Source organism: Acartia tonsa, chromosome 9 (assembly GCF_053477335.1).
Source record: "Acartia tonsa isolate MP-2025a chromosome 9, ASM5347733v1, whole genome shotgun sequence".
Taxonomy (NCBI): domain Eukaryota; kingdom Metazoa; phylum Arthropoda; class Copepoda; order Calanoida; family Acartiidae; genus Acartia; species Acartia tonsa.
The window spans coordinates 41,853,542-41,923,779 of NC_137268.1; the positions used below are offsets into that span (position 1 = coordinate 41,853,542).

General features: G+C 34.0%; 8 protein-coding genes across 11 annotated transcripts in view; 5 read left to right on the forward strand and 3 right to left on the reverse strand.

Moving 5' to 3' along the window:
• Positions 1-6,043: 6,043 nt before the first annotated feature.
• On the reverse strand, positions 6,044-21,200 carry NKAIN (Sodium/potassium-transporting ATPase subunit beta-1-interacting protein). Of its 3 annotated transcripts, none has more exons than XM_080172954.1 (20): positions 20,616-21,200; positions 20,173-20,268; positions 19,186-19,264; positions 18,686-18,754; positions 17,920-18,038; positions 17,321-17,438; positions 16,735-16,830; positions 15,949-16,014; positions 15,464-15,587; positions 14,693-14,833; positions 13,787-13,852; positions 13,322-13,390; positions 12,394-12,513; positions 11,865-12,105; positions 11,388-11,480; positions 10,915-11,020; positions 10,086-10,201; positions 9,609-9,746; positions 7,860-7,952; positions 6,044-6,916 (listed from the first exon to the last, which is right to left on the reverse strand). In XM_080172954.1, the coding sequence occupies exons 1-19, from the start codon at positions 20,743-20,745 to the stop codon at positions 7,900-7,902; spliced, it is 2,040 nt and encodes a 679-aa protein (XP_080029080.1). In that variant the 5' UTR covers positions 20,746-21,200; the 3' UTR covers positions 6,044-6,916; positions 7,860-7,899. The 3 variants fall into 3 exon arrangements, with proteins under 3 accessions (XP_080029080.1, XP_080029081.1, XP_080029078.1); XM_080172955.1 differs by having other exon boundaries at positions 7,860-7,949; positions 20,616-21,189; XM_080172952.1 differs by lacking the exon at positions 7,860-7,952 and having other exon boundaries at positions 20,616-21,189.
• A 10,268-nt stretch (positions 21,201-31,468) lies between these two features.
• LOC145328971 (vitellogenin-3-like) lies at positions 31,469-34,705 on the forward strand. Its single transcript, XM_080172958.1, has 2 exons — positions 31,469-31,697; positions 32,727-34,705. The coding sequence occupies exons 1-2, from the start codon at positions 31,590-31,592 to the stop codon at positions 33,561-33,563; spliced, it is 945 nt and encodes a 314-aa protein (XP_080029084.1). The 5' UTR covers positions 31,469-31,589; the 3' UTR covers positions 33,564-34,705.
• A 5,681-nt stretch (positions 34,706-40,386) lies between these two features.
• Positions 40,387-43,424, reverse strand: LOC145328973 (uncharacterized). Of its 2 annotated transcripts, XM_080172961.1 has the most exons (4): positions 42,478-43,193; positions 42,114-42,204; positions 41,152-41,286; positions 40,387-40,770 (listed from the first exon to the last, which is right to left on the reverse strand). In XM_080172961.1, the coding sequence occupies exons 2-4, from the start codon at positions 42,175-42,177 to the stop codon at positions 40,508-40,510; spliced, it is 462 nt and encodes a 153-aa protein (XP_080029087.1). In that variant the 5' UTR covers positions 42,178-42,204; positions 42,478-43,193; the 3' UTR covers positions 40,387-40,507. The 2 variants fall into 2 exon arrangements, with proteins under 2 accessions (XP_080029087.1, XP_080029086.1); XM_080172960.1 differs by having other exon boundaries at positions 42,114-43,424.
• A 30-nt stretch (positions 43,425-43,454) lies between these two features.
• Positions 43,455-46,200, forward strand: LOC145328975 (uncharacterized). The gene is made up of 4 exons (XM_080172962.1): positions 43,455-44,756; positions 45,020-45,103; positions 45,621-45,740; positions 45,843-46,200. Exons 1-4 carry the CDS (start codon positions 44,527-44,529, stop codon positions 45,910-45,912), a joined length of 504 nt encoding a protein of 167 aa, XP_080029088.1. The 5' UTR covers positions 43,455-44,526; the 3' UTR covers positions 45,913-46,200.
• Positions 46,010-47,846, forward strand: LOC145328972 (uncharacterized). Its single transcript, XM_080172959.1, has 5 exons — positions 46,010-46,074; positions 46,156-46,550; positions 46,772-46,857; positions 47,031-47,236; positions 47,377-47,846. The coding sequence occupies exons 2-5, from the start codon at positions 46,211-46,213 to the stop codon at positions 47,630-47,632; spliced, it is 888 nt and encodes a 295-aa protein (XP_080029085.1). The 5' UTR covers positions 46,010-46,074; positions 46,156-46,210; the 3' UTR covers positions 47,633-47,846.
• Positions 47,847-48,472: 626 nt separating this feature from the next.
• On the forward strand, positions 48,473-51,644 carry LOC145328970 (uncharacterized). The gene is made up of 5 exons (XM_080172957.1): positions 48,473-49,138; positions 49,265-49,404; positions 49,523-49,751; positions 49,977-50,528; positions 50,625-51,644. Exons 1-5 carry the CDS (start codon positions 48,877-48,879, stop codon positions 51,245-51,247), a joined length of 1,806 nt encoding a protein of 601 aa, XP_080029083.1. The 5' UTR covers positions 48,473-48,876; the 3' UTR covers positions 51,248-51,644.
• A 1,893-nt stretch (positions 51,645-53,537) lies between these two features.
• Positions 53,538-59,029, forward strand: LOC145328969 (uncharacterized). Its single transcript, XM_080172956.1, has 3 exons — positions 53,538-56,143; positions 56,307-56,535; positions 56,629-59,029. The coding sequence occupies exons 1-3, from the start codon at positions 53,600-53,602 to the stop codon at positions 58,926-58,928; spliced, it is 5,073 nt and encodes a 1,690-aa protein (XP_080029082.1). The 5' UTR covers positions 53,538-53,599; the 3' UTR covers positions 58,929-59,029.
• Positions 59,030-61,448: 2,419 nt separating this feature from the next.
• LOC145328976 (uncharacterized) overlaps positions 61,449-70,238 on the reverse strand; it is an 11,652-nt gene continuing 2,862 nt past the window's right edge. The window contains exons 5-16 of the mRNA XM_080172963.1: positions 70,160-70,204; positions 69,731-69,794; positions 67,882-67,925; positions 67,268-67,353; positions 66,554-66,605; positions 66,214-66,259; positions 65,867-65,938; positions 64,370-64,454; positions 63,922-63,985; positions 62,946-63,013; positions 62,646-62,698; positions 61,449-61,718 (exon numbers count right to left, since the gene is read on the reverse strand). Of these exons, the coding sequence (XP_080029089.1) occupies positions 61,637-61,718; positions 62,646-62,698; positions 62,946-63,013; positions 63,922-63,985; positions 64,370-64,454; positions 65,867-65,938; positions 66,214-66,259; positions 66,554-66,605; positions 67,268-67,353; positions 67,882-67,925; positions 69,731-69,794; positions 70,160-70,204 (761 nt within the window). The 3' untranslated portion in view covers positions 61,449-61,636. The remainder of the gene's footprint in view (positions 61,719-62,645; positions 62,699-62,945; positions 63,014-63,921; positions 63,986-64,369; positions 64,455-65,866; positions 65,939-66,213; positions 66,260-66,553; positions 66,606-67,267; positions 67,354-67,881; positions 67,926-69,730; positions 69,795-70,159; positions 70,205-70,238) is intronic.

Sequence of the window (70,238 nt, forward strand, 5' to 3'; positions counted from 1 at the left end):
CCGCTTCCCAGCCCTGGGACTTGACGAGCATGGCTGCCTCACCACCACCGACCAGACCCTGACAGGGGAACGGACAAGATACCTGCTGCCTTCGGCCCTCCAGCAGGACGCGTTCTTTCTAGCCCATGGGACCCCCATGGCCGGGCACTTTGGGATGGACGCAACTATCGCCCGCGTTGCCATGCACTTCTGGTGGCCCAACCTGGCCCGTGACGTCCGCCTGATGGTTCAGACTTGTCCTGAATGTGTCCAGAAGGTTACCAAGGAAAGGTTGAAGCAAGGGATACATGTGCCCTCCCGCCAGGGGTATCCACAGCAAGTCCTATTCATCGACCTGGTGGGGCCGCTGCCAGAGACCCCAGCCGGGAACCGCTATATCCTCACCTGTCAAGATGGGTTCAGCCGGTTTGTCAGCCTCTACGCCATCCCCAACAAGCGCACCCTCACGGTGGCTGAAGCCCTGCTGCACCGCCACCTGGCCACGTTCGGATGCCCCCTGAAGATCCACTCCGATAATGGGATGGAGTTCACCGGCCAGGTATTCCAGGAACTGGCCTCCAGGCTTGAGATTGGCCTGACACATCCACCACCCTACAACCCGCAGTCCAACCGAGTGGAAAGGTTTCATCGGACGCTCAATACAGGCATGCGTCTGTTCTTAGACAGAGACGACAACAACTGGGAGCCCCACTTGCCTGCCATTGCCTTCGCCTACAACACCAAGGCCTGCAGATCTACTGGCGTGACTCCGTTCCTGGCCTTCTTTGGGAGAGAGGCCAAGCTTCCGGTGGACATGGTGCTCCGGCTGCCAGAAACAGAATATGCCTCGGTTCCAGCCAACGTCCAAGCTCTCCTGCAACGTTACCATGCAGTGTATGATGCCATCCAGCAGAAGGAGGAGGGAGCCATCCGGAGGAGCGCGGCAGCCTACGAAGGCACGGCCAAGTATGAGGTTGGAGACTTGGTCTGGTACCTGGCCCCCCGCCTGGTGCCAGGGAAGGCAGCCAAGATTACCAAGAGATGGACTGGCCCCTGGAAGGTAGTGAGGAAAGCTACAGACGTCCATTATGTCATCAAACCTGCCTCTCCAATAGCCAGGATCTTGGAAGTTACCGCGCATGTAGGCCGACTGCGCAAATACACTGGAGATGTGACTACCCACCAGATTCCAGCAGACATTCAAGTCGACGTGGACGGCGACGAGGATGCCACCGAGCTGCCGGTTGGAGCGGCGGCGCCCGCAGCTAGCGACCCAGGACAGTTCCCAGTGCACCAGCCGGCCGCAGCCGCCCCACAGCCCAGCGGCCAGGATCGTGACCCAGTAGAAGAGAACCTGCAGGAGCAACCCAACGAACCACTGCCGCCGCCGCCAGCTCCAGAGCCACCCAGAGATGCCATCTGGAATCCTGATACAGACATGGAGCACCTGCCGGCCAGCAGCGAGCCTGTAGGAGGAGAAGCAGCTACTGCAATGGAAGAGGCCGCCCCAGAGGACGAAGCTGAAGCCATGTGCCCCCTGTTGATAACAGCCATCCCTATCCGGGTAGGAGCTAGGAGGCCAAGCAACCTGAATCAAGCAGGCGCCCCCATGGAACTTTATGCGCCCTCAGCCATCGTCATTCCCCCCTTGGGAACCACCAGAGTTAGCCTAGGCCTCCGTGTCCAGCTACCCGCTGAGGCAGAGCTAGTCCTGCAGACGAGGCAAAATTTCCAGCGCCGGGGCTTGGCCGTCGCCAACCCACGTCTAGAAGCCAACCAGGAGCTGACAATGCTGATATCCAACCACAGCCAGACAGAGCAACAAGTGTCCCGTGGAGCCTGTGTAGCCCGAGCTGTCCTCCATCGAGCTGTGCCCCAGGAAGAGCCTGTCCTGCGCAGACATAGGTTGTCGTATCCCCAGGTTCAAGGCCTGGTGGCTCGAGAGCCACGCAACCCTTGAAGGGGAGGTTGTGGTAATACGACAACCAGACGGACAGACAACATGACCGATGTTGACCCCGCTATCTAGCGGTCAAACTGGCCTGCCTAAATGTGGGGAGGGACTCAAACACGCAGCTATCACGCGCCCCTCACGCGATTATACAACCGGGAGGCGCTGCCTCCCCTTTTACCACCGCTGCCCCCACAGCCTGTCTACCGCCGGGAGCTAAGCCCTAGCGTCCCACACCCCCTTCAAACCTAACCATTGTTATAATCTGTTGTATATATATAGTAAACATTCATTGTAAATATTATTCAGTTAAATATATAATTTCTGTATGACTAAATCCTGCTAGTTTGTTTTGGTAGAATAATTCAAGGCTAGGGCTCGTTGAACTCGAACTCGTTACCCTGTGGGCCGAGAACGCTCGGCTTACCATAAGGACACTATAAAGAAGAGGCGTATACAATGTAGTGGTTGGGGAGATCTTAAAGTACAAACAAACATACAGACACATAAACTCAATATACACCTTTTATATAAGAATACAAGTATTAAATTGGCTAAAATTTAAAGTTTTTCTTATAGAATTATTTTTTTTCTACAAATTTATCATTTTACACATGTTTATATTTAATTGCCACAAGGTTATTTCAAATATTTATTTAATACACAACTTTTTCAGGGACTGATATTCGGAAATTTTAATCAAATACAGCCATGTGACGTCATAAAAAATGAGGAAGATTAGAGGAGAAGTGAGAAAGAAAACCACTAAAAAAGAGATATATAATCCCTCATTTTTATGACGTCGCATTTGTCGAGTTACCAAATACATTTATCAATATTTGTACAGTTAGGACCTGCAGACAAAGGTTGTGCAGATAATACAATGGGTTCTCTAGATGATCTCTTGAAATCGAAGAAGAAATACGCCAGAATGGGGTTATTAACTAGGCAATGGCACCTAGAGTTTTAACAAAACTGGTTTTAATCTTTTTATTTTTCATTTTGATATCAACGGAAAGATATGAGATAGATAACTATCACAGTTTAAGATTTAGATTATTTCATAAGAAAAAAGATAATTCAAATGACATAAAATTTAATTTGTTAAACAGGTAGGAGCGATTAAAAACAAAATTAGACTGTCTAGAAGACCACGTACCTGGCTTCCAGTAGCTGCTCTACTAAAGCAATAAAAATGATAATTTTATATGATTCAAAATGGATATAGAATATACGTGGATATTAGGACAGGGAAAAATTCAGGTTTCTAACATAAAACTTATTCGTTGGTCAGTTCGTAGGGAAGGGGTGGAATGCTGGGTACCGTTATTTTATTTATTGGTCAATTTTTTGTTCATCCAGTAGAGAAGAGGGTTGGATGTAGGGAATCGTTATTTTAGCCCGCTGCGATTTTAACTTTTATAGAGAACATAAAAAATCTGGTATAACATCCAAGTTAAAACATATCCAATGATTCAAATATATTGAAATGATGTGTGTCTCTGTCTTTGTAACTGTCCTTAAGAATGACAAAATGATAAGAAAACAAGGATGACAACATCCATAAAAGCGAAGCTCTGAAACGGTAGGACAAACGGACATTAACACTTGTATAGTGTCTGAACTGAATAATTAGAATGCGAATGTATTAGAGTCAAAGCAAAATTGTAAGTAAATTTGTTGAAAAACTGCTTGATACAGGATAATGTTTATAGACATACTTACATTTTTAGGACTTAATTATAGAGTTGCTTCGCTTATAATATTGTACTTTGTTGTCCCAGGAATCAGTATACCAAAAATCAGACAAATCGGATAATTAGGTCACATATAAATTTGTTGTTAAAAATGTAAAAAAAATCGACATGTTTAAAATGGACGTACGGACATTCTGGTAATGATTATAGAGTTGCTACGCTTTGTAACTCGTACCTCACTATTATAGGAATCACCATGCAAAATTTGAAATCGATAGGACAATTCTAACATGCCTAAATTAACGAAAAAAGCTATTTAAAAGAGCAAAAAAATCAACATGTTTTAAATGGACGTACGGACATTTTGGTAATGATTATAGAGTTGCTACGCTTTCTAAATCGTACCTAACTACTAAAGGAATCACCATGCAAAATTTGAAATCGATAGGACAATTCTAACATGTCTAAATTAACGTAAAAAGCTATCCGTTACGGACGGACGGACGTACGTACGGACGGACCGACCCTAATTATAGAAAAGCTTCGCTTTTAAAAAATAATTGTGATTTAATATTTCAATGTTTTCGAGTTCGTTGCATCTCAATAGCTTATCTATTATTCCGTATGTAGCAAGAAGAGAGGGAACATTTGACCGTAAATTATCAGTGATCTACTGAGATAAGACAATGGCCGATAAATTGATGTACATCCTCACTAAGGCTACACAAAATTACCCCATCTGTAGTTTTTAATTATTGATTGAAACGTTTGGATACTCAACCTAATGAACCAACTAATCAAAGTTTAATAAGGTCTCCAATGCTGTTAAACCAAGAAAATATTATCATACCCCAAAATCCCTGGTAAATCATGCTGGTACCCAAAGTTTTATAAATATATTGTCTCATCCCTTAGAAATTAAACATGAAACAAGGATGACAACATCCATAAGTAGCGAAGCACAAAAAGTTGTGGATGGGAATACGTAGAAGTAGATTTAAAGTGTATTTATTAAAATCAAGAATAGATTTATTGGAGAAAATAAACACGAAACCTTGTTTTATTTTGTATGAAAAGTAAATTACAGTAAAGTAAATTACATACTAGATGCACATAACAATGGGGGAAAAAATTTGAAACTGTTAATGCAAAAAAGTTTTAAAATTGGACCAAAAATACCAAAGATATGGGGAAATATGTCAAACATATAAAAATAGCCAAAAACCTGCTAAAAGGCAGTTTGGCCGCCATTGTTTCTTTTCTTAAAACACCAAAAATTTAATGTTAATATCTTTAACTGAAAAATTTTTGAAAATTGGACTATAAACACCAAAAATGTGGGTAAAAATGTGATAAATACAAAAATAGCCAAAAACCTGCAAAAAGGCAGTCTGACCGTCATTGTTGTTTTCTTCAAATGACAGGAAATTTAATTTTGATATCTTTAACTGAAAAAATTTCGAAAATCGGACCATAAACACCAAAGATATGGGGAAAAATGTGAAAAATATAAAAATAGCCAAAAACCTGCAAAAAGGCAGTCTGACCGTCATTGTTGTTTTCTTCAAATGACGGGAAATTTAATTTTGATATCTTTAACTGAAAAAATTTTGAAAATCGGACCATAAACACCAAAGATATGGGGAAAATTTGGAAAATATAAAAAATAGCCTAAAACCTGCTAAAAAGCAGTCCGACCGCCATTGATGTTTTATAGTTAATTGTGCTCCTTAATGATGGGAATGTTGTCAAAAAATTTCAGCTCTCTATCTTTTATAGGAGCCGAGAAAATCACGTTTCCCCCAATTCATTAATTACGGACGGACGGACAGACGGACGGACAGACGGACGGACAGACGGACGGACAGACGGACGGACGGACATTGTGAATTATAGAGTAGCTTCGCTACTAAAAAGAAAAACTATGAAAGTGAAGAATAATAAATTTGCAAAAAATTAATTAGATGCTAGTGGCTTTGTCACTAGCCTCTAGGGGGTTTACAGTTGTATTAAGATAAAATAAAGTTTGTCTGGGAGCTTAATTCTAAGCTATGACTTTATCTATGGTGAAACAAGCATTACAAGTCGTATAGAATATCAAAATTCAAATTTTTAAAGTAAGGTTTCGTGACTTACTTATGAAATACTGCTCAGTGCTAAGGCCGAAAAATTAATGTGGGTTAATTTTGGCTTAAAATTGACGGATTTTATTAATATAGATTTATTTTAAAAAAGAAGATATATTTGCTAACAATTAAAATTTATTGAGTAAAAAAATAATCAAGATATTTACAAAAATACTGAAAAATTTCTGTGAAATTGAGCTAAATTACAATATATGGCAAAAACTGCATTTTATTTGGTAATTTTCTAAATATCAATATATTTTTAAGACTATATCTACAGAGTTTTTAACAACAAAAAAGAGCAGTTAGAATACAATTTAAGTAGCGCAGCTACACTATTAACTTTAACTTTCCGTCTGTCTGTAAGATTTTATAATACTTGCCAATTTATACGTAAGTTTTCTTAATTAGGTTAGAACTTTTTAATTTCTCTTTATTTTTCACATAAATCTTTGAGATAGGCGTTTTTTGAGATGATCCCATAAAATTGTATTGCTCTTTTTAGTGAAAAACCTGTAAAAAAAAATATATACATTAAATATTTTAGGCAGTCTATAACTATATGATTTAAGTAGAGATATAAGGTACTAATTTCAAATTTTAATGATATGAGATATTCTCTGCTTGTAGTGATATGAGATGAATATATTTACAATATGTTTCTGATATAAAATTAATTAATTTTAGCTTTACAAGCTTTCACTTTTTAATGTCTTCATGGAGAATTTTTCAATTGCACTTAAGGCAGTATTAACTTAGATATGAAAAAAATAGCATATTAAATTATACATTCACTAAAGTTTCGTATCTTATTTTATTTTTGTGAAATAATTATCTGTTTTTTCTTCATTTTTATCACTTTTAGATAGCGGTCAATTTTCGCTGGCACCTGTAACATTTACAGGAAGCGCCATGGGTTGCGGCACCAACCGGCCTCATGCTATCCTTCATGAACCATCGGTCTTCCGGCTCATCAGCCGCCGCCGAATTGTTGGAGGGGGGCAACGAGGACGGTCCGTGACCATTTTGCATGTGGTGCGGCAGCTGGGCGGCTGGCCGCGAGGAACTGGCGGTTGGTTGCAAAGAGGCGGGACCACCGTTGCTGTATTTATGTTGTTGTTGTTGTTGTTGATAAGAGTAATAGTTGGCATCTCCATGATTACCTGAAAATTTTTAAATGGTTAATAAATAAGGAAGATAAACCTTCCTAGGGATGAAAAGATATTGGACTAAAATTACCCAAAGTTTTTGAGATTTTTTTATTAGTTGTCTTTTCTCATCTTGTTTAGTTAGTTAAAACTAACAATTCTACTGAAAGGTTAATTCTGTTTATCATCATTGTGGATGTGCATCAATTTATCGTCTTTTGCCAGGAATAAGGTATAACCAATAAGCGAAATAAATCTAAAATAATATTATGGGGGCAAATAAAGAGTTCGTCAATTTTACGATGTGTTGCCCCCCCCCCCCCCCCAAGACAGCTGAAATACGCGCATAGGTTTCAGGATTTTTATCCAAATTAATTTCGTTATTGGCATAAGCTGGTCTTTTTTATTGTCCAATGTGCTAAGTTAATTCTCATTTCAATCAAACAAATTTTTTGAGTATCTAAAAAAAACTTTAAAACTCTTTATTTGATAAACATGCTTACATTAAAACACCAACAACAAAAACTATCACCAAAACCATGCGAATAAAAGTAGTTTATCGAAAGGTTAGGTTTATAATAGTAATAGTTCGCCCCTAGCCTATAGCTACCATAAACTTTTTGTAGACAAACCTAACAATTAAAATTGTTACTATTCAATACCATAACCAAGCCAATAACCATGCAAAATATATTAGTAGTTATTTATCGCATCGTATTATAAACAGCTTTCCACGGATGTTAAAATGAAAAAAAAATATAAGATTAAATCCAGTTTTGTTAGACTTTAATGGACGAATGCCCGGGCTAATATTTTTTTTATTTTAATATGCGCGGAATATTGTCAGTAATATACGTTGTTATATGTGATTTTTTCGTATTGCTAAGGATCGGTTCTAATCCAACGGTTTCGAAGCAATACTGGAAAATCCTTCCCACGAAGTATAAAAATACTAAACCTGTTCATGTAAACAATCAATCAACATGCACTATATGTTTTCAATATCTTTGGTATGATGCAAACCATTGCCCGTATTCATAGCCAGTTCCTACTAGAAAATAAAATATTCAAACATGCAAAATTAGTCTATTTTAATTATTGCTTATAACTTTTTCGCCATTAAAACTAACTTTACTTTTTTATATTTTATACAAATTACATCACCATAATCCCTATACTAAAATGCTCAGGTCCATTGATAACATAGTGATATGTAAATTTTTATGACAAAATTCTTTTCTAAAAAAATCATTATGTTCATAACCAATATTCTATAAGCAAAGATTCTCTAAAATCAAGCCTTAAAATGTCTGTTTGTCATGCTTTTGGACTATAACATTGAGAAAAATAATAATTATGTCTTAAATTGAGTATTTAAGAAACAAATTGGAGGCAAGTTTGAAATTAAATAGTTTTTATTCGGGTGTTAAATTTAATACTTGGAAATAAGCGTGTCTATTCTAAAGTTATCTATGTAATCCTTCACCGTTATAAATTTTTCAATAACCAAAAACATTATCAGCATGCACAATAATTAAGAAATCAGTCATTTAAATAACTGGCGATTTCCCTCAAAGTGACTAGTCGAGAAATACCACAGACCACCTCCAAATTTTCAGTAAATGAAAGAGGTTAGCCACGTAGATTTGATACACTGCACTGCAACAATAGAAAAAGCTTGTTTCGGTATGTTTTTCTTGTATTCCCTGGCAAGTTCGAACCCATTAATCCCTGTTTCCTTACACCAAATTTCCTAGAGAATGAGTGTGTTACGCGGCATTCCTAACTATCTCCGCGCGGCGCGTGGCTTGTAAACGGACAAAAGAAACGCGCACTTTTCCTTTGATTAGTCCCACGTGAGGAGCTAAGTGAATAAAAATAATGTATTGCTTTAATATACATGTGCTCTGATGTGTGGAATATCTCAAATAAGCCTTCCTGCTTAGTTTGACATCATATGTGGTAAGAATTTATCTTTAATTCTTGAAATTAAGTATAAAATGGTATGATTTTATGAAGAAATTTTAAAACATTAATTTTTCAATAAATAGACCATTTAACTGCTAAGTTTTGACATACGAATATTTTCCTTTATATTATTGATCATTTTATTCTAAAATTATCAATTTCTGATGCTATTTAATATGATTCGTGCCAATTTAAAGTTTTTTATAAATTTCATATTTTTCATTAAATTGAAATCACGCAACCTCGATGTTACAAAAATAATAACCATTAATTTTATGATATTAATTCTTATATTTTTGTTTTAGACTCACTGTTTTCATGGTAATAAATACACATTTGTAAACTTCACATGTTGGTCATTCGGAGGGCTTGAGATTAAGATTTCGAGAACGGCTAGGATTGCGTTCCGAAACAAAGCTTTTTGTGCTCGAATGGAACTTTAAGGGAAAGCATCATATATCTTACAAAGTGTTCACTAAGCAAGCAAAAAATCAAAAGCAACAAAATACATAATTCAAATATGTGTTAAACATGTTGTCTTATTATTTTAAGCAAGGCAAAAGTATTTTATAAACAAATCAAAATAAGATTTCATTCAACATAAAGTTATCAAAGATTCTAATGAGAAACCGTAGTAAAATATTAAAATAAATTGCCTAATTGTGTTTCAAATACTGTTATATGTTTTTTTTAAGTCAAACTGTTCTGAAATTTTTAAAAAATTATCTTTAATTCTTACCCTCAGCGGGTTTATTTTGATGCTGTAATTGAGATCTGCTTTCCATTTCTTTCCGTTGTTTGAGCCGCAGGCTAGCTCTGTCCCTGGCCGCGTGCCCGCGTGGGATTTTTGCCCCACCATTTTGTTGATGCTCGTTTCCTGAAAATAAGGTTTTTTTTATTCAAATGATTTATTTTTTATCACTTAATAATATATTAAGTAATTGTTTATGACAATAATTCTATTTTTAAACTGCCAAAGAAACTGATAACTTTTCCATTTTTTATATGTCTTTATGTTTATCTATCTTGTTATCTATCCACCCAGATATCTTGCAATATTAATATATTAGTTTAGGAGTCTAATTTAAAATAAAATTTTCAGTTTACTTTAACCAACAGTAACATTTTTTTTCCTATTTCAATTTTCAGATTAATCTTTTGTCTATGTATTGTTATATTCACTATATTTATCTATTTGAGGTTTATCCATCCCTACCTGGCATTGGTTGGCTTAGAGTGGCCGGATATATTGCGGCTGGCTGCGGATAGCCGCCATTTTGCTGCGGCAAGTTTCCAGTGGGATAGCCATTGCTGCAGGCTCCTACTCCGTTACTAAAAATAATATGATTCAAAAGAGAGATATTAATCAGCAAGGAACGGGACAATGGGCTGTTTGTTACACTAGTCCCTAAAGTTTATTAAAACGTTTTCTAATTCGTTGGCTTAACAACCATTGAATTTGATTTGGTGATCATTAAATTAAGTGTCCTATCGTTTCAACCAGTAATTGTAATCTACAGGAGAGGGAATTTTGTGTATCATCATTTAGGACGATGATCAATGTATCGGCCTTTGTCTTATTCCTTTAGATCCCATGATTTTGAAAAATATAATTTTTAAAACAAATAAAACCAAAGACAAATTAAGAGAAATATTTTTAAACTTTTACATGGCTTCAAAAATTAAAAGGCTTAGAAAAATTAAAGCTTCAGGAAGGGAGCTAAACATTAAAAAATGAGGAACTTTACTAAAATCTTTATCTGATTTTACAATAAACCAGTGTACAAACTTCTCCTCTAATGATATTAGTTTACAGAAAGTATTTTTTTATCATGATTAGTATGTAGTGTATATTATACATCCAATTATAATCCATTATCTTGTCCCCTAAGATGCCTGTTTGATACAGAAAAGACATCCAAGCTTTTTATTGCGGGGGTGAAGGTTTGGGGGGGGAAATCTTATGTATTCAAAAGAAGATAAATGAGGGGTTCAGCATTGAAGGCGTAGACAAACACTCCATCTTAGACGTTTATGATTCATACCTGACTGGTTTTTGCGGAGTTTGTGAGCTGCTGCGCTCTGGAGGCCGCGGGGCTGGCAGCTTCTCAAGGTTAGGCATAGGCTGACCCATCTGACCGTAATCAGGTTCTAAAAAAATATAAAAAAAATTACAAAATCTGTCAATAAATCACAATATACGACATTTTGCTTAGATAGCTAATTTGATTTTAGGCTTCTCTCCCATTTACACTTAGTTATAGAGCAATAAAGGAGTTACAGTTAATTTAGACCATTTACTGGTTTACGTTTAGACAAACTCTGGCCTCATACATATAAAAGTAACAAAATGTCTGTGAGTCTGTTTGTACCGAAAAATCTCGCTAAACTGATAAGATTCTTCTTAACTGTGTAGCTTGTCATAGGTCCAGGGAAGGTTAATACTATTTTGAGAATCACAAGAAATCCTCTTGAAGAAATATAACCCCTACCCCTCAAGCAAAAAAATATTTCTTACCATTGAAACCATTGTACATATATTGTTGGTTTGAATTCCATTGGTTCTGGGATGGGTTACCTCCCCCTATCGTGTAGGGGTCATTGTAGAGACCTAAATAAAGTAGATTATAGATAAATTTTAGAAAAAATAAATGAAATTGAATATTCATTATTTAGTAAGTATTTAAACAAACTTTCTTGTACCTAAATTTGGTTCTATTGTTATAAATAAACAAAATCAACTACACAACTTTTATTTATTACTAGCAGAAAAGTAAGAGGCAAACAAGTTTTTTCTTCTGTTAGAATATAGTAATAAAGAAGTTTTCTGATTCGTTGTCAATTGGTCTTGTGTGAAAAAAAAACAGCAAAAACAGTTGTTAATTGCATGTAATTAACAGGCCTTAACATAAATTGTGTCAAATGCTGGAATATTACAGAGAGGCCTATATAAAAGACTAATTGAGTAGCTTCCCTACTTTAAAGACATACTTACTTGTATTATTAATTAAACTATTGGTGGCTCTAAGCGTCTCCGCCTCATAAGTAAGCACGGACCCGCTAGACTTGTCCATCTCCCCATAACTTTTGTCAGGGGACGGCTGCTGCTGCTGCATGTTGGCGTAGCTGTGCTGGGACGGGTGCGAGGACACGTCGCTCCCGTGGGGGGAGAGACGACCCTGGCCCCCGACTTCGGTTTGTGGCTCCGGCTTTTGCTTGGTTTGCATTACGTTTTCCTGAAAAATAAGTTTAAGTTTTATTAAAGATATTTACATAATTTAGCTTGAATATAATGCATAACTCGGGGCATTTGTGAGAGGAAAGTTTTAGACTATTACATCGACCAATGCATATCTTATGTATACCTACCGTTGTCCGTCCGTCTACGATATATAGTATATTTTCACGACTTAAAAAATTATTTATCTGAAAATTTTTCATCCATTTTACAAACTTACTTGCTGTCCATCTTACTAAATAAACTTCACTTCTTTTGGATAATGTCCTATTTATTTTATTATTACCTTAGGAAGGGGAATATTAACATATTCATTCCGTCTCGTGCTTCCTCGTAGGGTTGGTACAGGCATTTGTGCAGTTGCTACGCTACTTGTATTGTCACTAGAGTCATCAGTATCGTTGTCCTAGATAGATAGATATATAGATAGATATAGACAGATAGATATATAATATTTGTGAGGTTGCTACGCTACTTGTATTGTCACTAGAGTCACCAGTATCATTGTCCTAGATAGATAGATAGATATAGACAGATAGATATATAATATTTGTGAGGTTGCTACGCTACTTGTATTGTCACTAGAGTCACCAGTATCATTGTCCTAGATAGATAGATAGATATAGACAGATAGATATATAATATTTGTGAGGTTGCTATGCTACTTGTATTGTCACTAGAGTCATCAGTATCGTTATCCTAGATAGATAGATAGATATAGACAGATAGATATATAATATTTGTGAGGTTGCTACGCTACTTGTATTGTCACTAGAGTCACCAGTATCATTGTCCTAGATAGATAGATAGATATAGACAGATAGATATATAATATTTGTGAGGTTGCTACGCTACTTGTATTGTCAATAATAGAGTCATCAGTTAAATAGGTTAATAGATATTAATTATCAACTATAGATATAAGGCCAAGGGGCTTTTTAGTAACAGGAAGAGAGGGAATATTGGGTTGTTTATTTCACTAGTCCAAAAAGTTTTTTGATAACGTTTTCTTATTCGTTGGGTTGACAATATTGGGGACTTTTTTGTATTAGTTGCTTCGTTAAGTTAGGGTCAAAACGTTGAAACCACTAATTGTAAACTATATGTAAAGGGGTGATTTTGTGTTTTATTGTTCGGTATGTTCATCAATTTATCGGTCTTGTCTTTAGATCCCAGGCAAACTCTGCACTGGGATACCTTAACTACACTAATACCTGTGTAAGGGCAGGTGGTGGGGGAGGGAGATCATCATAGCTAGCGTCGAGACTGTGGTTCTTGTTGTGCTAAAATAGATGTAAATTTAATTTAGATAAATAAATGTATAGATAGATTTGTAGTAGCGAAACTACCCTATAATTTAACGATGGTAGTCTGTCCGTCTGAAAAGTTTCTTGGGAAATATGATATCTAGGCATCTATTCAAATTTCTTGTCAATCTTTAGTATTTAAGCATAAAACAATCCAGATACCGATTTTTCTAAGGTTTCGTGATTTTATACTATAAGATATCGAATTTCTCTCTCTATTTTTTACTTATTTCAGTCCTTTATTTTTTTTATGGATTGGTTCTTTTTATAATATTTGTTAGCACTTCAAATCAAGTTCTTAACGAATACTTCCTTTTTTGCATTATAGTTATTTCTTTAAACATCAACTTATGAAAAAAAAAATTGACTTACATTCATAAGGCTTTCTTGAGTAAGGTTTGTAACATTGGACTGTACTGTTCCACCTCGAGTTGGTCCCTGTGAATAAAAACTTGTTAGATCATCAAAGTAAAAGAATAGAGGGGTTACGTGGTATACAAGTCATGGGGTGGGGACCCTGTGCAGACTTTAAATTAAGTCTTTGAATATCAGACAATAGCGTCGGAAATATAAAAACAGCCAAATTTCTACAAAGCAATTTGCTAGCAGACGAAAAGGTCCCAACCACTTTGACCAGGTAATTGACTTATTCATCTATACTCATACATTTTTTTATATCCTAATACGCTTTTTTCCTATTTTGATACATTATGTTAAAATTCAGCAAAATGGGTAGGTTTATGAACAAGGACGTTCAAGACTTTGAGTTTGATATGTCTTAAAGTGCGTGATTTGTAAGGGCATTGAACAATGGCACAAAGCGCCCAACATTTAATTAAATGTTTTTATTAACACAACCCCCCCCCCCCCACACACACACACACACACACACACCCAAAAGAATCCAACTAATGTAGTTGCCTATTGGTATCGAATGTTCTGCAAAGTCAAACCGTCATTAATTATTTCTAATTAATGACCTTATTCAAAGATAAAGTTTCATAAAATTTCATCAATACATTTAGATGTATAAATATTAAATTGTTTGTGTTTCTTAATTAAAATAATAGATATATTTCCATATAGCTTCGAAACCGATTAATATCCGCTGGATTTGATCCGGTTCTCAGCCACTTAAAAATGATGTAGAGCATCGTATTACAGACATTTTTCCACAAATATTAATAAATAAAACTGGATTAAATCATACAATTCTCCATTTTAATATCCGCGGTAATATCTATGATACGATGCGATGAATATGTATTCCGTATCTACCTGCGGATTGGTAACCACCGGCTGCGGCCGTTGTCCATGAAAATTTGAGTAGGACGTCAATGCGCTGTGGGGTCGAATGCCGCTTTCGACGTCCGTTGGCGGTCCGGATAAGTTGTAAATTGAGTTCGGCCGACTTGAATCCTATTTAAAAAATTAGTAAAGTTTTTTGACTGAAGCTAAAGATTTTGGAAAATGCTGGTCCGAAGATGCTGCGCAAAATGGAACAAAAAAATGACGTCATACTATAAAGTTGTCCAATGAGAGGCCAGTATACATTGTAATTGACCAATGGTAAAATATATACTCGCCTCTCATTGGTTATTTTATCATATGACGTCATTTTTTTGTACCATTTTGCGCAGCATCTGGTCCGAATTACTTTTCAGGGAAGTTTTATAAATATCTTTAATAGGTGGTATAAGGCTATTTTCCTGACCTTACCCGATCTCCCATTGAGGCGAGAAGCAAATATTTATAATTTAAAACTAAGTTATCTGTTTGCCAGTAACCACTGAACCGATTGACATCTTCATTTCTGGCAGTCTTTCTATATGTCCTTGGATGGTTTCAGTCGTGATTTATGTCTTTGAATGGTTTTAGCGTATTTTTCTGTCTCCTCCTTCACCTTTTAACTACAGTGCCACTAGATTCTAGTGGGGTTGCATCTTGTACAAAAATTATCAGTATAGAAACAAAACAAATTGATTTAAAATCTCTAACTGATCAGTAGGTGATAATTGTTTTGGTCTGTAATGCATATATATAAAGTACCTGAAATCCTGGGTTAATTTGTCCATAGGCGTTGTCATTCGAAGTGCTGGAGTCAGCACAGTTTTGATCAGCGTCTATCAAACGGGTTACTGGGTTGATGGATTTGTGACTACGCCCACTTGATCTGAAATAGATTGATAATATAATACATAGATATAAAATATTCAATAGATAAAATGTATAAATCTATCACAAATACCTAAATACAGGATGTCTTACTTGAAAACTTGCAATTTAGGACTTGTTTATAGATATGCTTAGCTTATAACGTCAAGTGAATAGGTTGTTTTTACTAATATTAAATAAAATGTTGTTTTAAAAAGCCAAAAATCAACATGTTTAAACTGGATTTTAAGTAATAATTGTGTAGATACAACCTTTCCCAGTTTGAAATCTTTTCTATCATGTATAATTTACCGACATGAGCTATCCGTAGCAAACGTGGGAGCAGAGACTTAAATAAGTTTGGTAACTATTATGTTTACCTTGCACTGCGACCACTTTGACGATTATTCTGTCTGTTCATGCTTTTATTGTTCCTTGTTGAACTCCTAAAAAATGAAAATTTGGGTTTAACATGAAAATAAAATCAAAATACCTATTTGTCTAATTCAGGTTAATATTGTTCGTATAACTTTGAAATATTTTTAAATCTTTTATTACATTAAGATAATTTAACTTATATTCTATTTATTTTTTATTTGAGTGTTAGTCTATCCATTTCTTTTTCTATTTATTTAAATTCATCCATCTCTTTATCTATTTATCTATCCATCTATCTCACTATTTATACCTATAAGATCTTCGTTTAACCCTTCTAGGAGTCATATATGTATATATCTCCGTTTTCTAATTGATGTAAGTCTATCTATTTATCTATCTCTCTATCTATCTATTTGTTTATCTATCTATTTATACCTATAAGATCTTTGTTTAACCCTTCTTGGTGTCATGTGCCTATCTCCGTTTTCTAATTCATATAAATCTATCTGTTTATCTATCTCTCTATCTATTTATTTGTCTATCTATCTATCTATTTATACCTATAAGATCTTTGTTTAACCCTTCTTAGTGTAATATTTCTACCACCATTTTCTAACTGATGTAAATCTATCTATTTATTCATCTCTCTATCTACTTCTTTATCTATCTATCTATTGTATTATACCTATAAGATCTTCGTTTAACCCTTCTTGGTGTCATGTGCCTATCTCCGTTTTCTATTTGAAGTAAATCTATCTATATATCTATATCTATCTATCTATTTATACCTATAAGATCTTCGTTTAACCCTTCTTGGTGTCATATGCCTATCTCCATTTTCTATTTGATGTAAATCTGTTTCTTGTTCCAATGTATTTTGATTACTGAAAAAGATAAAACAAGGATGATAAAATGTATATGTAGCGAAGCACTAAAACAATCTACGGAGGACATACGGACTTAGTGATGTAAAGAAAAGATGGTAAACGGTAAGAATCAAGAATAAATATATAGAAAATCACAACTCGGGGCTAAAAAACTGGTGTTAATCTTATAATTGCACATTTTATATCCGCGCAGAGCTGTTTATAATACGATGCGAGAAATAGCTATTCTTGGTTTTAGTTCTAGTTAATTAAAGCATTTTAGCGTCTGCTCCCCATAGGTAAGATAATAAGTCAAACCACATCAAGACTAAGTCTTTTTTAAAGGCTACAGTAACAGAAGTATGACAATAAGGGTAAATGTAAAGGAATGTCTTGTTACAATAACAGGTGCAAATTTTAGTGCACTATTAGGACTTCAAATCAAAGAGTTGGTTGTCTGTTGGATGTTGGTTTTATTCCGAGTGTATATAAAAAGTGTAGGTATTACCTTTCAATTCTAGTGGGGGAGTACTCAATAGAATACATCGCCTTCACCCCCTGCTTTTCCAACTGGGGTGTTACAACTGAGTTGATGTAGTGAATCAGAAAAATGCTCAAACAGACACCTAAAAATCAAAATTTATTAGAGCCTTAATGCTGGCATTTTTAAAATAAAACGTCAAAGTAAATATCAGTTGTTACGTTGTTTATATCAATAGATATAGGATACACATGGATAAATTGACGGGGAAAATGGGGGATATTGTTATTTTAGCCAGCTGCGAGGATCTCTTTATCAGAGTACATGCAATTCTTGTACAACATCTAAGTAATAATGTACTATTTTTGTAAGCTAGTAATCAATGTCTTACAAATAAACTATTAAAGGTTTATGTCAAAAGCACCATTACTGTATTTTTGCTAGATGTAACAACGTCATGTACAAGTGTAGCAATGTTATATAGAAATTACACCCTTTCTTGGTGATGCAAGCCTTCAGGACATTTTCATTTACTTATCCGCGGACAACTGTCTATAAATAATATATATATTGGATCTCATTAATCCTTAATTTTTTTCCAGTTTACAATATAAAGATTTTGTTACCTAGAGTGGCTAGAACCAGCTGTATGGCTGCATGTGTAACTTCTATCTTCTCAAATCTGACATAGCATCCTTCTATAGAGCTGGGACGTGGGGGCACCACAGCGGTGGGGTCGGAGATACTAAAAGATTTGTAAATGAAGCTCTATTGTCTGTAGTTTTATCTCTCCATTAATATGTTCTGCTGTTTTTCTATCTATCTATAAGTCACTCTTATATAGAGTTTGGACGTGTGGAGTACCAGTGTGGGGGTTAGGAATGCTTAAAATATTTGTGTATGAAGCTCTGTTATCCATCATTTTTGTTTATTCATCTATCCATCTACATAATTATCTTTTTTTATCCATATATGATAGTGCTGAAGGACGTCCAAGCATTAAAGCGGGGTTTCTAATGTTTTAGGGGAATAAACATTAAACACCCCTCCACCCCACTGGGACGTCTATAATAGTGCCCTATAGTAATTATACAGAATTAATATAAAAATATGCATGGTGTGTGTTGGATCTTCATCATTGGGTGTAAAAATAAAAGGAAATTGATTTTGTGAATTCTAGCATATAAAGTCCAAAATATCTCAGAAATCAAATACACCTAAATACACCTATTTATATGTCTATCTATAGTTTTATCTAAAGTTTATAAAGTTTTACATTGAAACAAATTTTAATGTCTAAATAAATATTAAATATGTAACATTCATATTTTGTTTGTTAGTTAACCTCTTAAATAAGTCTATCTATATTTGCAGGTATCTATGAATGTATACCTGATATTATAAACAGGTTTACATCCAGGGGAATTTGTCAGCCACCAACTAAAACTTCCAGCTCCAAAACTAAGCAAAAAATACAAATTAAACTTTTAGAATAAAACTATAACAAAATTCTAATTTGTTATTAATAAGTTTACATGAATATTAAACTAATAAACTGCATTCATAACAAGACAATCAATTAATATTAGTCAACTAATAATAATAATGAATAAAACTCATAACTTTTCAAGAAGATATTTTTAATAAAAATGTTTAGGTAACAATTGGCAGTAAATAGTATTAATAAACTCGTTCGAAGATTCGTTAGCTTAAAACTTTAGAGTTTAATATCTAATTTTATTGGGTTTTACAAAAAAAAAACATCATCTAAAATTGTCCACCAATTAATTTTTTTATGCTACTTAAAAAACTAATCATTAAACCTTAAATAACATTAATACAGAGAAACAATAGGTTTTAATCTAATCGGACAATTCTATCAAAAATATTACCTTAAAACATCTTCCTTATTATCCAAATCACCAGCTTCCAGGTAGAAACAAATTATGAACACATTGTAGGCTATCCATACTGAAAAATATAAAAATATTTTAGGTTTTTCATATACAGCAAATTGCTATAAATATTAATAATTTTATTGGCTCGATATAAAAGATCATGGATTGAAAAATTGACAACGTGAGTTATGGAGCAGATGTTTAGTGATCATAAAAAAAGAGTAAGAAAATTTGAAGAAAAAATGAATATGATAAACATATAGAAAATCACGATTAGATTATATGTCTTTTGTGGCAAGACAGGCAGACAGACAGACTAAGTAAAATATATAAAAAGTTATGCTCATTGCTTTATAGTACAGGGAATCTGCACCAAAAAAATTCAACTGTCTATCTTCAATAGGTAATAGCTTAGAAATTCACTATGCTTCCATTTCCTTCCTTTAAAGACGGACGGGCATTTCGAATTAAACCAGAGAAGCACAAACTAAACAAAAACTCTCATACTTATTACAAAGCCAAACAGCCAGGTGGACATAAAAAAACTTGTATGACTACTTTTATTAATATTATATGGTTGGTTCTCAAACTAGCAGTGTTCAAACTTTTAAACCAAAAATTTTAATCTACAGGTATTGTTATTTGGGATGTACCTTTGATTGTATTATAGGAGGTTACCTATAAGTTGCCTCGCCGCGCAAAAAAAAACACCCCCCCCCCCACACCCCTTATTTCGAAATATAAATTGACAATAATTTAAGAGGGATAGTTTTACGTGTGTTTGTTTTGTATTTTGGGCCAGGTTAGGTTATATTGGGTAAATGGTAGCCTTGCAATGTTAGGACATTGCAGGTATAGGACGCGCAGAGATTATAGATTAAGATCATATTAAATTTTTTCAAAAGTAGATGTGGGGTTCCGGTACTATCTATGCTCTTGGATGGAAACTATTGACTTATCCCCAAAATCCCTGAATATTACCTAATGTCCATATAGTATATGTGAAGAGGTATGGAGTTCTATGATGGTGCACACCAAACAAACCAAATATCACAAAGATTATGTTCAGAAAGTTTCCTGAAATAAAAAAAATATGCATTAATTAATTATAAAATTATAAATGAGTTTTAAAGTAGTAAGGTTTTTTCTTTCATTAAGATTTTGCTAACCACCTAAACTTAATTAGATATCAGGCCCTAGAAATGGTTTTTCTTATCTTTAATTTATGCCTTGGAATGGTTTTAAGCATATTTTCTGCCCTCTACTTTCGAATACCGAGCCTCTAAGTGCTAATGGCGCAACCATTAGAAATTAATAAATAAAATATTTTCATTTTTCTTAAATAAATCTATCAGAAAAATAATCTATTTTGTTTCATTAAATTTATTTTTATTTCAATCTAGCTATAAAAGTTAAAGCATTACCTAAAATAGGAAGCCACATATAGCCAAGAAAATCGAAAATTTGTCGTTCAAATGTTGATATTAGCTGCAGTACTAGGATGGCTGACTGGCATGTCCTGGGCATATGGTACGGGTTCTTTTCTTTACCCATTTTTTATACTTATTTATTCACTTTTTAAATTTGATTTTTCACTAGATACAGTCACTTTTTTTACGCATTTTATGTTTTTAAACTATTTTTACATTTTAGAACCATTTTTATCACAAAAATGCTACATATTTTTTATGTAAATAAATCACATTTTTTAACCAAAACACAGGTCTTTGTATTTGAAACTATTAAGCTACCTGCATAGCATATTATAACTAACCACAAATGCAGCAGGTGTTTTAATTTATTTTCACTTGTTGAACATATATATTTCTGCACTTTTTAACTACATTTTTTTTATAAAAATAAATGCTCGGGTGATATGGGAATGTTTGTTTGTGGAATAAGATAAAGAACTGTGGAAGTCAGGTAGTTAACAAGTATTAACAACAATAATAGGCACCCATTTTCACCTGCCTAGTAGCAGTGGTACCCTCAGTATCTATCTATCTATCTATACACAAATCTACCCTTCTTGCTTAGGTTCGTGCGCCTGTGTGTGAGTGTGCATGGTTTGCGCTTTCAAGCGTGAAAACAATTTAGCAAAAAAAAATATTTAGCAAAATTATAGTATTTTTTTATAAAATTATTCAAAGCAAATTTTTAAAAAATCGTCACTTCATTTAGCTTTTTTGGATAAAATGTAAAAAATGCTGATTTTGCTAATTTAAACATATTTGAATTTACGGTTTTGTGTTGTACACGCGCCGTGTATTGTAAGCGTCTTAGCATTATCTCATTTCTCTACCTTACTCACTCTTACATGGTTATCATCTATGATAATAAAGGCCGCTTTATCATCGAGGGGGGGAGGGGATCAGGGGATATTTAGAAAAGAGAAAAGGGGAAATAGGGTTAAAGGTGGGAGAGGGAGGAGAGAGAGAAGGGTGGTTATTAAGATTTGTTGCTATATATCTTTGCAGGGCTTATTATAATTTACTTTGGAAAATATGGGTTAGTATGCCATATAGCATTTTATGCTTTTCCATGTACAAATGATATTTGCTTTTTTTGTGCCTAAATAGTTTTTATGCCTTTTGATTTTGAAAATAAACATATATGAAACAACAAAATTAATAATTTTCAGAAGAGGATAACACTACATGTTATATTGTCATTTGTGAAATTTCTTTAGGGGTATTAAGAAAATGACAATTACACTGCTTTATCAAGATAGGCTTGCACTCTTAACGTACAGAAGGACGTATGGAATGCCTTAGTTATATATAAGCTGCGCTTGTAAATAAACTATTAACAATTAATATAATGTTTATATTCATTTAGGCATAAAATTGGCTTTCAAATTAATGTTTATATCTAGATTTTATCTTAAATTGAAACAAATGCCCTGTTAAAATTTTGATTGTTATGTCATTATTATAACAATATTTTGGATGCTATCCTCAAAGTTCATGTCGATCACAAACCCCCCCCCCCCCCCCCACCTACCTACCTTCTTTTTATAGCAAAATTGAAAAATGTGGAGTTAGGAAGGTCCTAACCCTACGGGGCCTACACTTGCGGTGACCTAACCCAATATAACCTAACAAACAAACGAAAAACTACCCTCTCCTTTTATATTCAAGTTTTTGTGTGGCGACGTTTTCCTATTATGAGGTCTTTCTGATCTTTCTACTCAACGTCCTTTTGTATCACTAGTCTAAACACATTTTTATCTTTATCCGAATATTTATCTAACTACAATGATTCTTATGGACTCAATAGTCCTTGTTTACTCCTTCAAAATAATGTCATGCTAATAGGGAATTTAAATATTAGTTAAAAATGTTAACAGATAATTTTTTAACTCTTTTATAAATTATGCATGTCACAAAAAGATCAATAGAAGATTATTTTTCCTTTTTCTTTTTTTACCTAAGTAAAACTCTATCACAAAGAAGATTTAGAGCAGATATGATTGAAACTTACAAGATTTTAAACAACATAAGCAATGTTAATCCTGAAGTCTGGTTCACAAGATCAAACCCCAACAGAGTCTCAACCCGCTTATCTGTACCTAACCCAGATTTGAACTTAAATCTACCCTTCCGCAGAACAGAGATTGGCAAAAACTTTTTTAGTTCTAGAGCTGTAAGAGGCTGGAACAATCTCCCAAGTGAAATAAAATCCTCTACCAGCCTGGCTCAATTCAAAGTAAAGATTGACAAACACCTGAGAGAAGCTTGACTTTTATGTTAGCACCTCCTTTATGGCCCTAAACGGGGCTCGTCGGAGTATATATTTATATTATTATGTATAATACGATATATAAAGATTTGAGGAGGTAAAATTTCCCTGAAAATATTCAGAAGTACAAACTTGATAACGGGGTACTGACTTTTGAGCAAACAGAGATAAATGTGTAAATTTTTTACTATCAAAGACCAGAAACAAATAGATTTCTGATTTGAATATAACTTGTTAAAAAGTCTTCAAAATGATTCCTGAGACAGTTAGGTACAATTGAGAAAGTGTAGTATGTCATTAGTTATTTCTAGAATCGTATTACAAACAGCTTTCCGCGAATATGAAATGTAGAATTTTATATTCGTAGAAAGCTGTATATAATTCGATGCTAGACAGTTTTTTTTCGTATGGATGAGAACCGGTTCTAAACCACCGGATATTAATCGGTTTTGAATGAATACGAGAAAATATTTTCCATAATATATGTCCATTTCTATGTTGATTTGATTTTCCTATTTTTATGTTTTTGAGTTGTTGATTCCAACGACGATTAGGTACTATCTATAAAAACATAATACATCAGTATTAAGGAAATTGTATTTATGCTCTTACGCTTTAATGTAATATATTAGAAAAAGGGAGGGGATTTTAGTTTTTCAATTCTTTGTTTATTTCTTTTCGATTAGTTAGGTTAGGTTAGGTTGTATTAGGTACTGAGTAGCCAAGCTGGGTTTATAGGGCACAACAAGTATAAACCATATGGGTAAAGATTCACCGCTCTTTATATTTTTTTAAGGGGTGAGGTTCAGTTCTCGACAGGAGAAAGCCCAATCTGTCCCGATTTTGTATCACTTTTGAAAAGTGCGATTCCTGTGACGTCATATAGAAAGGAAAGGGGAAAGGAAATCTCTTCCCTTTTCTCCCATCTCTTTTGAAGAGATTTTCTTCCCCCCTTCCCTTTTTCTTTCCCGAAACGTATATGACGTAACTGGAATTGCACTTTTAAAAGTGATACAAAATCGGGACAGATTGGGCTTTCTCTCTCGACAGGAAAAGGAAAAGCAAGGATCTATTTTATAATTGTTCTGTGAAATTTAAACCATCTACTTGTAGTTTTTATATCAAAAGTTTACATAGGTGACTCCTCCCTTTTTTAACAAGTGGTTTGGGTAAGAGGGGGAGGGGGATTAATAAAGGGTTTTTAAAAAGGGGTTATGGGGGGGGGGGCGGAGGAAATAACATGAGTATTAGGCTTATTATAGTCAACATTAAGCACTAATTTTCTGTTCATTTTTTTCGTCTATTAGAATATTGTTGTGCAGGTTTTAGTAGCGTATTTACATTTCTGCAATAAACTAGCTCTTAATTGTTTATAAAAAAAAAACAATTCTATGACATCAGCTATTAATAACATAAAAAAAGTATTTATAAACCATATTAAGCTTAACAATTTAACTCTAATTTACATATTTAGCTTTATGCATAAAGAAAAAACATGTTTTTGATACATTTGGGGCCCATTCCTATTTGGCTTTAACCCTGCAGGGCACTATCTCTACGGGAAACATCCTTAAGGTGCTCTTTAAACCCTTACTTAACCTAAACAGACTTTGAATAAGCATGAAAATATGCTTCTTTTAAAGTTTGTTTTTGATCCATTTGCTTTATTAGGAATATTTAAAATGTACGACTTCTAAAGAGCCAAATATTGGTCATTCTAAGGCATGTGATATGTCAACAAAGCCGTAGGCAGTTTTGTCAACCAATCACAGACCAGCATAATAAATCAAAACAATTTCAACCAATCACAGAACAGCATGGTGAATCAAAACAAAATAAGATATCAGATACATTTTAGTCTTTTCAGCATTGTGTTGACATCATTATTAATATCGACACATTCGGGATCTTAAGGAAAAGACAAAAGCCGATAAATTGATGTACACCCCAATGATGATGCACGCAATTACCCCTTCTGTAGATTACAATAAGTGGTTAAAACTTTTGGACACTCAACTAAATGAACCTACATACTAAATAATAAAAATTCATTAAAAGTTTCTAAGGTTTTTAAGCCAATAAATAAAAAATGTTATTATTAGGGACTAGTGTAAGGCTAAGCACAATGTCCCCTCCCTCCGTGCGACATATTTGTATTCAAATATAGTATAGGAGGATATTATTTACAACGGCATTGTGTCTAAGATTTTGAATTACTGTTTTTGGACTTCTTTTCTATGTTGATATAGCATGGCAACAACGTTTAACTGAGGATTTTATCAAATGTTATTGTTGCATAGGATTTTATTATCAATTCAGATATCATATCAGTGATAATCCAAACACCGGGAGGTAGAGGACAATGGGAAATAATTTAATCTTTACCCCCTTTTTCCCCCAAAAAATTTGTATTAAAGGTAATATCTATAATACAAAGTAGCTTGATGTCTGTTCGTCCGTCCGTCTGTCTGTCTGTCTGTCTGCCTGTCCCTTAAGATCTCGGTAACCACTGAACCGATCGGATTGTACTCTTTAGGGAATATACCTACTGGTCCTGTGGTGGTTTTATGCTATTTTCTTGGAGCGTGGGACAACCCCCCCCCAAAAAAAAAAAAATTCCCCCTCATTTTTTTTGATGATGGAGATCATGAAGATGAAGATCCTCAATTTTTTTTTGATGATGCAGATGATGAAGATCCATCACATGAACTACATTTTTTTTAATTACCTCTTGGGGCAAAGCCCCTAGAGGCTAGCCGCTAGTATTAATAAAAATTCGGTTTATATAAATTTTTCATCCATCAATCAAAGTTTTTCCTTTTAAATGACTTAGTAGCTACAAAAATAGCCTAAAATTGGAATGAAATATTAATAGATTAAATTGAAAAACTATGGCTAACAAATTGGTAAATAAAGTCTGTTGTCAAAGCTTGTGATAATCATTATAAATCTTCCGTTTCCTGTTATTATTTTGTTTCAATACTCATTTTAAAATAACAGGATGTCTGTTTGTCAGTGTGTAAGAAAGGATCTCGCTAAACTTTAAACCGATTTTACTATATTTTACAGTGAAGCTTCTTATAGGTCAAGGGAATAGCGCAGCGCTAGTTATATTATAAAGCTAAAATCATACAGGGAGATCAAAAGCAGATAAAAATATTACCATAAGTCACACATCTGACCTAGCATCAGCAGGAATCCTGTCTCACGTATAGGTTTTAACTAGAAGAAATGACCCCGTTGCCTCTGTGACAAACAGCAGTTCTTCCATTTTCTCATCCCTGTAATATTAATCATTTTGTTTGGTTTTGTTAAGGTGAGAAAATAGGGGAACAAACAGGGAGAGTGGGAACTGGTACCCAAAGTTTTTTTTACCCATATTATCTAACTAGTTGGCTCGATAACTTTAGGTACTTTTATTGAATTTTGATTGGTTGGTTCTAAACTGTACAACCGACAATTTTAAATGTATTAGTTTTGTTTATCATCATGGGAATGGCTTTCAATTTATCGTCCATTGTCTTATCCCACATAATCCCTGGAAACAAAGGGCAAAAGGTTGTGGGATTAAGAGGTAGGAAGTTATAAATAATAGTTTTACTTATTCTTGGTAACAAACAAGGATGACAGTATATATCCATTCAAAGCCAGAGGAAGAGGGAACAAAGTCTCCAAAGTTTTATAAAACCGTTTTCTTATTAGTTGACTTAACAACTTTGGGGACTTCAGTGAACTTTGATTGGTTTTCTCATTGAGTTGAGTGGTAAAACATTCCAACCACTAATTTTAATCTAAAAAAGTTGTAATTTTGTGTATCATTATTGGGAACGTACATCAATTTATCGGCCATTGGCTTATGCCTTTAGATCTCTGATTCAAAGCCCAGTTTTTTAAATTAAATATTAAACAATTTTCAGTAATGGGACATACAAAAGGAAAACCTCTTTAAAGAATGGTTTAAGGCCAGAAGTCTTTGTTACACGGAGCAGGCATTGCTCGTTAGGCACTTCAAGGGAAAGGACTAATAATTTTCAAATATCTTTTCAAAACCGTTTAAAAGGGAGATAGAGGACACTGAAGGTTAAATTAATCAACATCCTTTCTTCCCCCCAAATATAATCACAAACAAGTCAGAATTTCCAGGGATCTAAAGAGCTAAGATAATTCCGGTAATTTCCCAATGATAAACAACAAAATTACCCCTTCTGTAGATTAAAAGTATTGGTTGGAACGTTTAAACACTCAACTTAATGAAGCAAACGATCAAAATTTTCCAATGTCCCTGCAAAGTTGTAAAGCTAACAAATAAGAAAACGTTATTATAAAACTCTGGGGACTAGTGTAATAAACAGCCCATTGTCCCCTCTCTCTATGCAGAATTTAACAAATATAAATCTGTAGGAATATTAATTTTGTGTTCATTGTCCTCTCCCTGTATATCTGGCTAAATGTAATCACTAAAAGATCTTTTTAATTTGAACTTGATTCGACCCGTACTAATTTATTTTATTTTAGTGACAGATGTCCAGTAGTCTGAGAATGTTCGCAAGTTTATTAATTTTAAGTTCAAATATACACTAAAATAGAGGTTATAAGTTGAACAATTTTAATAGTATCTTTGTTTTGTAAATAAACACTTTTTCAAAGTTTTAAATTAGAGTAAACACTAGAGGGGGAAGGAGTTAAATAATTGTATGTCCCTATGCCAAGGACCATGTGCCGAATCTCAATTTTGTCTTTAAAAATCAACCAATAATATCGTCAATATTAACACAGCCAAATAGCAGAAAACAATTTGCCAGCAGACTTAACAGGGAGTTCCAGGTAGTTGTCTTGTTATACATCTATACAATAAATTTATGTTTTAAAACTCGTGAAAACTCCATATGTACAGAATATGTACCGTACAAAATCAAACCCTTAATTCGCCTGTCATAATTATTTCAATTATTTGGTGTTCATTCACTTTCGTCACATCAGTGTCCAAACTTTTCAACCAAAAATCTAGAAAATTATTTTTGTTAATTCAAGTCTTGGTATATACATCAATTAATCGTCCATTGTCTTATCCCTTAAGATCCCTGAAAGCAAATAAAAATTTAAAAATTAGCTGTTACCATAATCACGAAATCTTTATTAAAAATATGCCAACTGTCCAATCAAATTATAGGTATACAGATGCTGATTGGTACAGGTTATCATAAACAAAAACTGGAGCTGCTATATCTTAAACTAGCGGCTTCGCCCCTAGCCTCTAGGGGCTTTGCCCCAAGAGGTGATACAATTTTTTTTTGGCAAAATACGGTAAAAGGACCAAGGAAATCTTCTAAAAAAAAAAAAAAAGGACCAAGGAAATCCTCTACAAAAAAAATGGGGGGGGGATTTTTTGTTTTTTGGGGGGTTGGGGGTTCCAAACCCCCCAAAAAATAGCCTAAAACCACCACAGGACCAGTAGGTATATTCTCTGAAGAGTAGAATCCGATCGGTTCAGTGGTTACCGAGATCTTAAGGGACGGATGGACAGACAGATAGACAGACAGACAGACATCGTTCTACTTTGTATTATAGATAGCAGTGGAGAAAATCAAATTTCCCCCCCAGAGTTACAGACGGACAAAGTGAAATATAGCAGGTAGGAAGGAGACATTAGGTTGTTTATAACCCTAGTCCGCAAAATTTTATGATACCGTTTCTTATAACAACTTTGGGTACTTATATCATCGAATTTTGATTGGTTGCTTTAATATGTTGAGTTTCTAAACGTTTCAACCACTGAATGTAATCTACAGAAGGGATAATTTTGTTAATCAACATTAGGTTTTAAATATATGTATTGTTTATTGTCTTATATCTTTAGATCCCTGGAAATATAGAGTAGCTTCGACAAAGTATTATCATGTACTATTAAAGAACAAACTAATTCTTATTGTACTTTAAACGTTAAGGCACAATTTTAGAATTCTCCTTATTCAGCAGATTTAATGTTTAAAAACAAAAGAAGATGATGTAAAAACATTTTCAAAGCTACTCTACTCTACAACTCTCCTTACCGGTTATACAATAGGGAGGTAGATACACCCATAGAAGCCTCTTGGGGCACTTACGGTTGGAGAGAGGGAGTCATTTTTTAAAATAAAAAATATTTTTTTTTTTTGGGGGGGGGATATCTTTCCCCAAAATATTTAAAAACCTTCCTTCGACCTATAAGAAGCTTCACTGCAAAGGATAAATAAATCGGTTCAGCAGTTAGCGAGATCCTTTGCTACAGACAAGAAAAGCTTACCTATTTTATTTTATAGTACAAGCTACCATGTAGAGGAGAACCAAGTCGGTTTAGCGGTTAGTGAGATCCTTCGGTACAGACAGACAGACAAACAAACATCCTGTTATTTTATTATAAGGATTATGAAACAAGGATAGCAGCTGCCGTATGTAGTAATGGACTTATACCTGCTAATTATCATGTATTCTAATAAGTGAAACTTGTAGCTGGCTAAAATAACGATCACGCCATAATATGACAATAAGATATAAATAGATGTTTAAATTAATAACCACGAAACCTTTTATCAGGTATTTTTATATTTTTATTTTTAATATTTTGTAGCATAACTGACAAAGTAAATTCCATACTGGTTGCTTGATAATTAGTGCATTTTTGATAACAAAATGTAAAAAATGTTTAGGTGTATTTTTGTCATCAAAACTGTGAATTTGACAGCCTCATTGAATTTCATGGGTGTGAGAAAATGACAGTAAAACTGTGTTTATGACAGTAGTAAAGGTGTAATTTTGACAGTGGATAAAAAAATATTGCCAAAAATCCAGCTAAAAACAAAATTGACAAAAACACACCCACTTTTTGTCAAAAACACAGTGATTGTATTTTTGTTAGTGGTAAAAGTGAACACAGTAATAGTGTCTGACTGATTATGACGTAACAAAAAAAATTAGCCAATGAGAGACCGTTATTGACCAATGGTAAAATTTATAGTGGCCTCTCATTGGCTAATTTTTTTTGTTACGTCATAATCAGTCAGACACTATTACTGTGTTGGGTAAAAGTGGCAGCACCCCCAAAAATTCCTCAGAACGAAAGGAAGATTTAATTTTGAAACTATTACTCATAAAAAAATTTTAATCAGACCAAAAACATTAAAAATATATAATTAAATAAGTAAAAAATGAAAAGCGGCAATTTAAGAGTATCTAAAGTTTTCTATATTTCAAAGTTTTAAAGATTAATTCTGATTTCTGTAAGTCAAACTTTATTTTACTTGTTTTGTATGATTTCTAATCAAGAGAATATTTTGTTTCAAATATGTTTTTTTAATGAATGTAATTGTTTTTATTGCAGATCTCCTCAATATGTGACTGTGCTTGTCTGTCAAGCTCATTTTCTTAAAATATTCATTTTTTTTCATCTTTCCAGATCAAGTCCTCTTTACTTCTTACTTTAACTTCTTTTCTTTTCATTTGAGGTTCTTGTGAATTTTGCAAGAAAGCAAACCCTGGCACAAACATTTTTTGGACTCATGTAAGATCTCTCATCTTCCTCTTAATTTGAAAAAGTTAAAAATCAGCATATTTAAAATGGACGTATGGACATTCTAGTAACGATTATAGAGATGCTACTCTTTCTCAATCTACTACTACAGTAATCATCATGCAAAGTTTGAAATCGATAGGACACTTTTAACATGCCTAATTTAACGAAGAAAGCTAACCGCTACGGACAGACAGACATGTTTGAATCTCTCCCCCCCCCCCCCTTATTTTAATTATTGATTTTTTTTTGGGGGGGGGGGTGGTTGGGTTGTTTGTGCTCAACTAAGTCCTTTGAGGGAATACGCCTGCTTTTTGAATGTTAAAAAAATGTTACTAAAAAAGGATGACAACATCCATAAAATTGCATAAATACTGTATCAGTGTATAAGGACATTTCATTCTTAGAATTTAATTATAGAGATGCTATGCTTATATCTTTTGACCGTGTTGTCCTAGAAATCATTATTCCAAAAATCAGATTAATAGAATAATTATAATAACCTATAATATAAAGTAGTAAAGTTTTTTGTCTGAATCTTAAGATCTTGGAAGCTAGTAGTAGTGCGAATAAATTATATTTTTCAGGGAAGCTTTATAAAATTCTTTTGGTGGTTTTTGGCTTTTTTTCTTAAACCCCTTCCCCCTCCCCTAGATTCTAGGGGTGAGGTAACTAGTCTGTCTGAAGCTTAAGATCTTAGTAACCACTGAACCGATTGGGTTCTACTCTTCAGGGAACAAACCCACTGGTCCTCTGGTGATTTTTATCTATTTTCTTAACCTCCATCCCCCTAAAAATCGAAATTTCCACACAATTATAAAATATCTGTCAATGTTAGTTTGTTCTCAGAAACTGATGAACTTTATTTTATGGATATTTTTATCCTTGATTTCTTTAAGTACTTCATTACACACACAATGTGCTAAAGTATTATTAAATTTCTTTGTTTCAAGGCATGCCCTCAACTTTGAATTTTCCAGTTAGAATCAGTTTGATTTGGTAAAATTGTATCATTATCAAAAAAAAGTGCTAAGCTTTGCAAAATTGTGGGTATAAAAGGTGGATCTTGATGTTAGATAGGCAGAACTGATTTCAGTGTCTCTTAGACAAGATGAGATCAATCTCCGCTCTCCTGTTAGTGGGATGTGTCCTGGGTGGTACCATCCAGCCATTCAGCTGGACACCTAACCAGGAATACACTTACAAGTACTCTACTCAGGTAAAGAATCATTTCTTAAATTTCTCATAGCAATAAGCAAAATATGTTACATATATGTTATAGCTTTATTTTTGACAATACTTTTTAAACAAGTCTATAATGCTGCAAGTGTAACTCTTATAGATTTATTTATATTTTTCCAAAAATAATTTTGCATGTGTGCCTTGAAAAAGAATTTATCTTTTTAGTACCGTCCGTCTGTCTGAGACAAAGTGGCGGAAACGTGATTTTCTCGGGTCCTATTAAAGATAGACAGCTAAAATTTTTAGTGCAGATTCCCATGACATATGCGCATCTAATCTATACATTGTTTTGTCCATCTGTTTTTTAATTGGGGTGCTAGATCGATTCCTAGATTTTTTTGTTTTCGTAATTTTCTCGACTCCTTTTCAAGACAGACGACCGAAATTTTAAGGGATTAAGTAAATTTGCATCCCGCATATTTTTACTAAGTTTCATTAAGATTTGTAAATTGATTGGGGTGCTAGATCGATTCCTAGTTTTTCAAGTTTTTATGATTATCTCAACTTCTGTTCAAGATAAACGGCTGGAATTTTTAGGGATTAATTAAGTCAGCATTCTACACATTTCTATACAGTTTTTTTAAGATATGATAATTGGTTGGGGTGCAAGAACGATTCCTAGTTTTTCAAGTTTTCATGATTATCTCACTCCTGTTCAAGATAAACAGCTGTAATTTTTAGGGATTAAATAATTCAACATTATATATATTTTCACCAAGTTTAATTAAGACTTGCTATTAGTTGGGGTGCTAGATCAATTCCTAGATTTTACGTTTTTCTTCTTAATGCTTAATGCTTCAAAAGATATTATACATTTTTAAAAGGTTCGTGATTTAATTCATTTATGTCTTTTTAACATACTCAAAAGATTTTTTTCCCTGATGTCTATCAATAAATTTTGAGCTTCACTACTTATGGATGTTGTCATCCTTGTTTATTAAATAAGACAGTTAAACGTTTTTTATTGTTACTTACAGAAACATACAATTAATTTTATAATATTCAGGTCCTTACTGGAATTCCTGAGTTGAACAACCAATTCTCTGGTGTGAGACTTACCACTGAGGTCCGCATCCAACCCAAGCATGACAGCACCTGCACCCTGAAGTTTGAGAACCCTAAGTTTGTCAGCTACAATGATGAAGATATGGAACTTACCAAGGACTGGCAGCCTGAGCAAAGACATGGTAAGGTTGAAGAGATCCCCAGATCTCTGAAGACCTGGCTGGAGTCTCCCTTTACTGTCTTCCACAAGAAGGGCAAGGTTGAGAAGATCCAGACTGAGAATGGTGAACCTGAGTTCATTGTTAACATCAAGAAGGCTCTGATCTCCCAAGTTCAACATGATCTGTCTAAGGCTTTTGAATCTGCTCGTGTTCAACAACAAAGCAACCAAATTCAAAGACAAGGACAGCAAAGCCCCCTTCCTACCTTCAAGGTCCAGGAAAACTCCATCCTTGGTACCTGTGAGACCATCTACTCTATCTCCAAGCTTCCTGAACACCTGGCTCAGCAGTTTGAAGAGGAAGAGAAGCAAAGAAGAAGCAATGACCACGAGGTAAGAAGCTCTGAAGAAGATGAGAAGCTGTGTGAAGGTAAGGAATACTTTGAGATCCTGAAGTCTGACAATCTGGACAACTGCTCTGAGCGCCCCGTCTACCACAGAACCTATGGTATGACCTCCAAGACTGATGGCTCTGGATCCTCTAAGCCTTCCCAGTCTTCCCTCACCAGAACTATTATCTGTGGCTCACTTGAAGACCATATCATCAGAAAGTCCTCCACTGAGAACAGAATCCTGATTAATGCTGCTGGAGAACTCAAGCAGACATATGTCTACTAGAAATTTATTCAATAGATCTTAGACGATGGAAATTTGAAACTGTCGGGTCAATATTTCTTTAATATTCCCCCTAGTTTCTAACTGTCCAAAGACGTTTATAACAATTAGGGAAAGGGTTGAATTTGGACAGGAAACCTAAATATTAAAATCTTTTCTAAATTTATACGATCCTGAAAGTTAATATTTACTGATATTTTCCAATAAATTTTTTCGTTTCGTCAAAATTTGGAAAAATAGCCAATATGGCTGTCTAGAAAAAACACGAAACCTCTACACCTAATATTTTCTCAGTGTTTTTTTTACTTTTTATACAATTTTTTTTAAAAATTAAATATTGATGAGTTTTTTATTTTTATAGAATGAATTATAAAAAAAATAATATTGGTTGATTGGTTTTTGCGATATCAGAACTCAGAACCATATCAGTTTTACTTTTAAACAATTCAATAAATATGAAAACTTTAAAAATTAAATATTGATGAGTTTTTTTTATTTTTTTAGAATGAATTATAAAAAAATAATATTGGTTGATTGGTTTTTGCGATATCAGAACCATATCAGTTTTACTTGTAAACAATTCAATAAATATGAAAACTTAGATATAAAATTTGTATAATAGATAAGACTTTTAAATAATTTATTCTCCCCTTTCTTTATTCCAAAAATCTCGATTTTTCTTTCATTGTCATATCCTAGTATTTATTATGTGTATTTGTATTGTCGTGTGAGTATGTGAGAGGGTTGTAAAGGATAGATAAATTACCACCCCCCCCCCTCACATAGCTGTTAAGACTTAAGATTTTTTGTTTCAGGCTTTCAGCGTATCTACTCTATAATAATCCACCTTCCAAAGATCCAACACCCTACATTATCCAACCCTCCACCCTGCTTACTGTCTTCTACATTTCAACTCAACCATATATCAAACTTGCTAATATCATAAAGTGAAAGAAAAGTTAAAAAATAAACCACCAATAACCATTAAATAATGTATTAATCATTCTAACTCAAGTAATATGTACTAATTTATTATTTAACCTAACATACTAACAAAACAATAATCATAACTTTTTTTACTTTAATGAAATAAATAATCTAAATAAATAAATAAACTATGTTGACTTAAATAAAATGAAAATAAATATTTTTATTTTATTTGGATTGGAGTTAGTTTTGTAAATTGTAACGATTTGTCCTTGTTCTCTAAGGTCTCATATTTCCTGTATCATGAGTTGACCCTTAGCTTTATGCGGTCATAAATGTTCCCCCCCCCCCCCAAAAAAAAACGCTTTTATCAATATACCTTGTATATTGGGGAATATTAACAAGGATTAAAACATCCATAAAAACTAGTACTGAAACTTTATGACAAACGGATACAGGAAGCAAATGCCTACATTACCAGAAATGAAAAAAGCTATCCGCTTTCTTACGGAGATTGACCAGCCCTAATTATAAAAAAGCTATTGTTCTGTAAGATTAAAACGATTTCTGAAACTGTATAACAAACGGATAATAACACAAACACTTAAATAGTTCAGAATAGTCGACAAATAGTCGACGGACAAACTGACCCTAATTATAGAAAATTATTGTTCTGTATGAACTTGAAGATCTCATATTTCTCATGTGAGTTCAGTTAAGTTGACCCTTCCAGTTTCCCTTCCTTAATCAGGTGACATAAATTTTTCCTCCCCGCCCCCCCCCCCAAAAATAAATATTGTACAGCGATTAAGGCGCGAAGATATGTTAATTTTATTTACCATAAAAACGAGTACTTTTATTATCAAACTGACATTATTCTTTTATTTTAGTAATTATGGGAAAATTGAAACAAATTTAAAATGCACGGAAAAATGTCTATAAAAATTTTAAAAAACTTAATTATGAAATAGCTTCGCTCCAAAAAAAATAAAATACTGAAGGGAAACAAACTAATCTCAAATCTTAAATATATATGAACATAGCTTTGTAAGTATGTCTGTCCAGGCGATAAATTTAATTCAAAAAATAGATATTTATCAAATTATCACATCGTATTATAAGCGTATGACCGGAAAGTAAAAACGATTTCTTTCAACTGAAGTCCAAAAAAACCGTATATAGTTATTCCGAATTTTACGATTTGTATTTAATAAAAGATAGACAGACAAAAAGAAAGAACTAAAATTATTAAAGTGATTATCTAAATTTGGTTACTATCATCATATCTTTGTAGTTTGTATAATTGATCAAAAAGCCTTCATAAAACTCCTAGGAAAGTTTTTTATCCGTGGAGATTAACAGACATCCTATTATTTTATTCTTTGGTTTTCAATGATAACTATGATATATAGACAGAACAGAAATGTACAATCGTTTGATTATTAAAACCAGTTTTTTTAGCCCCGAGGAGCCGTTTAACTATGAAAGAAATAGCTATCTGTCTTAAAGAACGAACGAATTAAAAAGTAAAAACTTTGTATATTTGTTTTATTCAAAAAGAGTAGGTTTTATTGCAATTAGAGTCTTCCAACTAATTCACTTACAATTTTGCTTCATATCCGTGTCATGTTATTTAGTTGACCCTTTTTAAAAAAATTTAAATTTCCCTTCCTTGCGAAAGAATGTTTTTAAAACTTAAAACATATGAAATGATATTATCACAGATATTATCATCAATCTATAATATAATTGGCCAAAAAGCCTTCATAAAGTGTTATAAAGCATATAGAGAAGTTATCTATATTCCAACTTTCAATATGTAACTTTGAAGCAATTTTGTTTGTTTTCTACATTACCGAATACTTTGTGAAATCAATTCGTCTTAAATGTAACTTTTCTTAAAAATAGGTTTCTAAAACTTGAAATATAATTTTTAACTTTTCTCACCAATGAATGATGAAAGTATAAATTTAAGAACAATTTGAAATATTTACCCTCTAACGGCTAATTTATTTACTATAATTTCATCGTATTAAATCCAAATTTAATCTTGTTTCTCCCCCCCCCCCCACCCCAATTATTACCATACCATTACCAGGTTGGTTACGATATTATATATTTGTTTTTTATCCGTGGACCGTGTGACATGAAAGATTAAGCATCAAATCCTCCCCCCCTCCTCAAAGGGGAAATTAGCATAATTCTTACATGTCTACCTAATAATTATAAAACATACATAAGTAGCGAAGCTCTAAAATTATGAATAATAAATAGACCATTTGGAACAATGTATGGTTGTCTTTTGAAGCATTAAGCTAATAGAAAAACGTTAAAACTTAAACAATTGAATTTACAATTACATAATCCTAAATTTGCCTAAACTTAAAATTGTTTATTAATTATTTCTTATCAGTTCAGCATTTTGATTTTTGATTATTATTTATTATTGTCAACTGTCCTATCCCCTCCTAATATTTATGTTTTTCCCCCTTTTTTTTGGGGGGGGGGGGGGGAGCTAAACAGATATCCTATTACCTCCTAATATTTATTACATACAACACCAACCCCAATTTTAGGGGGTTACATGGGGGGGGGGGGGGGGGCGCGCATTACCACTCCGCCCATATTCATAATGAGCGGTGAAAATGGACAATTCAAAACATATGGAAAATAGGAATTAGCGAAGCTTTTCTATAATTTGTGTTGGTTATAAACGTCAGTTAGTATTACTATTTTATATAATTTATAGACAGAATACTTATTTTATAATTATACTTATGCATTTATGTTAATGTTCCCCCCCCCCCCAAGAAACAAAACAAAACAAAACATATGGAAAATTCAAAATACTAGGAATTAGCGAAGCTTTTCTATAATTAGTGTTGGTTATAGACGTCAGTATGTTAGTATTTATATAATTTATACTTATAGACAGAATACTTACTTATAATTTTGATTATACTAATGCATTTATGTTAATGTTTTGCTTTAATGGATATTGTCATCCTTGTTAAAAATATTTCACACATCCGATCCCATTGAAGATATCTAGAATATTATAAATCTTAATAATTTCTTGGAAACCAACAACAAAGAAAAATTTGTAGGGGGTAATTAATGATTCCTTGAAATTTCATTTGCTTACAGACCTTTGAAGTGACAACATTTGAACATTTGTTTTATTTTTGCTATCGTTATTATGGCGGAACAAGGACAGAGAGTCAAAGTTGGGCGCAGGCGCAAGCCGGTAGCGATGGATGCCCGTACACTTACCTGTACAGATCCAGAACCAAGTTTATACCCCGACCTGATGCCTGGATGGTACGCCCATTATCAGGTCCTTCACAGATCTTTTAAAGATATATCTTCGCTGCTTTACAGGTCGGGGTTCCAGAGTGTTCGGAATATGCAGGCGATCAGACTATTTAGTGAAGGAATTGGTATATACCAATTCCTTCACCAAGCCCTTCCATCTTCGCAGCGTACACGCGAACAAAACCAACTTGTTCTGCAGCAAATGGAAGCAAAATGCAACGGTTACCGTGACGACGTTATCCAGGCGTTAGCTGTCTATGACCGTGCGATAGGATTAGATGGCACAGTAGATCTATCAGATGAAGACGAATATCCCGATATCTCCGGCGATGTAAATCCATCTTCCGATGATGGAGATATTGACGCCATCCTGGAAGTTCTGGAACACGAAGGTGGCGCGAGCGAAGGTGACGAATATCCCGATATCTCCGGCGATGTAAATCCATCTTCCGATGATGGAGATATTGACGCCATCCTGGAAGTTCTGGAACACGAAGGTGGCGCGAGCGAAGGTGAAGGTGATGACTCTGATGAGTCAGTGATCATTATCGATTGAGTTGAGAATGAGATCGCATTCCTGTGAATATTTAGTTAGATTCCACATAAATAACATAACTTGACATATATATGCTATAATAATAAAACTATGAAAAATAATTTTCTTATTTTTATTTAATTTAATTTGTAATTGCGATGCTGCTCTATAATTTGAATTATAATTGAAGAAGTAAGCTCTGTTTGTCTGTAGCTAAGGATCTCGCTAACCACTGAACCTATATGGTTCTCCTTTACAGTACAGCTTCGTATAGGTCCTTAGATGGTTTTATTTGTGTACTTATTTTAACTTTGAATTGAAGACATAAATTTAAAATTATCAATAGCTATAGTATTAACTTTAACAAACAAAAACATTTAAAGTGCCACTAGAGGCCTCTAGGGGCGTAGCCGCTAGTAAACTTATAAAGAAGTAAGCTCTGTTTGTCTGTAGCTAAGGATCTCGCTAACCACTGAACCTATATGGTTCTCCTTTACAGTACAGCTTCGTATAGGTCCTTAGATGGTTTTATTTGTGTACTTATTTTAACTTTGAATTGAAGACATAAATTTAAAATTATCAATAGCTATAGTATTAACTTTAACAAACAAAAACATTTAAAGTGCCACTAGAGGCCTCTAGGGGCGTAGCCGCTAGGAAACTTATAATGAAGTAAGCTCTGTTTGTCTGTAGCTAAGGATCTCGCTAACCACTGAACCTATATGGTTCTCCTTTACAGTACAGCTTCGTATAGGTCCTTAGATGGTTTTAGGCTATTTTTCTGCCCTTTCATATCCCTTCGAATATAGAGCCTCTAAATGCTAGGGGCGCAGCCGTTTGTATCCAAGGAAGAGACTCGAGAGACGTTTGATATAGTTATTTGATATACTTAGGTAGGTAGGTAGGTAGGTTCGAATATAGAGCCTCTAAATGCTAGGGGCGCAGCCGTTTGTATCCAAGGAAGGAAGAGAGACGTTTGATTATTTGATATAGTTATTTGATAAAACTTAGGTAGGTTAGGTAAGCGTTCCACGTATTTAAAATTATCAATAGATAGCTATTTCTTGCATCGTTAACGAATAAAAGCTAACTATCTCGGACGAAAAATCAACATGTTTAAAATGGACGTACGGACATTCTGGTAATGATTATAGAGTTGCTACGCTTTCTAAATCGGACGGACCGACCATAAGAATGAATAAAAAAGTGTATTATTTCGAGTTTCTTATCACATTTATTTGTATCACGAATATGAATATGAAATGAAATGAATGAATTTATGAAATACAAAATGAAAATGAAACAATGAAATTGAAAAACGAAAAAAAAACAGACAGACAGACAGACATATTTACATTTAGAAATATAAAGTAGATTTGCTACTAAAAAATGAAACAATGAAATTGAAAAAAAAATTAAATGAAAATATTAAAACTAAAGAAAAGGGGTAGTTTCACGAAATGCATTTGAACTTAATTTAGTGAACCGCATATTTTATCCTGGTTAAATGGGTAAACTACATTTATATGGCATATATTTGAAATGAATTCAATTTTCTACCACGTAGTTTTTAAAATATCAAGACCTTAAAATTGTCTTTTTTGTGATATATGCAATTTAAAAAGACGATTTTCAAGTCTTGACATTTTAAAAACTATGTGGTAGAAAATTGAAATTTTTTCAAATATATGCCATATAAATGTAGTTTAACCATTTAACCAGGATAAAATATGCGGTTCACTAAATTAAGTTTAAATGCATTTCGTGAAACTACCCCTTTAAAAAATCTGCAAATTTAGTAAATAAAGTATTATAAATATATCAAAAATAGTATATACAAAATTTGAAAATATCCCCCCCACCAATAAAAATAACCGCGGGCGCTCGGCCCCCTAGCCATATAACCTAACCTAGCCTAACCTAATCCAGTCATTTAGTCGGGGGGGGGGGGGGGGGGGGATAATTGGAATTCTAGTAAATAAAGTAAATATATCAAAAATAGTATATTTTATCCCCCCCCCCCCCCCACCAATAAAAATAACCGCGGGCGCTCGGCCCCCTAGCCATATAACCTAACCTAGCCTAACCTAATCCAGTCATTTAGTCGGGGGGGGGGGGGGGGGATAACAACACAAAATAACAATAAATTAACAGTAAATATCAACAATAATCAATAGAATTGAAATGTATTATTGTTGATATTTACTGTGGCGTGCGCACCTATTGTCAAATTGAAAATAGGTTGCACACGTTGAGGTTGACGTTCTTGCTGTGGCGGGGGTGGGGGAGGTGGATTGTTGTCGGCGGGAAGGGGCTCTGGAGGGTCGTCCTGCTGTTGAGGGTGGTCCGGCTCTTGAGGATGGTCCGGTTGTGGTGGTTGATGGGGAACATTGACATTATTATTGTTCCCCATCTGTTGGATAACCTGTTGACCTTAATAAATTAAATCAAAATTAAAATTAAAATCTCTCAGGAGGGTGGTCGATAGATCGATGTACATCCCCAGTGATTTTCCCTTCTGTAGATTACAATTAGTTCCATAAAAGCCAAAAAAAATACATTTTAATTAAAGATCCAGCTTAGATTTTTTGACGCATTTTTTGGAGCTTCTCTTTTATGGATGTTTTCATCCTTGTTTTATAATAATCATGTAAGCAATTCTGTATGATATTTACTATTAATTTAAAATAAATGGTTATTTTTTCCAAACCATAAAATATCTCAACGCAATTAATTAATTAAATTAATTCCAAAAGGTGAATTTATTATTTTAGAGTAAGGTTACTGGACAAACGTATTATATATAATACCTACCTAATTGTCTTGCAGCATTACGGCGTCGTTGTCGTCGAACTCGACGCTGGTCATCAGGCTGGGGTGCAATAGCAGCCACAACCGGATCATCTCGGAGGGGGGCCTCAACAGGAACAGGAAGAGGAACAGCGACACCTTAATAAATTATAAATGTATAGAGTCGAAGCAAAATTTTAAGTAAATTTGTTGGAAAACTGCTTCATACAGGATAATGTTTATGGTCATACTTACATTTCTAGGACTTAATTATAGAGTTGCTTCGCTTATAATATTATTCTTTGTTGTCCAAGGAATCAATATACCAAAAACCAGATCAAACGGATAATTAGATCACATAAAATTTTGTTGTTATAAAAGTAGAAAAATCAACATGTTTAAAAGGGACGTACGGACATTCTGGTAATGCTTATAGAGTTGCTTCGCTTTCTAAATCGTACGTAACTACATCATGCAAAGTTTGAAATCGATAGGACAATTCTAACATGCCTAAATTAACGAATAAAAGCTAACTATCTCGGACGAAAAATCAACATGTTTAAAATGGACGTACGGACATTCTGGTAATGATTATAGAGTTGCTACGCTTTCTAAATCGGACGGACCGACCATAATTATAGAAAAGCTTCGCTTTTAAAAAGGTAAAAAGGAGAACCCGATCGGTTCATCGGTTAGCGAGATCCTTTAGTATAAGGATTATTTATTCATTATATTACACTTTGTGGAATAAGTTATAACTATAAAAACAAGGATGACAACATCCATAAAAGCGAAGCTCTGAAAAGGTAGGACAAACGGACATTAACACTTGTATAATGTCATGTTTATAATTGTTTATGGTTATGGTTATGCATTTACGGACATTCTGGTAATGATTATAGAGTTGCTTCGCTTTCTAAATCGTACGTAACTACATCCTAATAAATAAATAACTAAAAATAAATAGAATTCAATATATATTATACCTTGACGTCGTTCAAGTATTCGCTGGCTCCTTCGTTTCGTGCTGCTGGGTACTCTAGATTTCATTATTCGTTGATCGTTCGGATATTTATACTGAAATAATAATTTAATAATTAGTATTTTATTTTTCATAATGCAAATGCAGATATAATTAATTTCAATTTCAATTCAATTTCACCAAAACGTTCACAATATACGTATAAAAACACTGCAAAATCAAATATTAAAAAATAATTAAGTTTATAAGTTTATTTTATGCGTATATAAAAACTAATTACGCATTAAAACAAAGAGAAAGGCGGTCAAAAGGTAGAGAAAGCCATTAAAATAAAGGGGTTGTATGCAAAAATGTAATTTCCTCATTACCTTCCGATAAGCCGCTGAAATTTATTTTGCCTTTTCTCGGCAGTTTTCGGCGGTTGCGCCGCCGTTTCTTCTCCCCTTAGTATCCAAGTAACTTGAAGTTGGCTGGCCCATGTCTCGTTCGTCGCCAACCTACTATTTAACTTTAAATTACAAATTTGTAAAATGTAAATTATCTTTATAAACCAACCTAATGCCGTAAAATCAATCTTCGAATAAACCAACCTAATGCCGTAAAATCAATCTTCGATATTTATTATTTAGAAAATGTTAAGATTTTTAATTTGTTAATACTAATAGTCTAATAGCATGAAAAAATTTTATCTTTACATACCCTTTAAAATAAGTGGCATCCGAGAGGTCAATATCCAAACATATATGGGTGGGGGAAAAGGGTTTTACATGTAAGTAACAGTTAACACCTTTATAGTCCCCCCCCCCCCAAAATAAAGGGAAGGGCAATGGGCTGTTTATTTTACTCTAGTCTCCCCCCCCTCCCCTTTTAAGGAGGGTTGCTATATGAAAAGAAAGGGTTGAACTTGATTTTGAATATAACCCCCCCCCCCCAAAAAAAAATACAAAGAATAATCCCTTTATTTATTTAAATTTTCCTTTATAAAAATTTTCCATAATATATATATGACGACACCTTTATTATACATAGAATATATGAAAAGAAAGGGTTGAACTTGATTTTGAATATAACCCCCCCCCCCCCCAAAAAAAATACAAAGAATAATCCCTTTATTTATTTAAATTTTCCTTTATAAAAATTTTCCATAATATATATATGACGACACCTTTATTATAACCCCCCTTTATTTATTTAAATTTTCCTTTATAAAAATTTTCCACTAATGCTGGGTGACGGGAGAGAGTTTTTTTTTAACTTTTAAGAAAGGTTTATATATATGACACCTTTATAAATTATAACCTTATATTATAATGGCCGATAAATTGATGGACACTCCCAATGATGATGCACAAAATTACCCCTTTTGTAAATAACAATTCATAGTTGAAACGTTTTTACACTCAACTTAATGAAGCAACCAAGTCCCAAAATTCCCCAAAATTGTTGAGCAAACCAAAAAGAAAACGTTGGTATAAAACTTTGTTTTTAAAAGATATGAAATGATACAGATATTCATCATATCATTATCATCCATCTATTCTATAATTGGCCAAAAAGCCTTCATAAAGTGACCTCAAAGCTGACAATGTCAATGGTAATCCTTGAATGTTATGTAACTTCCAATATGTAACTATGAAGCAATTTTGTTTGTCTACATTACCGAATACTTTTTTAATTCTATTCATCTCAAATGTAACTTTTCTTAAAAATAGGTTTCTAAAACTTGAAATATAATTTTTAACTTTTCTTACCAATGAATGATGAAACTTAAGTATAAATTGAAAAACAATTTGAAATATCCAGCCTCTAACGGCTAATTTATTTACTAAAATTTCATCGTATTAAATCCAAATTAAATCTTGTTGGTTCCCCCCCCCCCCCTCCTCCTAACCATTACGTTATGATGGGTGGAGAAAAAAAGATTACATATAATTATATTCAAATAAGAAGTGTTGAAAAAGGGGGGTGGGGCAGGTTTCAAATAATCTTTAATCTTTTAATCTTTAATCTTTTACGGAGGGTAAATTAAGTGTTAAATTACCCCTTCTGCAGATTAAGCATCAAATCCTCCCCCCTCCTCAAGGGGAAATTAGGAGAATTCTTAGTCTTACATGTCATATAAATATTTTCCAACACATCCCATGATTTCCCTCGTACTTCGTAGTAATTGGATTAGTTATACCCCCCCCCCCCCCCACACTTTCTTTTATGTGTGTTTATTTTATCCCTTACTATTCCAAAAAATAAAATTATGGGTGGAGTTACTGTTAAGTTGTTAACCCTTTTCTTCCCCCAATCATCCAATGTAAGCGGTAACCTGGCCATTCTTTCTCACCACCTTAGGCTTAAAGTCATAAAGTCATAATTAATATTAATCTTTTTTTTTAGTTTTAGTTCAGTTACAACATCGTTAGAGAATGGCTGAGCCTGACTCTAATAAAGTTATAGTAGGTGACGATGATGACAGTGAGGTTGTCCAAGCTATGCCTGACTCTTCAGTTACGCGTACTCGTAGTTTGCGTGAACGTAAGACGATCCCCGATGCAAGCATACCCGATGTTTTGGATGAGGTTGACCTTGATATGTTGGAGGAAAAGGAGGGTTTGGGGTCCCCCCCCAAAAAAATAACCCCCAGTGATAACATTAGGTAATAATAATATTTTCATTTTATATTTAATAATGTTATAAAAAAACTAAAAGGGGTAGTTTCACGAAGTTTATTTATTAAGCTCAAATGCATTTCGTGAAACTACCCCTTATAAAATTAGTGGGTTTCGTCGTATTTTTACTTTTTATTTACTATTAAGCTCAAATGCATACCCCTAATAAAATTATAATAAATGGGATTATGAAAAGTAGTAACTTTTTATCTTAGGGTAGGTAAATGTTATTTATTTATTTAATTTTCAGTTGCACTCCAGGGTCGGTAATGTTGGAGGAGAAGGAGGGGTTGGGGACCCCCACAAAAAAAATAACCCCCAGTGATAACATTAGGTAATAATAATATTTTCATTTTATATTTAATAATGTTATAAAAAAACTAAAAGGGGTAGTTTCACGAAGTGCATCTACCCATGCTAAAAAAAGTATAGAAATGGGATTTTTACAGTAACTTTTTATTTATTAAGCTCAAATGCATTTCGTGAAACTACCCCTTATAAAATTAGTGGGTTTCGTCGTATTTTTACTTTTTATTTACTATTAAGCTCAAATGCATACCCCTAATAAAATTATAATAAATGGGATTATGAAAAGTATTGTATTTTTACAGTAACTTTTTATCTTAGGGTAGGTAAATGTTAAAAAAATATCCTTACTTACTTTTGGTCAGGTTAGGTTGGGTCCTCCATCCATCCTCCGGGGCGCATTCCTTCCATGTTCAGCAACTCTCGGTGCTCTACACACCAAGAGAGGCCATTTTTTTTTAGAATATAATCCCAAATTTGGTAAATTTGGTTGGTTCTAAAAAGAACCAGAGAAATTGAAAATTTATTTATTTATTTAATTTCAGTTGCACTCCAGTCACTTCAAAAATAGCTGATCCACAACGTGAACGGAAGCGAATAATAACAAAGTTGTGTTCACCTCCAAGGGTCAAGAAAAGAAGAACAGAGTCTTCTCCACAATCGAGGTAAAAAAAACAAGTAGCCAAATAATTTTTTTTTATTTTGTCCAGAGGGCAAGGGAAAAATAATATTAATTAATAATTAAAATAATAGGCTATTTTTTTAAGGTCAAAACCTGACAGCCCAGAACCTGAAAATCCAACTTCACCCCCCAAACCTTCTCCCCAATCGAGGTAAAAAAAACAAGTAGCCAAATAATTTTTATATTTTGTCCAGAGGGCAAGGGAAAAATAATATTAATTAATAATTAAAATAATAGGCTATTTTTTTAAGGTCAAAACCTGACAGCCCAGAACCTGAAAATCCAACTTCACCCCCCAAACCTTCTCCCCAATCGAGGTAAAAAAAACAAGTAGCCAAATAATTTTTATATTTTGTCCAGAGGGCAAGGGAAAAATAATATTAATTAATTATTTTAAGGTCAAAACCAGCAAGCCCACAACCAGCTTCACAAACAACACCAGATACATCACCAATGCGCCCACTCAACGTAACGCCGCCGCCGTCTCCATCACCTACAAGTACAACAGCCACACCTAAAGCCGCAGCTGGAGACACACCTTCTTCAGCACAGTCATCCCCAGCTGGAGAAAAGCCAAAAGGGAGAGGTGGCCGTACAAGTACAACAGCCACACCTAAAGCCGCAGCCAAACCTAAAGCCGCAGCCACACCTACAACACCAGCTGGAGACACACCTTCTTCAGCACAGTCATCCCCAGCTGGAGAAAAGCCAAAAGGGAGAGGTGGCCGACAAAAAGGATCCAAGAATAAACCCAAGATGAACAGTGACAGTACGGAACGTATGTTCATCAGAGGTAAGCTTAAATTAGTATAATTAATATCAATAACATAGGTAGTAACATTAAAAATTTAATTGACAGGATGTCTATTTGTCTGTACTTAAATAAAATACATTATATTATATTTATAATTAATAACCATACAATCTCAACCGTAAATACATAAATTTCTAGAATACTAGTTTGTCTTACTTTACCTATAATATATTAAATTAACTGTTCTATTGATTACCTAGACTGCGTGGGTACAGTACAAGGGGACACACACTCGCTCTATGACCGCCTTGATGGGAAGAGGATAACATATAGTAATGGTGATAAGGTACAAACATAAATACTAAAAATAATAATAAAATGTAGAGGGGGGGGGGGGGGGGGCAAAAGTGACACTTTTTGAAAGCAAAACTAAAAGTCAAGAAAGGAACACAACTAAAAAAAGAGTTACAGGTGTGAGATTATTAAATAAAATGTTTAATAAAATTAAAATTACTTCAGGTTTATGTCTACTTGGTTAAAGTGCTTGAAGATCATGCTTACATGATCCCCAACTACCCTGGAAAGGGTCAGAATAAGACCCCGTGGGGGCGGGGGTGCAAATACTGTAACTTCCATACCTGGGATGGCACATACCACGTGAAAGAATGCCCCACAGATCCAGATGGAAGGAAAGATTTTATAAATCAAGAAACTAACCTTCTTAGGTAATAATATTAAGTTGACATAAAATAACACGATGTATTAAGTATTCATAAACATTGATTAAAAATATATACTGACGGACAAGGTGAATTATAGAGTAGCTTTGCTAAAAAAAAATAATATTAATTGCTTACCTGTTTAGGAGGTTTCGCCATCACTGGATCAATGACCACAGAGATGTTTACCGAGAGTATAGGAAGGGAGTGAACCTGGCCAGCTTTCAGAGGAAGTTTCAACAGGCCCAGGCAGATGCTGAAGTTATCCATGAAGTCAAAATATACGTCACTGCCCTAGAAACGCTGCGCCACATAACAGGAAAACTGGTTAATAATGAAAGTTTCCTTCGCTTTAAGGTAAATGTATGTTTAATATTTTTGATCATATTTGCTGTTATCTAATGTCTCATACCTATATTTTTTTAAACAAAATTAATTGAAAATGATTGCTAAAATCGAAATATATCTTCATGTCAGTTAGAATAGTGTATTTTTTAAAAATAGGTTGAAAAACATACTAACTTTAAAAAATTCGCTTTAAGGATACGGATGCCAATGCCTTTGACCATATCGTCGCCAAGCAGGTCGGTTTACTTGAGAAAGGCAAGAAGCAGGATGCACCCATCAGCAAACAGCTTCATAACTGGCTGCAGGGGCAGCACAAGTATTACATGGAATCCTTCAAGAAGATTTTAGAAAATAAAGGTATTAATAACTATTAACTATTAAGTATTATAATTTATAAACTAAAACATTACTAAATAATTTCAAAATCTGAAAGAAATAACAAATAATTAATTTAAATTATCTTCACTTCCGCGGGTGTGTACATTGCCGAAATCGAAGGAAAGGTGCACACCTGCGGAAAAAATGTTAATATTTAATTATTTTAAATAATCAATATTATCTTTGTTTCCGCAGGTGTGCACCTTTCCTTCGACTTCGGCAATGTTCACCACACCGACTTCATTGCAGGTAACCTAAATAAAATAAATAAACTATTATTATTTATTAATGCAATTACAACTGCAGCAGCTACATAACCTGAATTAAATAAAGTAAAGTAAACTATTATGAATGAATAATATAAAAGAATTACTAATTTTTCAGTAACTGCAAACTATACCGATGCAGACGGTCCCAAAGAATTGTTGCTCGCCTGTGAACAGGTATAAGTTTAAAATTAATTCTTAGAAATTTAGAATGACCACAAATACCTAAATGATAATTTGATTAATTACTTATGTTTAGATGCCTAAACCCGATGCTTCCGGCCGCAGCATCTACGAATATTTCGAAGAACTGTTGAAAAGGTTTGGGCTTGAGCATTATCAACTTCTCAGCTCCACATCCGACTCGGCTGCCAACTGTGTAAAGGTAATGAAAAATTATAAATTATAATTATAAAATCATAACTATTTAATAGTTTTTTCTCGCATCGTATTTTAAATGGCTTTCCGCGGATGTAAAATGTACAATTGTAAGATAAAACCAGTTTTTTTAGATGAATATTTGAATGAATACGAGAATTAATATTATAAAACAATACCATTAGAAAGTAAATCATTAATTTATTTTTCATTCTTTAGTCCGTCAAGATACTCAATGAAGAGCACGGGAAAACCCCCACAGAGTATACAAGTTTCATGAACCATGAGGGAGTCAGTGATGATGATAGTGATAAGGAAGACACACCTGAGGCTGATAGTGAAGATGAAATCCCGTTGGATTTGTTTATAGAAGAGTTAGATGAGGTTGAGGATGGTGTTGTAGAAGCCGAAGGTGAGGGTCAGGATGGAGATGAAGAAACCCTGGCAGGAACAAGACAAGGCGATGGCGGCGATGGCGGCATATCAAGTGCGATTTTCTACAGGTCCATCGCCATCAAAGATCCACAACAAAGAGAGGGTAAGTAAAGTTAAATTAAATTCATTCCCAAAAAATTCAATGAATTACATTTAATGATTTACAGGGGTAGTTTCACGAAATGCATTTAACTAAATTATATTAATTTATTAAATTATTTCTTTTCAGCAATCACAAATTTCGGGAAACTAATAGAAGAGAACATCCAAAGAACAATGAAATGTGATGAGCAGAAATGTGGACTTATAGTGGGAGGTGTTTGCCTCAACCACCAAGTGGAGTTGGCGTTGAAGCAGGCTGCCAAAGTTGTAAGTAAATTAATTAAATGATTAATAGAACCAACTAAATAACTTATACAGTAACTTAAAAAGTTAAATAATAAATTATACAAAAACGTGAAAATTAACAAATATTATATTTTTTTAGAAAGGGAAGGGGTACAACAGAACCATAATTAACCTGGCAAAGCTGGTCAGTAAAATTATGAATAACAAGAAGCTGCGTCGCATTTTGGTAGAGAGTGGACAACGTATGCTTACCAGATACGTGGAGACGAGATGGAGCTCCAGAATGAACATGATAAAGCGGTTCTTAGAGTTGTTTGACAACAAACCACTACTTCAGAAGGTGAAAAAATCCGTGCAGGATCAGAAAGGTAAACCCAAAAAAGTTAATTATAATTTTAACAACAATTTAAAACTAACAAAATTACCAATTTAAATTTCTCTCTGTCCCTTAATTAAACAAAAGAGAAAGGTAACAAATAGAAGTTTATTAAAATTTAAACTAAATAAATTATTTCTTCTCTCGTTCCCTTAATTAAAAATTAGAACTGTATATATCAATACAATTAATTTTTAATTTTTAATTTTTATTTTAGTCAACAAGAAGTTTGACAATCTGTGGCCAACACCTGACCAGGTTCTTGCCCTCAGAGAAGTCCTGGAAGTGTTGGAGTGTGTGGATACCATGCTGACAATTCCTGCACAAGCCCATGAGGCCACAATCGTCCAGATGTTCACCATGCTGGATACGGTGTTCTTTACCCTACGGACAAGTATGCCTGGCAACTTATTCGCTAGACGTGTATTCAAGTTCCTTCACCTGAGAGTTAACAAGATTGTCCGTACTAATGCAGGATGGCAAGTCTGTCTCTACCTACACCCCCTGTCACGCAGTCATTTGGAAATGATTGCGAGTGGCACACAAAGCTATACGGTGACACAGGATGAAGCAAAAACAATTTTACAACAAGCACCCAAAAATTGTAGGTTGTTGGGTGAACGGCTACACCGAATCTCACTGAGAGCCAACCTAAGTCCTGAAGAAAAGGCAGATGAAGAGGCCGACCTGCGTAGAGCTAATGCGGATGCCGACAATGAGGATTCCGAAGCTGACGAGTACGAATCTCCAGAAACTGCACCTCCCACAGGTAAAGATATACAATATTAATTAAAATAGATAATAATAATAACATTAGTTAAATAATTCAATTATCATTTTTATTAATTATATTTATGTATTACAGGCATGATGACACCCATCCAAAAGATGTTTTGGAACAAACAACAAGAGTTCAAAGAAATTCAGGCTCAAGCAGCAGCCAAGAAGAAAAAGAAAGAACAACGTGACAAACAGAAGGATCCCCTGGACGTCATGAAGAAACACCTGAAAGCTGGGCTGAAGGATTGGAGTAACATAGAAGAATCCAAGTTGCATGCCTTGACATACGGTTACCAACGTGAAGTCGCTAAGATAAAGGAGGAAATTGCGAAAGTCAAAAAATCTAAGTCCAAGGATTTCGATGTTGAAGAACGCCAGAAACTGTACAAACAAGGAGCAATGACCGCAACCCACAGGATGCTTACTGCCAGGTATGAACATGTTGCAGAGAAGATATGTTATCCACCTGGACTTGTCAGTTTGATGACCAACTTCAACAACTTACCTGTTTCTAATGCGAGGTGTGAGAGAATTTTCTCACACCTCAAATTAGTTTACTCATCGAGGCGGTATAACCTAGAGAAAGAAACCATCCACGCCATCATGTTCTTGAAGATGAACAAGCTAGTCCCCAAGAAGTCCCAAGCATTTTGGGATAGGCAGGTAAAAGTTACCAAGAAGACAGCAACCAAGGAACTGGAAAAGTGAAATAATTCTTGTAAATATGTTTATCATATTAATTATGTTGGAAAGAAATAAAGTAGAAGTAAAGTAAAACAAATAATTTAATGAAATAATTTTGTGTTTTTTAAATATCTGTATCATTACCATTATAAAATAAATGTTGTAATAAAACCCAAAAAACTGTTTATTGATATATTTTTTTTTTGGCAGTATTGTTATTTAATTTAACAAGGATGAATAATCAATAAGTAGCGAAGCCAAAAACATTACTCAAATCATACTTGTCTTGTGTCTTTATGCGTGGATGGTCTCTTGCTCGAGGTTCTAGAGTAAATAAGTTGGACATCAAATGAAAGTAAATACTAAATATCCAAAAATAAATTTGAATTTCAATTAAAGGGTGATGGAAAAAAATAAAAAATGCGTACTTGCCGCTTCGCTTATATTATTGTACATTCAAACATCAGTAAACCAAAAATCAGACCAATCGGATAATTAGGTCACATAAAAATTTGTTGTTAAAATGTAAAAAAAATACGGACATTAATGTCAGAACTGAATTATCAGAATGCGAATATATAAGAGTCTAAGCAAAATTGTAAGTAAATTTGTTTAAAAACAGCTTGATAATCAGGTTTAATATGAGCGTACATTTAAAACCGAGTTTCAACGCAAAAAAAACGCGGAGCCGAATCTAGAAATACGGCTGCGGATGTGTGTATATTTGGTAACATATGGTTTTTAAGTTTAATTTAAGGAAATAGACCGTTAAATCATATTATTACTGTAAAAACTCACTTTAACCTAATGTGGAGCCGAGCCGTTCTGAACGACGTAAAAAAATGCACGGAAATTCTTTTCGAACACAGGGATTCAATATTTTTAGGTAAGACTTATCGATAAAACACACCCGATACTTTGTAATTTTGGAACGATATAAAAAAATAAAAAATAAACATAATTAAAAACAAAGTATGGAGCTTGCCGAATTATTCACAGTATAAAATCTGTGCGTTTAAAATTGAAATTACCAAAAGGCAAAATAAGAATAATTAAGTTATAACGAACAGACTTATCACTTTATATTTACAAATTATTACAAAATCCTTACCTTAATATACAGTAAATGATTATGTGTACTGCCTTCCGAAATAGAAAACATAGCCTATTATTTTGACGTGTATGTACTCTTATGACATTCACTCAAAACAATAGACTACAATAATTTTTTTCGGACGACAGTACAGAATTAGATCTTCTTGTGTTGACACTTGACTAAGACTTTGTTTCTTTCTTCTTTTTTTTTATAACTATGCAAATAATATTTATCACTTTATTTTATTGTATTAATATAATTCCATTTGAAGTTTTCACATTGAATATTAATTTTTTATTATTTTTCACTTTTCTTTGTATCTAACTAACGCGTAGTATGACGTGTCAATACACTCTGAAATTCAAATAAGGACTGAAGAACTGTGTGTGTGTGCACGAGGTGCACGAGGTAGAAATGTACATGGGTAATTAGAAACTTCAATATAATTTATTTCGTTATATTTACATTTTTTAAAATAAGATTTTTTAATATGTTTTGACCACGGTAAATAATAAAAATTTGTTGGAGGAATTTTTGTGTATATATTTATCCCTGATATAACAGCATACACCGGAAACGGATGATATCAAATAACAGGGAATCTATAAATATATTGTTACAAATACAATTACAAACTATTATAAGTTAACTTTAATATATTTCATTATCGTTATATACTTTTTTTACGTAATGCAAAATTATCCTTTTTTAATATTAGGAAGAATTTTTATTTTACCCTGTAAAAAAAGCAATGAAAAAAGTAAGACGTCTAAAATGTCGTATTCTTAACAGGTAGACTTTTTGGAGTAAGGAAATTATGTCATCACATTAATTTCATAGAAAGAACCTAAAAGTCTAATATATCTAGTAAATTTTATTTCGGAATTGTTTAACGAACATACTTAATTTAAGATTGCGTGATTTATTTCGAAATAGAAATATAAAACGTAAAAATTTATTATTTTTCAAAATCTTCTATTTATTTACCAAGTACTTCGTATATAAATATTAAGAAATTTGAATATTTAGAAAAATAGAAATAGGGATGTATTTTTGAACGAAGTGAGAGGGGAATTAATATCCTATTTTTGAAATAGAATTCTTGCACACGTATATAAATATTCCCCAATTTCAATATTTTCATATGTCTATATTCCCTTCCAAATTTACTCGAAATACGATACGTTTAGGGTTTAGAATAGTTAATATTTAAAATATCTAGTAGACACATCATTGAACTCAAGTCTGAGCAAAAGATTGACATTGCCTCCACCTCCACTATGGTCCTTCTGTCTGTTGAATCTGTCAGATCTGAACTGTCTGGACCCTCCTCTCCTAAGGGATATGCTTCTCTTGTTTTTGAATATCCTTCTGGTAGCTCCATCAGCTCTAAGTCTCTGAAGCAGCAAGCCCAGGAGCAACAACAACAGCAGCCCCTTCAAGGAAAGCAGCAACAACAAGCCCAACAACAACAACAAGCTCAACAACAACAGCAAGCTCAGCAACAACAAAAGAGACATGCTCCCATCCCTGACCTGACCTCTGCTCCCAAATCTGTCTACCCAAAGACCATGTCTGAGAGAGAGCTTAAGGAGAAGATTGTTGACCTTGTCTCTAAGATTGTTGAGGAATCTGAAAAGATGTCAGAAAGCTCCAAGTCTGAAAAGGATGTTGCTGGTATGTCTGTTGAGACCACCATTGCTCTTAGTGAGCTCAGCTTTGAAGGTCTGAAGGAGGTTGAGGAATCTCTGAAGCAGCAATATGGAGAACAAAAGTGGGAATCTCTGGTTGAAAAGTCTTTTTATGACCTTGTTTCTCTTGCAGGAACCAACCCTTGTGTCAAGCTTGTTGTTGAGAAAATCAACTCTGGCGAGACCAAGTCTGACCCTATCTCCTGGTCTTGGATCATCTCCAACACCCTCAGACAAGCTAGAACTCCCACTGAGGAGCTCCTGAGAATGCTGGTCAGAACCTTGAAGTCTCAATCAGTTGAGCAAAGCAGAATCATCAGAGCTTCTTATGTCATGGGTCTTACTGAGCTTATCAACAAGGCTTGTATCAATGAGAAGTCTTCTGAAAGAGAATTCCCCTACCAAGTTTATGGCAAGATCTGTCACAAGGATATGGATGTTATCAAGTCTGACCTGATCCCTTATCTGAAGGAAAAGTTGCAGGAATCTTCAAGATCTAACAGATTCCAACAACAGCCTATCCAAGGTAAGCAACAGAATCAGCAACAAAGAAACAGACAGCAACAAGATCAAGAACAAGATGACCAACAGCAACAAAGACAAGAACAAGAACAAAGAAACAAACAACAACAAGATCAAGAACAAGAGCAAAGAAACAGACAACAACAAAGAAGCAGACAACAACAACAACAAGGTCAAGATCAAGAAGACCAACAGCAACAAAGACAAAACCAACAAGAGCAATCTTCAAGCTCTGATATGAACTCCATCCTGACCTGGGTCAATGCTCTTGGAAACCTTGGTACTGAGGAGACCACTGAAGAACTTCTGAAGGTTGTTGAAGGCAAGTACACCAAGAATGCCAACCCCAGAACTATGGCTATCTACCTTATGATCAGACCTGCTCAAGAGAACCCTGCTGTTTTCAGACCCATCTTCTCTTCTATTGTTGAAAATGTTGCTGAATCCCCTGAGGTCAGAATGGCTGCCATCACTGCCTTGACCTACTGCAAGCCCACCAGTGCTGATTTGCAAAGACTTGCTCTCAGAACCTGGTTTGAACCCTCCAGACAGGTTGCTTCTTACATTTACTCCACCCTGAAGACCCTTAAGAACCTGCCTGCTGCTGTTCCTGAATACCTGCCACTGAAGCAAAAGGCTGAGATCATCATCTTCATTGCCAAGCCTGTTCATGAAGGTATCCAATACTCCAGAAACATTCACATTGCTAACTACATTGAATCTCTCAGATCTGTTGTTGGACACTCTCTTGTCATTCAAGCTGATGAAGAGTCTTTCCTCCCCAAGTCTCTCTACTTGACTTCTCAAATCAAGGGACTCGGAAGCAATGTTGACTCCTTGGAGGCCTACTTCTACATGCAAGGAACCCAACAAGTTGTTGACAAGCTTTATGAACTATACTCTGAACTGAAGGCCCCTAGATCCAACCCTACTGTTGAGGAGACTAAGGAGGAACTTAGAGCTGATATGGAAAGACTTGGAGTCCAAAACAAGAGATCTGTCAAGCCTGAGGCTCACCTTACTCTCAGACTGGCTGGTCTGCAAAAGCTCATCTCTCTTGATGAAGAACTGGTCCAAACTCTTGTCAAGAAGATCTCCAAGAGCATGATTCAATCTGATCTTGAACAGGGTCTTGAAACTGAATTCCTGAAGGTCCTTGATGTTATGGGAGAAGAACTTGCTCTGCCCACTGAATCTGGTCTCCCTGTCTTTGCTTCTCTGAGATATCCTGCTGTTATCTATGGTAAGGCTAACTTGAAGGTTTCCAAGTCTGCTCTTCTTGAACCTAAGGTTGAGGTTGAGGCTAAGGGAGCTGTTAACAGTAAGAGACAAGTTCATGTCCGTGTAGTTTCCCCCATCACAGAGAAGTTCTATGGTTCTGGAGTTGAGACCTCTATTCACATGGCCTCTCCCATCAAGGCTGAACTTTCTCTCTCCAAAAACCAAGTTGTTGTTTCTATCAAACAATCTGAAGAGCCTGAATACAACAGAGAACAATCTATTCTTGAAATTGATGTTCAACCTTACACTGCTACTGGACACATCTCTCAGCACCATTCTTCCAAGGTTTCCGATGTCAAGACTATTAAGAGTGAACAGAAGGAAATAAAGGTAAATTAATTTATCCATAAGACTTTATTTATGTTTAATTTTGTATTCTGATTTATTTTATAACAGTTAACTTTACAAATATTATGATAAATATTTTTGAAATTTTTATGTTTATTTTAAGATGAAGAACTATATTTTTAATCAACCTACATTTATGTTTTAGAAGAGCATTGAGATTGGAAAGCCTCTTGGACTTGACATGGAAGTTAAAATCAAGACTGAAGAATCTGAGATGAGTCTGTTGAGATCTGTTGAAGAGATGAAGAAGGATGTTGCCTCTCTTCTCTCTGGATCTCCCCTCCCTCTGAATTCCTGCAAGAGTACCTCCATCCAAGTCAAGTACAACCCAAGAAAGTCTGACATCAAGGAAGCTGAACTTTCCATTACCCTTGGTAAGACTCAAAACTTAAATCTGAACTAAATTATATTTTTCACACCTATATAAGAAAGCTACAAGGAAAAAAATTCAACTTTTAATTATTTAGGTGCTGGTATCAAGAGAGAACAAGAAAGATCTTCTGAACTGTTTATTGTCAAGGAATCCAAGGAACAAGAAATCAAGAAGATCTGTTCTGAGTATGAGCCTAGAAGAATGGAAGAGTGTATTGAAGATATTGAGAGAGAAATTGAATCTATTGATTCTGAAGTCTCTAGAAAATGTGCCCAGAAGAAGGTTCAATCTCAACAGCAACAGCAACAACAACAAAACACCCAACAACAATGTCAACAACAACAACAACAAGTTAGACAAGAACAACAACAGCAACAGGGTAACCAGCAACAATTCCAACAACAGCAGCAACAACAACAGAAGCAGCAGCAACAACAGAAGCAACAACAACAACAGCAACAGCAACAACAAGAGGAGCAATGCAGGTCTGAAAGACAACTTTGCAAGTCTGAGGAGAAGCGTTGTATCAAAAAGATGGAATCTGAGGGTGCTTCCAGCAAGATTGCCAAGAAGGAATGTGAAAAGAAGCAAGAGAAATGTGAGAAGAGACATGAGGTCAGACAACAACTGAAGAAGGTTCTGAGAAAGATGCAACAAGGAAGTGCTCTGTCTTCCTCTATTGAGCTTGTTCTGAGAGGAAAGGAAAAGTCTGAGGAGAGAAGAATTGAAGGCTCAATCCTTATTGGGGAGAAGTCTGGAGAGCAAGTTAGACAAGGTCAAGAGGAGACTGAAGTTGAAATGAAGATGGTTGTTGAAGCTCCCCAGCTCAGAAGATCCTTTGAAGCTCAAGTTTTTGTCCAAAGCCAGATCAGAAGACCAGAACAAAAGTGGGACCAAGAAGAAATTCTTAAGTCTGATATCACCTCCAGAATCACTGTTGATGGTGAATATGGATTCCAAGGAGAGGAATCTAAGAAAATTAGAAGCTCCATTGTTGCCTACAGATCTGACAAGATGTTCCAAGCTGTTTCTGAATCTGAAGAAAACAAGAAGTGCATTGAAGATAACAAGCAAAACCTTAAGCTTACCAAGTCTTGCAGCAAGGCTAACCACATGGCTTCTTCCCTGGACAAGGTTCATGCCAAGCTTTCTCTGCCTAAGGAGATTGCTGAGAATAGACTAGTTGAGCTTGTTTCTGATGCTACTAAGCTCTATCTGATGCCCTACCTTTCTCAAAAACAACTTGAGAGAGAAGAAATTGGCTCTGAGGTTGAATATGAAATTGAAGCTGAGGTTGATAGCCAAGGCAAGTCCCTGTCTGTAAGAGTTGAAGGAAATGGTGCTGAGGTTCAGGCTAAGAGAATCCCCATCAGACTTGATGCTAAGGAGCTCCTCCCAATTTGCACCAAGAAGACTCTTGTCCATAGACTTACTCAAAAGCTTACTGGATATTCTATGCCTTCCTCTTGCATTGTTGAGCCCAGCTATGTAAAGACCTTTGATGGTAAGTTCTATGACTTTGCTGTCAACAACTGTGAACATGTTGTCTTTGCTGAAGAGTCCACCAGACCCAGAGTTGTTGTCACTACCCAGAACACACAGCAAAAGCAAATTGTCAAGCTGGTTGTTGATGGTGAGAAGTATGAAGTTGAGATCCCCAAGCAGACCAGACACTCCCGCCACAACCAGGCTGCTATCAAGATCAATGGTGAAGAGAAGGAACAACAAGCCCTTCAAGAAGAACAAGAAATGGAGATGAGAGAAACCTATGTCACCAAGTTTGAAGATGGAGTTTACTCTATCTACTCTGCCAAGTATGGTGTTGAGGTTCTTGCTGATGGTGAAAGAATGAAGGTCAAGACCAACCAACTTGTCTTCAGAAACAAGGCTACAGGTCTCTGTGGAGATCTTAATGGCGAGAAGAGCTCTGACCTGAAAACTGGAAGACAATGTGTTCTTTCTGAGTCTAGACTGACTGGTCTTAGATTCATGCTTGAGGACGGCAAGTGCCAAGGTCTTTCCCAACAGGAAGAGTCCCAGATCAGCAAGGAGGAACGCAGATGTGTCAAGGAAGAGATGAAGCCAACCAAGGTCTTTGAAATGTTTGGCAAGCAAGTCAGCCAACAGCAACAACAACAAAGACAATCTTCTGCTGAACAAATGCATGCCATTGAAAAGATTGGAAACAAGATCTGCTTCTCCAAGGAGATGGTCAGAGTTTGCCAAAAGTCCTACCCCAAGGAGGTTCAGGGTAAGCAAGTTGAGTTTGTCTGCATGACTGGTCCTGAGTCCAGAGTTATGGAGAGATGTGTTATTGCTGGTGACAGATGCCAAGAACTTAGCAGCCTTCCTACTGAATTCTCCCAAACTGTCTATGTCCCCATTACCTGCTAATTATTAACTAAATTTTGAAAGATAGTTTTAAAATATATTTGTGCAAATTATAATCATGAAATAATTTTTACTTTAAATAAATTTATGAATTTCTTCTTGCATATTCTGTTTGTTTATTTTTAAACTTAAATATGTACATTTAAGGAAGCCTGCCAGAAATACACAATTTTGAATTTTTTAAAGACTCCCACAAGTAGACCAATACCCAAAATTTTAATTCTATGGCTTATATAACAAACAAGGATGACAACATCCATAAAAGCGAAGCCCTAAAATGGTAGGACAAATGAACATTAACACTAGAGTAGAGTGTCAGAACTGAATAATCTGAATATAAATGTATTAAAGTCGAACGAAACAAAAAGTAGATCTGTTGAAAAACAGCTTAAATACAGGATATTGTGTAAGGACATACTTACATTTTTAGGACTTGATTATAGAGATGATTTGCTTATAACAATGTACTTTTTTGTCCTAGGAAACAGTATTCCAAAAATCAGACCAATCGGATAATTCTATCGTATAAAAACTTGTTGTTAAGAAAGTTAAAAAGCAACATGTTTAAAATGGACGGAATTTCTAGTAACGATTATAGAGTTGCTTTGCCTTCTAACTCGTACCTAACTCCTATAGGAATCATTATGCAAAGTTTGAAATCAATAGGACAATTCTAACATGCATAATTAACGAAAAGAGCTATCCGTTACGGACGGACGGACGTATGGACGGACCGACCCTAATTATAAAAAAGCTTCGCTTTTAAAAAGTTATAGGCATTTTAAAATGACATATTAAGTAGATAAAAATTGAGAAATTTCTCCAGCACTCAATATTAAATTTGGTCAACTAGAAGCAAAATTATGAGCTTGTGTTAGGAAGAAATTAAGAAGGCCAGTAACTAAATAAATTTTTAATACATCGCGTAAAAAAAGGGTGTCATAATAACCAAAAAATCTACATTCTACAGTTACACATTTTCAATGGGCATACAGAATTTTAACAAAGATTAAAGTGTTGCTTCATTTTGGTGTTGTTTTTTTCGAGAATCACTATAGAAGTTTTAATTCGATTAAACTATTTAACTTTAACTGAGTAATTTAACAAGGAAGACATCATCCATAAGTAGCGAAGCACAAAAAATTGTGGATGGAAATACGTACATGTTGAAATAAAGTGTATTTATTAAAATCAAGAATAGATTTATTGGAGAAAATAAACACGAAACCTTGTTTTATTTTGTATGATGAAGACGGTTAAAGTAAATAACATACTAGATGCACATAACAATGGGAAAAAATATTTTAAAACTGTTAATGCACAAAAGTTTAAAAATTGGACCAAAAATACGAGGAAATATGTCAAACATATAAAAACAGCCAAAAACCTGCTATAAGGCAGTCTGTCCGCCGCGCCATTGTGGTGGTTTCTTCAAACGACAGGAAATTTAATTATGATATTTAATATTAATTTAAATGAAAAATTTTGACCATAAACACCAAAGATATGGGTAAAATTCTGAAAAATATAAAAATAGCCAAATACCTGCAAAAGGCAGTCTGACCGTCATTGTTGTTTTCTTCAAACGACAGGAATTTTAATTTTGATATCTTTAAATGAAAAAATTCCGAAAATCGTACCATAAACACCGAAGATATGGGGAAAAATATGAAACATATAGAAATAGCCAAAAACCTGCAAAAAGGTAGTCTGACCGTCATCGTTGTTTTCTTCAAACGACGGGAAATTTAATTTTGATATCTTTAACTGAAAAATTTTTGAAAATCGGACTATAAACACCCAAGATATGGGGAAAATTTTAAAAATATAAAAATAGCCTAAAACCTGCTAAAAAGCAGTCCGACCGCCATTGATGTTTTATTGTTAATTGTGCTCCTTAATGATGGAAATGTTGTAAAAAATTCAGTCTTTTAACCTTTTATAGGGGCCGAGAAAATCACGTTTCCCCCTATTCATTAATTACGGACTGACAGACGGACGGACATTGTGAATTATAGAGTAGCTTCGCTACTAAAAAAGATAATCCGCATAAATGATGTCAATCGTTTTTAATCGTTTTCTGTGTTTTAAAATCAGGAAAAACAAAAAGCCAACAAGCGAAATAAATCTAAAATAATATTTGGGGGGCAGATAAAAAGGTCATCAATTATACTATGTGTTGCCCCCCTGAAAATCACAAATAGGTTTCGTGATTCTTTCCAATTAATTTCATTGTTGGTATAAGCTGATTTAAAATTAACCTGTTTAAAAATTGTCAAAATATCTAAAAAGTTAACAAGATAAAAATAGACATACTGACATTTTGGTAGCGATTATAGAGTGGCTACGTTTTCTAAATCATAACTAACTGTTAAAGGAATCACAATTCTAGACAAATTTATTCTTAATATGTATCAAGGATAAATTTGTTTATGAATTATAATTCCTTTAACAGTTAGTTACGATTTCGACACCGTAGCTACTCTATAATCTGTAATAAATTGCAGATTTAAACAACACAGGTTTGAGTTTATTTTCTTTATTTTTTTCATAAATTTAAAAACAAACAAATATATACATCACAGTTTGGAAAGATTATTATATGATTATATTAACATTAACTTTAATTAAATTTGTAAACAGTTAATTTAAAATGTAAACTAATTAAGAATAAGTTACTAATTTACTAAATGAACCAAAAAAATTATAAATTATTTAGTTTTATGAAAAACTTGATAGTTGATTGATGTTGGTGTCTCAATATGTCTGTATCCCTCTTTCTTCATCAAGTCCCTAAATAATCAACAATTGTAGAGTGTCTGCGTTTTACCAGGCTTAGCTTCCGCGCAGTAGCCGCGCATAAGGCTCAAATTTACCCCGCTTGTTTGCAAAAAAAAAATAAAAGATGAATTGTCTGTTTAGGAACAGGTTTAGCCATCCAGCTGAATTTTACAGTTACTATATGACGATTTCACCAGGGAGTAAGGGTGGGGACAATGGATCGAATATTCAATTTTTAAGAGTCTCTTACTTTGGGTACTGGCTTAAAGGGAATGTGCACAAATTCAGCAGGTTCTGACTGACTTTGGGTCCTAGCGCACCAATGCCCGGCTAACTAGCTGAGTTAGTTTTGAATATTGCAGACAGAAAAGAAGGCTGGTTTTAACAAATATTTTTTTCCAAGAAAATGTCATTTCATATAAAGAAACTCTACTGTGATATTTATGTATTAAAAATCTAAGAACCCCTTGAATTTAGGTTGCAATTAAAAATATATGAGAAGGGTTGACGAAATTCTAAACACGATTTTTCTAGTGATTAATTACAGAATGTTTACTATATTGTCATGTATTGGTAATTTAATTGAATTAATTGCCCATTGTCCGCTCCCTTACTCCCTGCGACTTCACTAAGGCTTATACGCGGCTGATGCGTTTTACAAAAAAAATACATATAATATCAAAAATGAAGCATGATTAAAGCATTTTTAAAACATTTATTGGGGGTATTGCACGGACAAATATTAGAAAGGGAGGGGAAATTGGGCTGTTTATAATAACGTTTTCTTATTCAATGGATTAACAACTTTGGGGACTTTTATTGAATTTTAATTGGTTGGTTCATTAAGCTGAATGTCCACACCTCGGATATGTACATCAGTTTATCGGCCATTGTTTTATCCCTTTAAATCCCCGGACATATTTAATTTTAAAAAGTTACCTGATTGGAAAATTTTTGTCCTTGGTGTCCTTGTGAGATTTTACAACTACAACCTAGAATAATGCCAACATAAAGATAGGTTAGTGGAAGATGACTTTTTATGTAGTCCAGTAAAATGATTACAAACTGCAAATATTTATGAAAATTTTACAGTAAGGCTTTGAATCAGAGGCGTGCAGAAAGATGTGTTCCCACCCCCCTGTCAAAATTAAGAAAGAATGGGTAAAGGGTTTTTTTTCTGCCGCAAAAAAAAGCCTGGACGCCCTTGGAAATGATTGTTATTGTAATAACATTCTTTACCTTAATATCTGTATTTGAAAGGTCGGCGTTCCTCAAAACATCAAGCTCTGTTCCAAAACTGTTCAGTACTAAAATGAAAACAAGGATGACAACATCCACAAGTAGCGTCATACAAAAGAATCAAGCATAGACAAACGGATAAAGAGTATTATTAAGCATATGCCCAATGACCAGAAATCTCGAAACCTCTCACCAATTTAATATATTTTATAATGTTTATACTTTTGAAGCATGACTGATAGACCAACGGACCAAGTAAATTAAATACTGAAAACTCATTGCTATTGGAATATCAGTCTTAACACATAAAAAAACAGCCGTCTATCTTGAAAAGCAACCGTGATAGTCTCAATTTGATATAGATATAAAAGATATAATGGACGGTAAATGTTCTCCTATCGATGGCTTGTAAATTATGGGGTCCTTTATTTCAAATCTTAATTAGTTGGTACAAACTGACAATATCGAAACATTTCCACAAATGATCAAAATATTCAACATTAAGTATACCCTATTATGTGATTACATTATACATTCCCATATAAACAACCCCTTAAATAGTGGATGTAAATATTAATTTATTTCCCGGAGGTAGTCATTTATTTCCCGGAGGTAGACATTTTTAGAAGATTTTTAACTTTTTTGGAAGATTTTTGAATTTTTATTAATTATTAAAAGAAACTTGATATCAGGGATATAAATGATCATAGCCGGGAAATAAATGAAAATTAAAAACCAAAATTAAACCACATTTTAGCATAAAAAAATGAGTTTTTTGTTTAAATGAGAATGATATTCCTGTCCAGTTTTTTGTTTAGGAATGAATATTTCTTACCCTCATTAATACCCCATTTATGGCCTATTGCCAAATCAAACAAAGCTAAAGGTTTTTGCAGTATAGCCAAAAAATATAAATATAATAATAAATATACTTTCTATTTCTTTTTAGATTAAAAAAAAAGCTATTAATATTTACCTAGTAAATCAAGTGAATCTCTATTTAGGGCTCCCAAGTAAGCTCTCAAAGGATAACATTGGAACTGAAAAAAACACAGATACATAGTTAGATAGATTTAGAACAAATAGATAAACAGACAAATAGATTAATAGTTAGATGTAGAGACTAATAGTAAGGTAGGCAAATAGATAGGTAGATACTAAAATAGGTTAAGCACTCATGATAGTTCTAGAAAAAAAACAAAAACTTTACTCATAGATAGATATAAAGATAGATAGATGGATAGAAAATAAGATAGATAGATTAGATACCATAGCCACCTTGCTGGTTCTACAAAAAAAGGTTACAAGATCATTTTCTCTCAAAGTTAGATAGCTAGTAAGATAGAAAACAAGATAGATAGATACCCATTGTCATTTGTCAAGTTCTTGAAGATAGATAGATAGAAAATAAGATAGATAGGTACCTTAGCCCCCTTGCTGGTTCTGGAAAGAACTGTGACAGGTTCATATTCACTAACACCAGCTTTTTCAGCATCAAAAACTTGATCTCTAAATACAAAAAGAAACAGGGATGAAAAAAGTCCATAAAAACGAAGATTTAAAATCGGATTTTAAGACAATATGAATCAACTAGCGGATTCGCCCCTAGCCTCTAAGGGCTTTGCCTCAAGAGGTTTTATCAAACTAATTTTCCGTGCTTTAGATTTTTAAAAAAAAATTTTAAAAATTATTTTTTTAGAGGGGGGTATTTTTCATTTTTTGGGGGGGTTAGGGGTGTCCCACCCCCCAAGAAAATATTTAAAAACCTTCCCAAGACCTATGAGAAGCTACCCTGTAAAGGAGAACCTTATCGGTTCAGCGGTTAGCGAGATCCTTCGCTACAAACAAACAGACAGACATCGTTCTACTTTGTATTATAGACTAGCGGCTACGCCCCTAGAGGCCTCTAGGGGGACTTGAGGATAGAGTCGAATTTAATAATTAAATTTCTTATTTTAGATTTTAAAAGAAAAAGTAAAAAAAAATTTTTTTTTTTTGGGGGGGGGCGGTGCCCCCCCCCTCATTTTTAATTTTAGTTAAAAAAATAAAAAAAAAAATTTTGGGGGGGGGGGGATTTTCATTTTTGGGGGGGTTGGGGGTGTCCCACCCCCCAAGAAAATAGTTATAAACCTTCCCGAGACCTATGAGAAGCTACCCTGTTAAGGAGAACCCGATCGGTTCAGCGGTTAGCGAGATTCTTCGTTACAAACAAACAGACAAACACACAAACACACAAACACACACACAAACACACAAACAGACAGACATCGTTCTACTTTGTATTATAGATATCAGTATAAAAATGGATGCATTACCAATCTACAATACAAAGTAGAACGATGTCTATCCGTCTGTCTGTCCGTCTGAAGCTTAAGATCTCAGTAACCACTGAACCGATTGGGCTCTACTCTTCAGGAAATATACCTACTGGTCCTGTGATGGTTTTAAGCTATTTTCTTGGGGGGTGGGACACCCCCAACCCCCCCAATAAATGAAAAATACCCCCCCCCCCAAAAAAAATAAAAGTACCCAAAGTTTTTAAGTTAATGGTAGGAATTTATTTGTAGATACTTCATATAATTTCTGCATTACAGTATACTGTTATGCTTTTTTATTTATAATTGTATCTTGTTGTTACTACACAGCTTATTACTACTCTATAAGTAAATATGTACGTTTATCCATTCGTAAGAGTAAATTAGCTTACAAAGTTTCGCGTTTTTTAGTATGTTTTAATTTCAGTTTATTTAACTTTACTAAATTTTATTACTAACTAGCTTTATTATTTTAATTAATGTTCTTTTTTTAATCTTAGCTATATCTAATTTCCACTGGTGCTCTACTTACGGATAAACTTATCCTTGTTTGTTATTAAAGCTAATAAATACATAAAAATCAATAAATAATGAATGAAATCTTACTTGTCAAAGAACTTGTAGTGGCCCATAACATTATCATCTTCTCTCAGACACCCGGCACTATACACCTCTCCACTAGAGATAGATAGAGTTATAGATAGATAGATAGAAAAGTTTAAGTTTAAGGTTCTTTCTTTTTACCCTGACATTTCCTTGACATCATAGGGTGTATCAGGAGGATGTAGACCCTTGTCAAGGGGGGTGGAAGTCTAGGTGGATATATACACCCCTCTTAATTTTACCAGGGGAGTGATTACACCTCCCTACAACGATATATTATACAAATTGATGTTAAGATAGATAAATATAGAAATAAATTTGATGTATATATAGATGGATAAAATACTTACCCATGGATAGTCTCATTAGAACCATATCTAGGGTCAAGACGAAAACCTAAAAGATTTGAATATTTGTTGATTGCTTGTCCTTGTTATTTATATGTAGCACATCTATTTTATAAAACTTGCTAGTTGATATGTCCCTAAAAGCGTCTAGAGCTCTATTGACTTTGAAAAAGGAAAGGTATCAATAGTTTAAAACCTTCCCTTAACCTATAAGAAGCTTTACTGTTAAGGAGAATCATATCGGTTCAGTGGTTGGTGATATCCATATCTATGTATATTATTTGAAGAAAAAAATGATTGGGATATCTGCTGTCGTATTCAGTGATTTATTGACACAACCTACCTGACCATCCCAAGTTGGATTCCAGATGGATTGTAGCCAAATTATGAACATCCTGGAACAAATAACATTATATAATATAACCAGCGACTGTGGCGTATCACGTGGTAGTAAAGGAAAGGTGAAAGGTTCAGACCTCGGCCTAACACCGCGTCATAACTAAAGGCGTTAAAAATGGTTTCTGTTACTGCTATGTTATGTGCGCGACATAAATAGTCCATCTATCTATCAAACCTTTTTAAAAATCCTTTTTTTTGAATAACCTATCCATAATCCAAATCTATCAATATTACAAAGTTTATGTTATTATCCATTAATGTATTTTATCAATCCATCTAGTTATCCATTCATCTAATTATCTATCTTTCCATCTATCAATCCACTTAAATAAACATCCATCAAACTAACCATCTATCTATTTACCTATGTATATTATTCTACAAGTCCATATATCGCTCTGTCTATCTATTTATCTATCCATGTATTGATCTATCTATTAATCAATTCATCAATCCAACCATTTACCTATCTGTACATTCATCTATCTTTCCATTTATCTACCTTTCCATCCATCTACCTTTCCATCCATCTATCTATCCATTTATCTATCTATCCATTAATCTATTTATCCATCTGTTTATCTGTTCATCCATCTATCTATCTATCCATCTTTCTATCCTTTCATCTATCTATCTATCCATCTATCTATCTATCTACCTTGTGATGAGCTCTGTATTCAAAAAAGTATCCAGGTTTATCATGGAAAATTTCTTTGTTCAAAAATTCTTGCAGCTCGTAGTTTTCTACAAATAAACAAGAATGACAACATCTATAAAAGTGAATCTCTAAAATTAGACAGTAGGATCAACATTAACACTTGTAGAGTGTCAAAACTTAATAAGCAGAATGTTAATTTAAAATTCTGAACAAAATCGTACATTTAAATTCATGATTCTATTAAGGCCATTCTTGTATTTTAGGACTTCATTATATATGCTTCACTTATATTATTGTGCCTTGTTGTTCTAGGAATCATTGTATCAAAAAAAGGGATAAATAGGATAATTGTATGATACAAAATTATTTTATTCAAAAAGTTAAGAATCAGCATGTTATAAAAAGACTTTCTGGTAACAATTATAGAAATGCTAGGCTTTTACAATTGTTAAACTGCTGCAGGAATCATCTTTCAAAGTTTAAAATCAATAGGACTATTCTAACATGCCAAAATTAACTGCACTTGTAATAAAAATCAGGCCAGGCAAACATTACAGACTCATACACTTACAGATAATTAAAAGTGATTGAATTTAAAAATTTCTGAAAACTACCTGAATTTTTTATTTTCTTTTGAATGTCGTCTGTAATCACATGTCTGAAAAAAAGATAATTATTTTTTCTCGTATTCATTCGAATCCGGTGGATAGGAACCGGTTCTCATCCATACGAAAAAACTATGTCTAGCATCGTATTATATCCAGCTTTCTACGAATATAGAAATGTACAATCATAATAACTGTACATTCTATATCCGCGGAAAGCCGTTTATAATACGATGCGAGAAATAACTATTCTCGTATTCATTCGAATCCGGTGGATAGGAAACGGTTCTCATCCATACAAATCCATACGAGAAAACTATGTCTAGCAACGTATTATATCCAGTTTTCAACGAATATAGAAATGTACAATCATAAGATTAAATCCAGTTTTTTTTAGATAGTGCCTTCGGCACCTCGGTGCTAAAAAAACTAGTTTTAATCTTAAAATTGTACATTCTATATCCGCGGAAAGCCGTTTATAATACGATACGAGAAATAACTATTATTAAATGTGTAATTATATTCTTGAAATATTTTAATATGTAAATTATAAAAATTAAATAAACTATTCTAAAATAAAATTTTAAATTGTTCTGAAGGCAACATCTATAGTATAGATGTATATACAGACAACTATCTCCCTTCATTTTTCAAAGACCTCTTTCGTCTGGTTCTAAATAATTTTCTGCTACTTGACTGTGTTAATCTAAGCGACACCATTGGTTGATTTTCAATGACCCAATAGGAAGGTTGCACAAGACGGTTGCGATGGGGAGATACAGTCATTTAACCCTTTTTCCCTCTAGTGTTTTACTCTAATCTGAAGGCAGAGGGTGTAGTTGCTAGTAATGAAGAAAACAACTACAGTGTGTTTATTTTTATGAGAACTTTTTTGAAAGCAATTTTACCCCACTTATAGTAATCAGAATTTATTGATTAATGGCTTATTTTCTTCGTTTTTTATAACCATTTATAGAACATCAAAAAAATATTTAAGTTTTTATAAAAAAAAAGTACAGTGAAATCAAAAATTCGAAACCTAGGTGTCAACATCTAAAAATTGTTTTATCGCATTTTCTCATGCTCTAATCTTCTACCCTTTGCAAAGAATGGCTGCAAAACGCTTCAAAGTTGAGATACAAAGTTAAAAATTAATACAGATATTTTTGGGACATGTACTAGAACATATCAAAGTTTGAAGGCCATATCTCAACCAGATGAACTACTGAAAATCCAATTTTTTTCTTGCAAAGGGTAGAAGATTTGAGCTTAAGAAAAATGCGCTAAAACCTTTTTTAGATGTTGACACCTAAGTTTTGAATTTTTGATTTTACTGTACTTTTTAAATAAAAACTGAAATATTTTTTTGATGTTCAATAAATGGTTATAAAAAACGAAGAAAATGAGCCGTTACTTATTAAATTCTGATAACTTTAAGTGGGGTAAAATTGCTTTCAAAAAAGTTCTCATAAAAAACACACTGTATTTTAATAAATTTGCTAAATTTTACCATATCATTATTCATACAAATGACAAACTTTGGAATTGATTCCCTGTAAAGAAAACGTAACTTAAATACATTTAGTTTATGATGTTTGAAAAATGTTTAATTCGATAATATTATTGTTTCTGCGCTACCTATGGAAACATAAATATCCTTGTTAATGTAATAGGGGTGAAGCGTTTCAGCCCCTTCTTGCTCCCTTCTTGCCGGTAGAATTGACCGCTTGCTATTCCGCCGCTATAATTTACCGATAACAATAGCCATTGTCTGAAAACTTGGTAGGGTATCTAATATTAGCTTGCAGCAAAACTTCTCGGTGAAACGATAGTCTGTCGGTCTACCACATTAACTTACTTTGAATGGTGCTTAATAAGCTCATTGTCTGCCAACCAAGATACAATTGAACTCATTTTGGTATCTAAAATAAAAAAAATAATTAATTAAAAGAAGGTGTATTAACTTTTATTTTTATAGCTAGCCGGTGCTTTTAGTACGTAGTAGATGTAAAATTTGCCATAGAATTCAGATATGCAATCGGTTTTTTTGTAGACCTCTTTTTTAAAAGTAATTTAAGTTTTTTTTTAAATTAAGTCGATTTTAAGGTACTAAAACGCAACAAAAAAAAGGAAGAAAATGGCCATTATGAACAAAAATAGTAAGATCTTTAATTTGACACCTTACTTTTTGATTTCTGTAAGGTAATTATTGAAAAAATCGATTTTTTTAAACCTACGAGAATAGAGTGACTTACAGAGTAGCTGCCTTGTTTGAAAAAAAATATACCTGGACAGGTGAAAATAGGCCTGGTAGGATGTGTAACAGACTCCCCTAAAATATTATAATATTATAGTATACGTGGATA

Excerpts from the sequence above, each read along its gene's own strand:
- NKAIN (XM_080172952.1), bottom strand. The coding sequence starts at position 20,745 with ATGGGTAAAGAAAAGAACCCGTACCATATGCCCAGGACATGCCAGTCA. Across the intron at positions 17,439-17,919 it reads GCTGGTTCTAGCCACTCTAG|GTGTCTGTTTGAGCATTTTT; the intron begins GTAACAAAATCT and ends TTTGATTTTTAG. Across the intron at positions 6,917-9,608 it reads TCAAAATAAACCCGCTGAGG|GTAATCATGGAGATGCCAAC; the intron begins GTAAGAATTAAA and ends AAAAATTTTCAG.
- LOC145328971 (XM_080172958.1), top strand. The coding sequence starts at position 31,590 with ATGAGATCAATCTCCGCTCTCCTGTTAGTGGGATGTGTCCTGGGTGGT. Across the intron at positions 31,698-32,726 it reads CTTACAAGTACTCTACTCAG|GTCCTTACTGGAATTCCTGA; the intron begins GTAAAGAATCAT and ends TATAATATTCAG.
- LOC145328973 (XM_080172960.1), bottom strand. The coding sequence starts at position 42,243 with ATGAAAAATAAAATACTAATTATTAAATTATTATTTCAGTATAAATAT. Across the intron at positions 41,287-42,113 it reads AATACTTGAACGACGTCAAG|GTGTCGCTGTTCCTCTTCCT; the intron begins GTATAATATATA and ends TAATTTATTAAG. Across the intron at positions 40,771-41,151 it reads TAATGCTGCAAGACAATTAG|GTCAACAGGTTATCCAACAG; the intron begins GTAGGTATTATA and ends TAATTTATTAAG.
- LOC145328975 (XM_080172962.1), top strand. The coding sequence starts at position 44,527 with ATGGCTGAGCCTGACTCTAATAAAGTTATAGTAGGTGACGATGATGAC. Across the intron at positions 44,757-45,019 it reads ACCCCCAGTGATAACATTAG|TTGCACTCCAGGGTCGGTAA; the intron begins GTAATAATAATA and ends TTTAATTTTCAG. Across the intron at positions 45,741-45,842 it reads GAGTCTTCTCCACAATCGAG|GTCAAAACCTGACAGCCCAG; the intron begins GTAAAAAAAACA and ends TATTTTTTTAAG.
- LOC145328972 (XM_080172959.1), top strand. The coding sequence starts at position 46,211 with ATGCGCCCACTCAACGTAACGCCGCCGCCGTCTCCATCACCTACAAGT. Across the intron at positions 46,551-46,771 it reads GGAACGTATGTTCATCAGAG|ACTGCGTGGGTACAGTACAA; the intron begins GTAAGCTTAAAT and ends TTGATTACCTAG. Across the intron at positions 47,237-47,376 it reads CAAGAAACTAACCTTCTTAG|GAGGTTTCGCCATCACTGGA; the intron begins GTAATAATATTA and ends TTACCTGTTTAG.
- LOC145328970 (XM_080172957.1), top strand. The coding sequence starts at position 48,877 with ATGAACCATGAGGGAGTCAGTGATGATGATAGTGATAAGGAAGACACA. Across the intron at positions 49,752-49,976 it reads ATCCGTGCAGGATCAGAAAG|TCAACAAGAAGTTTGACAAT; the intron begins GTAAACCCAAAA and ends TTTTTATTTTAG. Across the intron at positions 50,529-50,624 it reads AGAAACTGCACCTCCCACAG|GCATGATGACACCCATCCAA; the intron begins GTAAAGATATAC and ends TATGTATTACAG.
- LOC145328969 (XM_080172956.1), top strand. The coding sequence starts at position 53,600 with ATGGTCCTTCTGTCTGTTGAATCTGTCAGATCTGAACTGTCTGGACCC. Across the intron at positions 56,144-56,306 it reads GTGAACAGAAGGAAATAAAG|AAGAGCATTGAGATTGGAAA; the intron begins GTAAATTAATTT and ends TTTATGTTTTAG. Across the intron at positions 56,536-56,628 it reads TGAACTTTCCATTACCCTTG|GTGCTGGTATCAAGAGAGAA; the intron begins GTAAGACTCAAA and ends TTAATTATTTAG.